Source organism: Mizuhopecten yessoensis, unplaced genomic scaffold, assembly GCF_002113885.1.
Source record: "Mizuhopecten yessoensis strain PY_sf001 unplaced genomic scaffold, ASM211388v2 scaffold213, whole genome shotgun sequence".
In the NCBI taxonomy this organism is placed as follows: Eukaryota; Metazoa; Mollusca; class Bivalvia; order Pectinida; family Pectinidae; genus Mizuhopecten; species Mizuhopecten yessoensis.
Window position 1 is genome coordinate 330,786 of NW_018403434.1, and position 57,118 is coordinate 387,903.

General features: G+C 34.9%; 2 protein-coding genes across 3 annotated transcripts; one reads left to right on the plus strand and one right to left on the minus strand.

The window, feature by feature from the left end:
- The first annotated feature begins 2,357 nt into the window (after positions 1-2,357).
- On the plus strand, positions 2,358-37,591 carry LOC110465861 (ras-related protein Rab6). Of its 2 annotated transcripts, none has more exons than XM_021522017.1 (8): positions 2,358-2,566; positions 6,482-6,540; positions 11,424-11,477; positions 12,535-12,640; positions 13,535-13,646; positions 14,806-14,899; positions 15,934-15,997; positions 32,811-37,591. In XM_021522017.1, exons 1-8 carry the CDS (start codon positions 2,497-2,499, stop codon positions 32,879-32,881), a joined length of 630 nt encoding a protein of 209 aa, XP_021377692.1. In that variant the 5' UTR covers positions 2,358-2,496; the 3' UTR covers positions 32,882-37,591. The 2 variants fall into 2 exon arrangements, with proteins under 2 accessions (XP_021377692.1, XP_021377778.1); XM_021522103.1 differs by lacking the exon at positions 32,811-37,591 and adding an exon at positions 19,810-20,408.
- A 390-nt stretch (positions 37,592-37,981) lies between these two features.
- Positions 37,982-52,025, minus strand: LOC110463693. The gene is made up of 4 exons (XM_021518530.1): positions 51,846-52,025; positions 43,916-44,042; positions 39,785-39,858; positions 37,982-38,452 (listed from the first exon to the last, which is right to left on the minus strand). Exons 1-4 carry the CDS (start codon positions 51,982-51,984, stop codon positions 38,427-38,429), a joined length of 366 nt encoding a protein of 121 aa, XP_021374205.1. The 5' UTR covers positions 51,985-52,025; the 3' UTR covers positions 37,982-38,426.
- Positions 52,026-57,118: the final 5,093 nt, after the last annotated feature.

The following is a 57,118-nucleotide window of genomic DNA, read 5'->3' on the forward strand; positions in this document are numbered from 1 at the left end:
GGGGGGGGGCTAGATCCGCCCTTGCGAATAGTACAAGTTGTCAAAATAATGTGAATAGAGTGGAATACTGTGTTGGATACCATTGGCATGGTATTTCAGTGAGATAGCACTCAAAAAGTCGGCATCAGTTCCGATCTATCACAAGGAGGCAATCATACCAACACACCCTGCCTCCACCCTATAAAACCAAACCAAACCAATCTAATTCCAGTTAAAACATAATTTATCCCTCCTTTTTACCACTTCATGAGGCGACTGATGTAGGCTCCGGTAGATTCCTTCTTTTGTGTCTTCTTTCTAAAAGGAAATTGCAGTAGGCAATGCCACAAGGAATGTCCCATTGGATGTTATGGGAAAGGAAATAATGGTTGGGGCTCCTGCAGAATCGGGATTTTTCTTTGTCCTCTGCGTGTAGGATATCGAAGAATTCCAACTTTGATCTGCTGCCCCATCAGATTATATACGTGGATTCTACAAGGTTATCCGATCTTTTCTCGCCTCTCAACTTTCCTGACGTGACCTGCCTAGACTGTGTGTGTGGTTCAACGTCATCTGCACAGCAGGAAAGATAAAAGTAAATAGGAAAGAAAGGAGACAGGAAAACTATCACAAGTGTTGCGATGGGAGCAGCATATCAATTCTGGTCTCTTTCGTGTTCTCTTTGTAGAAGACATGTAACAAAACCCACTATTTTGCAGGGGCTTCATGTTTGTCGCCTTGTACGATACCTATGCAGGGGGATACATCAGGTCTATTCTTGGTTTCTTTAATGTTAATAGGACGTTAAAAGCCGATGATAAAGTAGAACCNGGGGGGGGGGGGGGGGGGGGGGGGGGGGGGGGGGCACTTTAGTTGCCTCTAACGATCATGCAATGATATTCAGCAGGCCTATTCTTTCCATGAACCAGCACGGGCTGTCTCCCTTTGCACTTCTTTTCATATGACCATGGCTATAAAAAGGACGAACCGATACAAACTTACATATAGGCTGTCGATCAGATCAGTTATCTCACCAGAAAGGAAAGGGCCTGTTGCTAACGACGATCGAAGATATATGTAAAATAACAAATTGAGCTAGAAAGTTCAGAAAGATCCAGACGAGAGGATACATGAGTACATATACAATGGCTAGTTAGGGTAAATAACATCGTTTTTAAAATTTGAAGCTCATGGATATTTACGTGTAAACAAAACTATGGTTAAAAATGACCCAGTCTGCAAATGATCTCAGCGCAGTCAAACTTGTTACAGCCATGGTCATATGTATACCACAGAGGACAACACGCATATGTGACAGGTGTGGACTGGAGGAAATAAACATACGATGATGATGATGATGATGATGATGATGATGATGATGACCATTGAAATTGTTTTGAAAACGTTCATCTATATGATATTTAAATGGTTTAGAATATGTCAGACTAACAGATAATATAAGTTGAAATGTAGGAGAATTAACAGAAAATGAACATATCTTTGCTTTAAATAATATGTAAATCTTTGAATAGGTTTATGTACACACATGGCAACACGTTCTGGTACAATGTATGACCTCAGCTATTGATACGACAAAATAAACAATAAAACAAAAACAAAACGTTACTAAATATTTTTTAAATGGAAGTTATGTTGGTGAAAAAACTAGACTTATACAGAAAAAATCATTAATTCCACTCTACTGTATATATAACACACCGAAACCTTTTTTTAATTTTCAGTGATTTTTTCAGTTTTAATAAAAGCGTTATGAAATGGATTGAAACCATACATCTAAAACCTTTCTCCGCTATAACTCAAAACTGTTACTGCCTAATTCCTTTGATATACAAAGGGAACTTTGAAAAGGCAGCCCAGTCTCCCCATACATATATATATTCCTTTTTGTCGGTAAAAACTTAGCAATTATAGTATTAAAAAAATAACAAGATCAAGAGTATTTAGATACCAAAAAAATCCTATCTCCTCTTAAAAAATTGACGGAATTATTATCTCAACAACCTCAATTTTTCAGCAGATAGTCATAATAAGTTATTTCGAACTACATATGTAATACATATAACCAGGGATGTGTAGTGGGCTATATATACTGTCGCTGATATAACTGTTCCGTGATAAAACTGTGAATTTGAATTGAAATTCAAACTATATTGACTTTAAACTATATTCAACAGAACAAGAAATATGGTACATCTTAAGTACTTATTTCGAATTACAAAAAAAAACCTTTTCATTTTTGATCGGGATCGATTCGGGTGTTGGTTTGGCAAGTAGTTACATCCCATTTACAAGCGTTTTGCATGCCAAACCAAACGTTTTGCCGATGTGTATTACACACTTCCGTCTATTTACGCATGCGCAACTAGAAAGGAGGCTCCGAACGTGGCGACGTCAGTATAGACAAGATAATTATAATTAAATATTTAAGGTGAAATCATTCCATTTACAGACATACTTCACTCGCTAAAGAGGTGATTTTGTTCAGATAAAAAGACCATGGGTTCGTCTGGAGAATTTGGAAACCCCCTGAGGAAGTTCAAATTAGTTTTTCTGGGGGAGCAAAGTGGTAAGTTTACATGGAAATGTCAGAATCATGAAAGCCTAAATGAAAACATTCAATCAAGCTTAGCTGTTATTTTATATTTATATCGGTATCAATATGTCGTTTGTTTTCATGTCAAGTGACTGATGTGTCTACGTTGAGACTATTATCTGTTTAAAATGCTAATTCTTTGCTGGCTAAAATGGTCTAGTTTTGCCGATGTTATGATTGACAGATCGGTCTGTGAGTCACGGCCACGGGTACTTCAATACGTGTAGATATTCACATCACAACTTATATAAATATGAGTAGTGTTTTGTAAATAGAAATAATGTATGGTAAACTGCCAAATGACCAGGGTAATTTCCGGACAAATAGTGTGCCAGTTGAGTGAAAAGGTTATATAAAGTTAACAGATTCGTCACCTGGGATCTATCAGTTGGGTCATTCTGTGGCCTTAGGCATGTCAAGAACTTTAGTTATAATGAGCCGCCCGGTGAGACTAGCTACCTTTGGAGAACTAAATGGTAAGGTTGTTATGGTATGTGACATTGAAACAAGCTACCTTGCTGTGCAAAAAGCAGCTGTCAGACCACAGGTACTAACCTCGTCTGTCAATACACCTATAATATAATCTTATAGATGTATTGACAGACGAGGCTAGTACCTGTGGTCAGACTGTCAATTAGTCCCAGTAAACGCGACAGGACAGTCTGTTAACCTTTACAACTAACTGGTCACTGAGTTGATTTGTTTTAATATTTGACTTGATACTGAGTAAAACAGTGGGAAAATACTGCTACAAGAAAAAATGTATTATGAGTAACTTTTATAGGCTTCACAATAATTTTTAAATGCATAAAAAGAACATTCATACATTAAGCAATAGTCCGACCTAAACTGGAATACTGCTCTTCTATAGGGACCCACGCATCACACACCAAATCTGACAGATACAGAAAGTACACCCAGACAGGAGCATGATACTTATCGTGCACAAAAATTACACGAAACAAGCTCTGTAAAAGGCATGCATTTTTTTTTTATAGATACTCTAGACTGGTTCTCACTAAAAACATGCAGACTACAAACCGACTTAAACTATTCTACAAAATTATATACACCATCATGAAGCAATAGAGCCCAGCACCATCCTCATACCTACAGCCCACGGACAAGACATGCAAGACCTAAAAGTGATTCAATAATTAACTGTATAAAGCATAATTGTTTCAGCAACTTCTGTCTCCATCCGACAATGAGCAGCTGAAGCTGTTTTTTCTTTCTTTCTGGAAGTGACTTAAAAAAGATAGTTAGTTGTTCATCCTAACTGGACATTTGCATGTGCATACCTGTATATTATGGGTCATGGTCATTCAGATGTTTCCTCCGTCAGCCGACCACTATACACTGCACCCCTGCAGGTGGGGGATCGGGAAAAGAAAGAGGTGGTTGTTTTAGTGATGTTCGATCAGGATGCACTCCGACACAGCTGTTTGATTCATGGACACTATGACTGAAAAAAATCTTCAAAAAATACTGGTTTCTGAAATTGTTTTGACAGCTTTTTTTAACACAAAAAATGAGAACTTGTTATGCTGATTCTGTGTGACCCCTCTTAAAAAAGGATGTTGTAATTTAAATTGAAATTACAGAGATATTTTATAAATCAGAAGTTGTCTTATCATAGACTCGTTGTCAATTTTCTTTTTTTGCACATTTTCTTCCTTGTCTGATAATGTCCATTACAGACAGTCACTGTGTAATATCTATCACCAAATGTCAAATATCTCCCAACAGCTCTTGTTCTGGGGATGTTTTTGTTAAGGTCTGAAATGGTTGGCAAACATTAACAAAATTTTGGGGAATGATAACACAACTACATAGACATTATCTCGTCTGTTGAAAGAACAGATTGGATATGCTGATGATGACATATTAAGTCCTGAAAATGGGTGTGTACAACTACCTGCTTGTCACAGTTTTAACCCTTTCACCCCTATGTAACTTAAGTAGTCTCATCTGCCATGTATTGATATGGGTGAGTCCATTTTGGTCTACAGTGGTGAAAGGGTTAAATGGATGGTACTTATGACTGTTTAGTTCTCTGTATACTTATTACTCTGTATAATAAACAACAAACTCCTTATATGCAATTAGCAACTCGGTCTTTAGGAACGACTGAGTCGGCGTCTAATTCAAACTGTTGTTTATGCATGTATATATATCATACTTGTAACCCACACTCGGCAATCTCCCCCTCTCAGAGCCTGTTTATCTAAATAAACCAAGCCTGCCACCTAACCTGAAAACCCATTTTAGGGATACAGGAGATGTACCAGCCCAATGCTTCAGGTTTATCTTGCTGGGATTTCTTAACATGGAGTATAGACATGATCGTCATACAGTTGTGGGATCGCACAACGTTACACGATGTGCTGTGTGCGAACGATTAAAAATTGGACGATCATTGCTTGCGCGCATTTTTGCGGAGGATGGGCAAACGTTGTGCGATAACGATTGTGGTTGCATTGGTGTAAATTGAGGAATGTCATAGCAATATATACGGTTACGGTGAAATACATAAAATAAATTATTTAGTATGTTTCTATATTCTAGCTACATCTATAAGCTTATCTTTCTGTCTATAATTTCTTAAATTTAGAAATGGTGTTTTCTGTGTGTTTTAAACAACCTAAATCCACATGTAAAGTTACAACATAGTCTATGCAATACAGGTAAACATAGCCACTTTGTACCTGGACCATAGTTATCCCCGCAGGGGCACTTACGTAACTCGCCAAGGTGTGAAAACCAGGTGAAGGGGAGCTTATAGACCAAAACGAATGCAAATAACAAATACTAAACGTCCAGTTATGTTTCATAACGGTTATACCGTATCACATATCAGCTCTATATGTCGGGCACAGGCCAGGTAAAACTCCGGTCACTCATCAAATTGATATTTACCGGTTCTGTTACCTAGGAGCAAAACCCATTCTTGACAGTCTAATTAACGGTCACTGTAACACTGTGTAACACGCATTGTAAAATTGTACATAATATTAATTATCGTGATGAGAAATTACAGTAATATATACAGTGTACATTATTGCATACGAACCTTCCATATTGTTTTCGTTCCGTAATATTGATCAACAAAGTGTACCAAATCGCACAGTTGTGCGGAGGAAAGCTCACAACGGGGCGAACAATTGTTAAATCGCACTGTTGTGCGGTCGATGTATGCACAGTGTGTGCACAGTATTTTTGGTGCATTGTACGGTCCCACAACTGTACATTCAGGAGTTACCCCTATACAAGATATTATTTCCCTTATATTACAATGAATTACGCTGAATTTAAACAGTCCGGTCCTGAGCTGACAAAAAGCTAGAATGCCTAACAAACTAACCCCACCACGCTTCCGAAACAATCTCATTGGTCGGCTATAAACTGCATGTGCTTCTCAACCTATACAAAAAGTGCCACATACCTACAGGGCAGATATTTCCCGCTATTCTACTTACTGCAGGAAATTTAAAGTCTACAGTGTTCAGTATACTGTGACCATGCATGAAGAGGATATCCTTCCTCCCTGGGTACACATCTTGGTGTGGGACCTATAGGCTGTTGGGAGGACATCAAACCCCATACAAACAAACAGTACTAACATGTTTACCTATAGTAAAACAGAGTTTTGATATTTACATTAACAATCAACAATAAAAGGATTTAAATAGTGTACAGGTCCATTTACTTAATTTTATGTTCTGTGCAGTATAGGGTAGAGATTGAGTTGATATTCCCCAGGCCATGGTCGTTTAATTAACTTGTCTAGCCCTGGTCTAGTGATCACCTTCATTTACATTTAATATTGAAGTATACCAATGTCCATATATGTTAATGTATTCTGATCTTGTGTTTTTTTTATTTCAGTTGGAAAGACATCGTTGATCACACGTTTTATGTATGACAGTTTTGACAACACGTATCAGGTAAAATTTCATGTTCATATAATCAATACTGCTAATGCTGTAAATGAAGCAAATGTGTTGTGTACGAGTTGTCTTCAGCATATTGGTGCACTTGCATAATAATCAATAAATCAAACTTTATATAATGAATGTATAGATGTGGGTGCAAAACTGAGACCAAATTATGACAAATAGTTATTAACTTGACCAAATGTATGAGGTGAAAATTATATGCAAATCAGCAATATTAGTATTACTCCCCATCTGTGAGAAAGTCATCTGCAACTGTAGGTAACACACATAATTTTTAGCTCACCTGCAGGCCCAAAGGGCCAAGTACTAGTGAGCTTATGCCATGATGTGGCGTCCGTCTGTCCGGCGTCAACGTTTTACTTTAAACAATTTCTTCTTTGTAACCAAAAGGCCTAGGATGATGATATTTGGCAAGTAGCATGCTGGGATGAAGGGCTACTAAGTTTGTTCAAATGAATGACCTTCATGCATCCATTTTCAAGGTCACAGGGGTCGAATATGTTAAAATGTTTTAACAAATTCTTCTGAATAACCAAGAGGCCTAGGGTGATGATATTTGGCCAGTAACATGCTGGGATAAAGGGCTACCAAGTTGTTTCAAATCTTCAAAACAACTTCTTCTGAATAACCAAGTAGTCTAGTGTGTAGAAATTTGGCCAGTAACATGCTGGGATAAAGGGCTACCAAGTTTGTTCAAGACCTTGACTTATAGTCCAGGTCACTTGGGTCAAGTATGTTTAAAACCTTTAAACAATTTCTTCTGAATAACCAGGAGACCTAGGGTGATGATATATGGCCTGTGATTTGCTGGAATAAATGATTACCAAGTTTGTTGAATGCATGACCTTGACTTATATTCAAGGTCACAGGAGTCAAAATCTTTTAAAAGACTTCTCCTGAACAACCAAGAGGCATAGGGTGATGATATTTGGCCAGTAACATGCTGGGATGAAGGATTACCAAGCTTGTTGAAATGAATGACCTCCATCCAAATCTTTAAAAAAACTTCTGAATAATCTAAAGATCCAGGTAAATGATATTTGGCCAGAAGCATGCTGGTACATGAATGAAAGGCTATAAAGTCTGTTCAACTTATATATTAATGTCCTTGTATGATTTTCAAGGTCACATGTGTCACATATTTAAATCTTTTAATAGATTCTTTTGAATCAAAACACTGGTATTTTGCCTGTAGCTGTATTTTAGTCCACTTTACAGATTACAAATGAGATTCCAGGCGAGGTCTTGACCAGCATGACAGCTCTTTACCAGCATGACCTCTTGTCAAGCATGTGCATGACCTCTCAAAAAGATCATAGGTTCTGTGTCTCTAATTAGACAATTTGGGGGGGGGGGGGGGGGGGGTCAGATATTAGAGTAACGCAGCACAGATGCTAGCACATATACACATCATACTGTAACAACTTTAAAGGCTGAGCAAACTTGAAATGAAGAAAAAAACAGATTTATTTAATATTTTTTGTGAATTATATTGATCACACAAATGAATGTAAACAATATATTTTCAATTTTGTATTTTGACAAATTTCATAACAGCTGGTCCAGCAACAGCTTAATAGCACAAAACTGCCCAGTTGGTTGTTACCAGGCTTTGGTGTTAGGGTTTTGGCAGATTTTGAGGTTGAGAAGGACAATTTGTCTGTAACTAATGTTTTGTCCCAAGGACAACATTCACATGATAGATCTGCTTTAAAATAAAATCTTATTATTTTTGCTATGAACATTGACTAGTGAGTTACTCTGGATGTTTTGAAGTAAGTGTGAGAAATAAACATCTACCCAAATCATGGCTGCTCTTACAAAGTAGAGTTCCTGCTTAATATAAGCTTGTTGCAGATTCTGGAGTCATGGTTACAGAAGCACATGATCATATCTGGTTGTACCCTAAAACGCAGTTTGATTGCCTCAGTAGCTATATAGAGATTCTATGTGAAGTGCTCTATACAATTTTATTTTGCTCAATCAAACATTTCATGTCTTTGTTCAAAGAACATTATGACTTTGCATAAATGTTCAAAGGCAATCAGAAAAGTTTAAGTCTTTATGTTGTAGATAAAAAGAAAACAGGAACGTTTGTTCTTTGTATACAGATTTCGAATGAGGCACGATTGATATTTCCTTAATCACCGATTTCTGTGGCTCCATTTTATCACCAATTTTCATTGTCCTCTTTTATCTTATTTCCAATGTGTCTTTTCTTTGACATTTTGTTGTATCATTACTAAATGCGATGTAAGGAAACTATAATGATTCAATTTGGTGATAAAAAAATATCTACCCGAATTGATATGCACCAGGTTTTCTATGAAACATCCTTGGTACCAGAGATAAACAAAGCCTGAATAGGGAGGCAGGGTAGTCTAGTGGTAGGACGCCGGGCTCATGACCGAAGGGTTGTGGGTTCGAGTCACGGCATGGCACTGTGTTGTGTCTTTGAGCAAGATACTTTACTCCGCTTGTTCCAGTCTTCTCACAGCTGTATATATGAGTACGTGGTTGGGCAGTGCTAGAAATGTAGAAAGCTAGCTGTGAGTGCCGAAATGGCAGCACCGGCTGTACTGTGTACATGTCTATATCCATCATGTAATGTCTTCTAGGTTCAGTATTTTTCAAATGAACTGGTTGGTCATTGGAAAAATCACTCAGTAATGTATACATTTTTGTAGAGAAACTAAAAATTGGAACAGTTTGACATTCCATATTTTCAAATGTAATTTTGTGAGAGAGAATTTTTTTTTGCTGAAACTGATGCTATATATTTCTACATCATGATCAGAGAAAAAAAATAATTGCTGAAACTGAAGCTATATATTTCTACATCATGATCAGAGAAAAAAAATAATTGCTGAAACTGATGCTATATATTTCTACATCATGATCAATTATTGATGTGTCCATTACTGCATTAACAACCGAGTATCAAACAGAAATCACTAACAAAGAGCGGTGAAACCCTACAAGACTAAAGCCTTTTGTTTAGATCTACGTGCACATGATTTTGGTCAGCGGTACTTTGTCCATTGTGCTAGTTGTTGTCAGTAACAACAATTGGTCCAATGCACTGCTCTTATTGCTATAGCTAGCTAGGAAAATATCAATATAAACATTTGTTTGATAGGGTATGGTGACAAGCAAAAATCTATTTTTTTCTGAATTCTGCCAGTTTATGAATACAATAAGCATATAAGTACATGGATATTGTCCGTAGCTTCAGTACAGTATACCCACTTGATAGTTACTCTTGATTTATATGTTACATATGGGATTGATATCAGCATCTTTTATACTTGTACAAATCTATTGTCTCGCACTATGATGTAAAGATGAACTGACTGCACTCAAATATGCGTGGTAGATGGCAACATTTATTGATTCATCTCAAACTAGCTATAGACTGTACGGCCACATACCCCCTGTATACTATGTAGCGTACAACTGACATGCAGTTCTTGAATATAATACTGCATTTACTCGTTCATGTACAATAGAAATTCTGAATACCGTAAAAACAAATGGATCATGTGATCTTGTAGTTGCATGAGATAACAGTGATTTTTGGGACTTAAGACTACGTAATTAAAATATTGACTGAACAAAAATATACAAAAATTATTTCATACTGTGGAATTCTTCACTCTTATAATGTTAAGTTAAGTGAACAGTCCATCAATGACTCAAATTAATTAAATATTGACTGAAAAAAATATATACAAAAATTATTTTATGCTAAGGAATTGGAATTCTTCACTCTTTTAATGTTTAGTTAAGTGAATAGTCCATGACTCAAATTAGTTAAATATTCAAGAAGTGACTTTAATTGCATTGACACTCTACTGGCAGTGACTGTATTTGTGTACCGGTACATTCACTTTGGGGGGGGTTAGTGAATTTGACAGTCTCTTTTAATAATTTTTAAAACATTTGGTGATGTAGGTTTATATTATCAGGACATATAAAATATAAACAGATTCATACACATGGGTATTCAGAGAAATTATTTTTCTCCTGCCCACACAACTCCAACAACACAGGTGGCATGGAGTATACATTGGTCTGGGGGTGGATGTTGCAGTATCTGTGTTTTAGCATTCAAGTGAGGTGCTACTATAAATGATGCTGTTGGAAGCACGGTCCCATGGCCACTACAAACAGAACACATTACACCTCCAGCACACACGCAGGCATACACACAAGGGGAGATATTAGCCAGGTGGCATAGGACTAATAGTAAGCGCCTGATAAGGCAGCTCCTGCAAATTCCTCAAAATCGTATTGATTAATGTATAATATGCTAGTTGTATTAATTGTATATCTATGTATCGTAAAGCGCTTTAGAGTGGATTATGATAGCTAGATAGGGCGCTATATCAAATGTGTATTATTAATATTTTCAACACCACAAGTTTATTGTTTATTTCACATCTTCCAAATTTTACTGTTATGCAGCCATCCGTAGTAGTCAAAGCATGTAGATGTGAAAGAGAGCAACAAAACTATTCTTGTGGTGTTAGGATCCTTAAATGTTTTATTGGTAAGGATCTCTAATAAATCACTGTGGATCCCCCTACGTTGAGGAACCCTATCACTTTTATACATTATGTTAACGTTGGATCCCACTTTTTTTTTCTTGTTTATAAAACAGCTAGATATTATGGGGATGTGTGTTTATATTACACCCAATGTGATACAAGTACATGTACTGTGTTGTGTGCTCGTTAAAATAAACATCTTAAACAAGCTTATGTTATTGTGTTGGTTATATATGGATGCATGTAACATTTTTTGTCTTGATCATTCTTTTTGTATACATTTACATGTACATTTATCCAGATTTTTAATTCTCTTTTCAGGCGACCATTGGAATAGATTTCCTGTCAAAAACCATGTACCTAGAAGATAGAACAGTAGGTATACCAAGTACAACGAACAAATATTTTTGTTGAAGTATTCCTGTTAGATATCTTTTTGAAGAATAGAGTAATTAATATGAAACCATACCAATTTACTGGACAGGGAAATACTATAAGGTAATGTTTGGTATACACCGTACTGTTTAACAACAGAACATTAGGTTAGACTGTTGAAGTCTGTAATATAGCATTACAACAATAGTAGTACTTATTCTCATCAACTGTGTGGAAATACATGGTAATTCTATCCAATACATGTACATTTACATAACAAAATAACCTCATTGCATTTGGTGTTCCAAAGACAAATGTATTAGCCATATAAATTCTTTTAAATGTGTTGTGGAGACACGGTAATCTAGTGGTAGGACGCCAGACTCATGACCGAAGGGTTGCTGGTTCGAGTCACGGCACAGCACTGTGTTGTTTCCTTGAGCAAGATACTTTACTCCGCTTGTTCCAGTCTACTCAGCTGTAAATGAGTACGTGGTTGCATTGGGCAGTGCTAGAATTGTTGAATGTTAGCTGTGAGCGCCAAAATGGCAGCACTGGCTTTTTTTTCAACTTCCTTTAACTGACTATTGTACCTAGAAGAAAACATGTAGTGTTCTAATTGCTCAGGCACTTTATGATACTTCCCATCAGCAATAATGCTTCCCTAACGTTTTCCTTGCAGTATCTTTGAACCATAATACAACTCTTTGCCTGGTAGCTAATGCAGAACTGTTTTCACTCGCTGACACCTCTCACGGCATGCCATGTTGTTTACAATGAAATTGTGTATTATATACATGCTCTATCAGAAATGAAACAATAAAATGTACATTTAAAATGGTGGTCAATTGCTTGAGGAATACCATGCTCTGTTAGTTATTATACATTTTCATGAATATAATTTTATGGCAGTAAAATCCGGCGGTCATTTTCAATGAGGAGATAAAATAAATCATTGTTATTTTTATGCAGAATTTGGGAAAAAGATATAGAAAAAAATGCATGCTTTACCTTGATGTCCCTTTAAAGAAACCTAATGTTTGTGCTATAATTTCAGATCAGACTACAGTTATGGGATACAGCAGGACAGGAGAGGTTCCGAAGTTTAATACCAAGTTACATTAGGGACTCCTCGGTAGCTGTTGTAGTCTATGATATAACAAGTATGTATAACAGTGCAATCTCTACCCAGAGTTGTCCTTCCTTACACTCACGTACACTTTTGTCAACTGCTGAATGCCAAGGATCTCGGCAAAGATGTGAACATTTACTTTAGCTAATGCTTTTATTCTTTGCAGCAGTGTTTTACATAATTCACTGATTAAAAAACTTGGATTCTCCCAAACATGTCACTGTGACAACATTTGAGTGCATCATTGTGTTATACATCTTGGAATCTATCTACGTACCCCACATCAACAAAACCACATTGTTAGCACATGTTGCATTCATGATGACAGGAAGAGATTATATTGGCAAAATTGTAAAGAAATATGAACCAGCTTTTGGTTTTAAAAAGCAAACAGGTCAAAGCATTGTAATATATATGACAGAAAAAGTGACATTCTGGTGAACTTACCATATTGTATGGTTTGACTTCACATGATCAGAGGCTAATTATAATGCAGACTATTTTTTTCAGTTGACAGAAGTGTTAGTGAGTGTAAGGAAGGACAACTCTGGGTAGAGATTGATTGTAGTGAAGCAGCATTTTTATTTAATTTCTAATTTAAAATTAGAAAATGCATTGTTTTTTCCCCGTTTAACTCATTCACCCCTGAAGACACATTTGAACTCTTCCAATTCTTATGTTGAAATAGTTCATTATGAAATTTCAAGGGTGAATGAGTTCAAAAGGCTTCTTTCAAAGGTAAAGTTGTGCTACATTGTACGTAGATGAAAATGAGACATTGAACACTTTGGTGCTGTGTATTCATATGTGTACACGTGTTGACACACAAAAAAATAAGTATCAAGTATCAGAATTAAATTGTATACAGTACCGTGCTGTTGAGATTTTATTTTTTCTGAATAACAGTATTAACCACCTCTTTCAGATGCCAATTCTTTTCAACAAACATCTAAGTGGATAGATGATGTGCGGACAGAGCGGGGCAGTGATGTTATAATTATGTTAGTAGGAAACAAAACCGACCTATCGGACAAGAGGTGAGTAGGACACATGTACAAATAGAAATTTATCTAAGATGCAGATGTCCCATGTCACATCTGAACACCAAAGCTGGAGTAGTATAATTATATGCAAAATATTAACCAGATCAAACGTACCCAAACTATGAAACAATCAGTTTAGTAATGCAACAAAATGATTTATATGACCAAATGTACAAATTTTATTCCTGCCAAGGTCACAGGTCAAGGATACAAAATTGTTGTGCAGCATGCTGTACACATAGAGATGTATATAAACATGTGAAGTTGTGTGACCCTTGCTACATGTACAATACTTTGTCCATAACAGACTTAAACATGTATGATTGAACTAAGATGAGGTCAGATCATTTATAAAATGGTGTTCAATGAATCAACATACTGTGCTCATTAAAGTTCAATGAATCAGCATACTGTTCTCATTAAAGTTCAATGAATCAACATACTGTTGTCATTAAAGTTCAATGAATCAACATACTGTTCTCATTAAAGTTCCATGAATCAGCATACTGTTCTCATTTAAGTTGATAAGCATGTGAGGTTACATCTAGCTGCTGTACTGACTGTGATCAATAGAATCCATCCCTGATGAGAGGTATGGATAAGGTTATTCAAACCCAAGGGATAAAATATTGAGCAGGAAACCCAAGGCTTCTTTTGCTCAATATGTTATCCCGAAGGTTTGAATAACCTTATCCATACCTCACATCAGGGATGGATTCTATTTCTTGCTTATTACCTAAAACTCATAAAAACAGCTTCTAGTAAAGTCGAAACTGTCCAAACATTTCTCATTTGAATTTTCCAGCACCGCCGGAAATGCGGATATCTCTAGTATGCAAGAAAACACTATATACCCCTCACTACTTCATGCCAGGACTTATATAAACCTGTTTCATTGTACATTTTGTAGCTAAAATTTAAACTCAAGATTTGGACATGCTTGTAACCAACCAAATCAAATTATTTTTAGATGAAAAATTGTGGAAACTAAAAATTCTTTCTGTCAAACCTAAATGTTTTGCACAATTTTAGGGTCAATGTCTTTTCTATATTGTTCAAATTTTAAATACTGCAACAAATTTGTTGAAACGATAACAACCACTAACTGGTGATGAGTTTTACCAGAATGACAATCATTGTTTATATTCTCCAGACAAGTGACAACAGAAGATGGAGAAAGGAAGGCAAAGGAATTAAATGTAATGTTTATAGAAACAAGTGCCAAGGCCGGCTACAATGTTAAACAGGTGAGTCTATAAATATAGGAGAACTAGTGTACTTTAGAAACTGTTGATGTCACAGAGATATCTGACTGGTAAATTCCTTTATGAGATAAACAGGTTATTCATGATATCCAGTTCAGGTAACACTGAAAAAAATACAAAGAAAGAATCCCTGTTCAGTTCCTACAACATTACATGGAAGACTGGTTTTACTGATTAATACTGTAATGTATTTGGCCTGTAATCACTGTCATTTATATGAGATTGGTATTTGTTTCACACTTATCAATGAAGTAGACATACTGTTGATTTTTTTTCATTTAATACAGGTATACTTGAAAATTACATAAATATTTTGAAAATGTTGTGAAAATCTTCATTCCTATGTGTATTGTAAGTTGTGTAGAATTTCCCGAAGTTTAAGTCGAAGAATGTCCTTATGTGACATGTAAATCCCAAGGTTAAAGATCTACTTGAGTATCTGGTTGAAATGGATGACTGGTTACCAATTTGTGACTGCTGAATTTTAAATTCATCTATTAACATTATATATATTACAAATAATGTAAATAAGACCAAATATACACATTTACAAGGTCTGTGTTTTAACAAAGTCATTTTGACCTTTCATTTTATTTGTACAAATTATCAATTAATACTTGTTAATATCAATCATTACAGATCAAATATAATTCACATGATTCACAATTTCACCCATGCAGCTAAAATAGGTTGGGATTGTAAGGGAGGTAACTCAAGTGGAAAACATACAGAAAAATATGGTCTTTTGTTTTTTGAGCTTAAGTAAAACAATGTAGTACAATTTCTGTCATTTGCCATCAAAGAACAAGCTATGTATGGAACTAATTTCTCTAAACACACATAATTTTAATGATGTAAAATGTATTCATAGAATCAAGAATATAATTACATTTTACATGTACCAGAAGAAAAATATAAACATGGAATTTATGATGTAACCAAACACTATTAGGTAGCACAACAGTGATGATAATCCCTGTCAGTATTTACAATTGGTTAATATTTTGTTTTCTTAGTTATTCCGACGAGTAGCTGCAGCTCTACCAGGAATGGAAACAACAGAACCAAAAAAGGGAGAAAGTATCCTTTGTGTATGTGATCTGTACTGTGGTCCAGTGAAGTTTATCAGGAGACAGGTAAACCTGATCTTAACTTTATATTAGAACTGTACAACATCTGTACTATGGTCCAGGGTTAAGTTTATCAGGAGACCGGTAAATCCAATCTTTATCTAACTGTTTATTTTTTGTACTGTGGTCCAGGGATAAGTTTATCAGGAGAAAGGTTAACCTGATCTTAACTTTATCTAACTGTACAACATCTGTACAATTGTCCAGGGTTAAGTTATCAGGAGAAAGGTTAACCTGATCTTAACTTTATATTATAACTGTACACACCATCTGTACTGTGGTCCAGGGTTATGTTTATCAGGAGAAAGGTAAACCTGATTATAACTGTACAACATCTGTACTATGGTCCAGGGTTAAGTTTATCAGGTGACAAATAAACCTGATCTTAGCTTTATCTAACTGTACAACATCTGGACTGTGGTCTAGAGTTATGTTTATTAGGGAGTCAGATAAACCTAATCCTGACCTTATTTTAACTGTACAGCATCTGTATTGTGATTCAGGGTTAAGTTTATCAGGTGAAAAATAAACCTGATCTTAGCTTTATCTAACTGTACAACATCTGTACTATGGTCCAGGGTTATGTTTATTAGGGAGTCTTCCTTAAGGGCACGTCCTTAAATGACCATAGCTGTTAATAGGATGTTAAACACAAACAAACCAAACGATTACTTTAAGTACCTAGATAACCATAATATATATTGACTAGAAGTTTTATAGGTGACCGTAACCAATGAGACCATAGATGTGTTGTCCCACCATAATGATCAGAAAAACCTTTTTGTAGAAAATTTGTTCTTTTTGCCATATAAATATTATAATAATCTTGGTTTAGAGATACTTGATTTCTTATAAATAAGTGGGTTTATAAACTTGTCCTCAGACTAAACGTTATGACAAAAAGTTTGGCCTAGACCAATTATTATATAAAATGTAACCAGAAAAGAAATAAGTAGTGTTTGTAAAATATGTAACCAGATAAGAAATAAGTAGTGTTTGTAAGTGCAGTGTGACTAGGCACTGAAGCCAGTAAAGCTGATAGTGACGGTAATCTAACCAGCTTGATGTAATAGCTTTGGATGGACAAGGGAGTTAACTCAAAGGTAGGTGGTAGAAAGCTTGTAGTAGGCTTGTGTGGTCTCTGTATACTGTTTATATGTCTGGATATCCTACACAACATGTTGTCATAGCACATGTATTATAGCAATCGAAAGAGGTAGCATTCAAAGATAACATATCATTGATTTAATGACAATTTTGTTATAATTGTTGAAGATCATGTTCTGTTTTTGTTGATTTAAAGTTTTGGTTGATTTAACCCTTTCACCACTGTAGACCAAAATGGACTCATCCTGATCAATGCTATGGTAGAGTCTACTAAAGTGACATAGGGGTGAAAGGGTTAAAGAAAGAATGGTAATTTCTTCAAAATAAGATACAGAGCAAGAATAGTTTCTTAATAATCTAAAACAACTACTTGTTTGTAATACTCACTCTTGGCCTTTGATTGGTTTTAATATTTTTGTAAATATTTGAATATTAAAAATCAAAATGAACAAAAATAATGCCTACATTGATATTCTAGAGAATTTTGATTTAGGTTAACACACACTAAATACCTACACGAGAAAAAAAAATCCGATATCTAGCTATTTATGGATACTAATTCAATGCTTTTGGCAATAGTATTAAAAACAAAATAATTTCCCTTAGATAGCTCAAGGTTGATTGTTTGCATTTTTCTCTATTATTTGATTTGAACTTTATTAATCATATATACATGCATGCTTTGCCTTGCTACAGTCCTATTTTACTTATACTGCTATCACTTCACCTTGCCTGTTATGCTTTTTGCTATAATGTATTCATTTGCATTTTTGCTGAATAACTTTTAGTACTAATTGTCTCACTTTGCATATGATATTAACATGACTCTGCTTTCCTTAGTACAACTATTTCAGCTTCCTCTATAAAGCTATAGGCCTGTTAATATATGATCCATTGTTTTGATCATACCAATTTAACAGTAGAAACATTAAATACAAAATATATCAAATTATCTTTTTTAATTTTATTACGTTTTAATTAATTTTATAATGAATTAAACGGTTACACAAGGATGATGACAAGCCAGTAGTTTTCAGGTAGAAATCTACAAAAAATCCAACTGTTATGTAGTATTTGCACTGTAAAGACTAAATAAGATTATGCTAATGTGTTTATATATTAAACCAGCATACTTCATATTTTTGATATGATACAGTAACATTTTAATACAGTGGGAAAAGTAGAGAAGTATCCCAACCCAATGCTGTAAACAGTCCAAGCAGATATGTGTGTGTACATTGTATGAAGCTTATATCCTTAAATGGGTTTAATTATTATCATATCCTTGTGGTGAAGCATTATTTTTCATTAACTTCATCATTTAAAATTATTACAACTGGACTTTTAGGAATTAAGGCAAAAACAAAAGATCACAAGAATTTGATCTGTTAATTCTTTCAAGTTAACAAAGATAATATCTTGTATAACAATGTTTTCTTTACAATCGACTATGTATGGTTTGGGCCTTTTTTGGCCCCCAAATCCATCAAAATTGAAAATCTGCAATAGAAGTTTCAAACGAATGTTTCTTTAATTTTGAATACTTCCCCAGTACTATTATGTAAATATTTATTTGTGTTTTCAATTTTGGCTGCTATGGTAACTAGGTCATATTTGCATAAATTATTGAAATTTGATTATTGAGTCAATTTTGACAGGTTTTCACATAGTTTTTCTCTTAGCTACCATAGAGCGCACTATTGAACAAACTTTATATTTCTCCTAAAGATGTATTACAGGTGCCTACACATTATCCTTTGATATTAAGTTTGTTCAAGCATGCCTTCTATAGTTTCTAGGAGAAAAACTATGCAAAATATCCCAATATTCACTGAATATTCAATTTTTTCTAATTTATGCAAATTTGAACTTGTTACCATGGCAACAATAATTAGAAATATAAATAAATATTTTCATAACAGTATTTAGGAAGTATTCGAAATTAAAGAAACAGTCATTTCAAAGTTCATTTAAAGGTTTTGAATTTTGATGCATTTGGGGGCCAAAACGGGCCCAAACCATACATAGTCCTTCGTTATAAGTGTGAAATTAAATGAATTTGTGAAATACAGTGTAGGTAACCGTGAAAGTAGGGCTGGTGTTACTTCTCATTTAATTATCATACCCTTTAATGGAAATAAATGGGTTTCTCAAGTAGCTGTAACTGTGGATGGAACATATGAGATGATGAATTATTCTGTATTAAAATGCAGATAAGTTTATCAGAGCATTTGAGGATAGACTTTGATAGCAGATCAGCACCTGGCCTATATATCACATGCTAAAGAATATGACCCATCAAATAAAAACGATAGAGAACATAATTGCAAGCAAATCTACCTGCAGTGATATATGATATTTAAATTTTAATCAAAAGACTTGTTTATGTATTGGTGGTGGTGTAATAGAGTGTATATGATTTACTAATTAGAGCTTAATAACTACTAAACATTGGGTAGTCTCCCCTGATTATAGTGGTAAGGTCAGACATTCTCTACAAATGTTTAGTTGTATAGACTAGCATTTAGTAATGGGGAAACTACATTTAAGGTATCTTTAATGATTTTATTACTGCTTTCCATATTTTCATTTTAAATTGGATGTTGTTAGTTTTATTTGGTTTGTTTTTGGTTTCCTTAACTTTGATTTCTTCAGTGACGGAGGTAAAATTAAAGGACACCCCGACAGAACCGGAGGCTAAAGAAGGAGGATGTACCTGTTAGTCTGTCTGTTTGTCCGTTTATGTCTTGTCAGTCTTGTGCCTGTTTGTCACTGTGTACAGGCCTTGGTTGTGTGAAATATGTGTATTGTGTGTGACATCACGTGGAGACTACATACAACATAGATATTTATGTGTTATTGTATATAAGTCAGTGTTGATGAACTTATACACATTAAATGTGATAATGACAAACCCAGAGGACCTGAAAATAAGTACATTATAGGGAATCAATTGATGGAGTGTGATGTTCAGAGAAGATTTCATGTCAGGGGACACAACTATGTGTATGACATTGTTAACACAAGGTTTATGTACTTAAAAGGTATTTATGTATACATTGTACATGTAATATAAAGTATTTATGCATACCTTGTATATGTAATACATTGTTTTTACAAAGTATTTATGTATACATTGTATATGTAATACATTGTTCTTACAAAGTATTTATGCATACCTTATATAGGTAATACATTGTACTTACAAAGTATTTATGTATACATTGTATATGTAAATACATTGTTCTTACAAAGTATTTAGGTATACATTATATGTTAAGAGTATATTGTAATCAAAAAATATTTTTGCTTACATTTTATTTATCGAAAATACTAACTTAGTACAATGTATATATCAATGTACATGTCAGGTGAATGCTTTCCATTGGTGACAGTTTAAACTTTATGGAGTAATTAAGAAAATTGAGTTCATACTAATTATCAGTAAAGTTGCTAGTCAATTCTACCAAGAGTAAGACTATAGATTACCGTTAAGGTAAAGCGTACCACTACATCTACTATTATCACCAAGAAGAGTTCCACTCAGAGTGTTTTTGACTTTGAGTTTTCTCCCTCCCATAAAGAAGATAAAGCAATCCAAAAGTAGTGTTTCCAGCTTAAAGTAACTTCCCCTGTCAACTTTTTCTTAGGCTTTGCTGCCAATAATTTACACACTATTTTTTTATGCTTTGCAATTATTTTTATTCCTAGATAAGAATATTTATAAAGTGTATACTTTGTAATGTAAAGGTCCCAATTTCAACCTCAGCAATTTTTGAGGTTTTTTTTTTTAATTTCTATTTTCAAATATCAAATTTCATACATCTATAATTCTGTTTAATGTATAGCAACATGTAATGTTTATGTAACACTTCTTTTGAAAAGTACATCAACAAATATTTCACAGTAGTGACAATGGTATAGTTTAACTTAGTGGTCCCCTTTACCTTATAGACAAAAGTTTATGACCGGGGTCTGATGATTTATTTCCTGATTTAGTGAACCAGATTCTTCAGTCTTTTCTTTTAGCCGTTTTTAACGTGTTATTGATGATATGTTTTTGACATTGGGGTCTTTATTGTTTATTTTCTTAAAACAGCTACTCAATATCAGTGTTACATATGTTTAAGCTTATTTTGTCATGTAGAACGTTATATGTCATAACTTTTTACTTACATGAGATGTGACAATAAGTTGTTAGGGAGATTTTAGTAAAAAATGTAGTTTATACAATGTTCAACTTGCTATAAAAACATTGTTCTCATAAATACCATATACATGTATACTTGGTATATATATACAATGTATTACATAGTATCGATACATTGTTTGTTGTTTTATAAGTTATATTTACCATATTTCATATATTACAGTACATTGTATGTTCAACATTGTATAAAATACATTGTCTTCATGCAATGTTCATTCAACAATGTAATACATCATTCATAGTATGTGCCATTTGTGACTGTTGTCCAGGATGTACATTTCACAAAATGTACACTGTGTGGAGGGCACTGTCCACATTGTAATTGGAGTATATTATATATGCCGTCGTAGGATCAATGACAAATGTGTGAAGGGCACTGTCCACATTGTAATTGGAGTATATTATATATGCCGTCGAAGGATCAATGACAAATGTTTATGACAATTACTACACTAAGACAGGATTATCACCTTTTTTTTTGTTCCTTGAATATTTCGTAAAATTATTTGTAATTTTTGATTTTTTTTTGTGTTCCTAGTTTTTGTTTTGGCTTCATAAGTGGCAATAGGGTCCAAGAGAAAAGTATAAACAAACAAATGGGTAAGAAATTGACAAAACTCATTTATCTTTAAAAAGTGCAAATTTAAAAAAAAACAAAAAAAACTTAATGCGCTGTTTGAAAGTGATCTATTTGAAGTTGTTCTTAAAATTTAACCATAATTAAAACATACATGAAAGCAGAAATATTCAGGAGTTATCTCTTTTTAGTGTTGATTTCACCTTTAAAAAACATTTTTTTAAGGCAAAAATGAAACATTTATATTTATAAAGTCCTACTGCTATTTACAGAGGCATACAAAAAAGAGTATAAACCATCAAAATTGGTCCAATATTTCTTTCTCAATTATTAATAAACATTGAGCTATCCTGTGTGACATCACTTTAAACCCTTAATTTCCTAGAGAATTTTCAGGGCTTTGTAGATTGTTTTCTCAAAATTTGTTTGTTGTGAATGCTAAGAATTTTCTATCTTAGAACAGGATTCAAAGTCAACTTTTTCATCTATGCAATTTTAAAGGTCATGTGTCTCCTAGCTGTATTTCAATACCACTAGTGTTATATATTCTATAATAGCTGTGTCGTCTTTAGTCTCCTGGACTTCTTTGTGACCTATAATCAGACAAGTGTTTAGTTTGGTGAGATGCATTCAGGTGCTTTTTATTCATAAATGAGATTCAGCTAACATTGAAATTATTTGTACAGTAACTAAATATGGTAATATAATATTTCTCTTCGTCAAAGTCAGGATTATTAATCAAGGCAATAAATTACATTTTTTATCAGAAACAACAAAATAGAAGAAGTAATAGAATTATTCTGCATCACAGGAGTAGACGAGACGAAGTTGTCTTGATCAGATGCATGTAGAGGCTCAATAGGGCAGATCTGTGTAGTGTACTGTGATAGTTCAAATGTACAAAATGACTCAATGACCCCATGACTATACTTGGTTGACCCAAGTTTGTATACAATGTGTACTAATACTTGTGTGCCTTTCTCGCTATAAAATGATATCGGTCAAAACAGAGCGGTAATGTTATAGTTCTGAACATACCACAGTTGTTCAAAAGCTTAAAGTGTTGTCAACATATATTTCAAAAAAGGAAATATCTAGAAATTTACAAAAAAAAAGGAAATTCTTTTAATTATTTCAAATGATTGCAAAGAATCCCCCTAAATATAGTTTAAGTTATGACTTACAATATTTTTCTAAATACAGATGATTAATTTTTTTATTGTGACTTTCTATCCTTTTGAGTAGAATAAGAATGTTTGCAGTATGAACTTATGTAAGGTCCAGTTATGTAAATCTTATGTATAGTTTGGTTTTCACTTGTAACGATGTGTATAGAACAGTAACTAAGACGCTTAAAGTTGTAAGTATTTACTTGCTACTGAGGACGATTTGTTACTGACTCTAACGGAATGATGTTGGCTTCCTTATTTGGACAATTGTCTTCTCTAAGTGTAGTGTGAATCTGAAAATGTTTCAATTATAATGCCTTTTGATTTTTAATAAAAAATTGTTTGTTCTTTAAAATGTAACAAAAACAATATGCTATGACTAACCTAGTGTTGCTTTTAAGTTTTGATTTGACACTAGTTTTTAACAGACGAAATGTTGTTCTCTTCATGTTAATATTGATGCTAGTCTGTCAGTAACTAATAAAGACAGTCTTGCTTCTGAAAATTTTGCATACTGTATCTGTTGTAGACTTTGTGACATTTCAAATGTTGTCAAGGAGATGACACGATACTTGTGGATATTCATACGTTATAAGTAAGACTTAATGAAATGTACACTACATAGTGATATGTGAAGTAATGTGTGTCGTCGCTCTGTTGTTAATGCACTGTTCGATCCTTCAGCATGCTGTGTTGTTTGTCTTGCTATGTCTTCATATATTGATGTCAGTTATGCTGCTTATTTCATTTCTGAATGTTTTTAGTTTGTTAAGATAGAACCCTTTTTTACACCTACTGCACCCATAGATGCATGAAAAACTTGTTGAGAATGTGTAAAATCAAAACGTCTTCAAATGTTACGTATTTGACGATTAATGTGTGATCATTCATAAGAATATAAAGTTAACTGTATTGAATCCAAATCTTACCGGGTAGATTTAATAATAACACTTCATATCCTGTTAAGGGGAATCAAATGTTTGCATTTGATGCATTTGAAATTTATCATGTATTTTGTTAAATATTAAGAATTTACATTTTAAATTCCACCTATGCTAAAAAAACTCAGTTCATTGAATAAATTCATTGTCTTAAGCAGAACTTGCTTAGCTGATCGTTAATATAATTCATCCACTTTGTATAACTGTCAATGTACAGTAACAAAGTAAAAACAAAAAACTCATGGGGTGGGGGGCAAAAATATAAAGTTGTTTTTGAAGGCAACTAAGCAAACATTTAGTGCCTAAAACTATCACAAGTTACAGTGTCCGTTACTGACCCAATCCCTTCGTAGGTTTATATGTGAATCTCTCTCTAGCATGTTTGGCAGATATCTGTGTAAGCTTACTGATGAACAAACAAGTGCTTGTCTCTACAGGTGGCAAATCTCTGCACTTTTTATTGGTTATCTAAAATATTAAATATATCTCGAAAGATTGTAACGTGCTTCATCTGCATTTAAAATTGAATCATGATCACGATTCCCAAGTAAAAAAATAATAATTTAAGTACCATTAAATTCATGGGTAGAAAGTATTGTTGTCATCTGGTACTGCCAAAACAGAAATTGTCATAAAATATGTATGAACTATATGCATGTAATATGTTCTTTTAAGTTTGATAACTAACAAACAACATTTCCTAAAATCCAAAAAAAAAGAACACAATAATAATTTGATAAAAAACTGACAAATATAATTGCCATTATAATTAAACTTTTGTCAATACTAAGTAAAATGTAAATGTTACCATCTAAAACTTAAGTTAATGTTTGTTTGTCTGTATTTTTTTCTCATCAGACACTTTAGACTTGTTTTGTAAATAAAAAATTCTTATTTATACAGATAATATAGTTATCCTAGTTTGTCAAAATAGGTTTTTTTCCCACATTATTTTCACAAGAGTGTATGTTTATAATTATAGTCAACAATTTGATATTTGTACAAAGTGTACGTTGTATATAATTTTTTGTAAGGCTTTCAATAATAAAACGGTGTGAAAGCATGAACAAATCTTTCAGCTGGCTTGTACAGTCGGGGTTAATATGTGAGAAATGTCTGTGGAAGGTTTTATTTGTAAAAAGGAAACATGAATAAAACTGTTTTATTTAATATTTTCCATTTTATTGTTGTGTGAAAAACTTTATAGAAACTTAGTTCACAGTTGGTTTGGACCCAGAATATTGATTCATGGAATTTGTGTCATTCTTCTGAACAACGCCTATTTCATGTTCTTTGCTGCAATGAAAACTTACTGATTGACACACAATCAAGTTATGATCTTGTCTTAACAATGGATTTGGATATACAGGGAATACTACAGCGACATACAACTTGTATAACTGAAAGGTCTTAAAATACATTATCGGGTTTGAATTTCCTTAAGCCTGTGTTGCAGATGGTAATTCTTATGATACTGGGATAAATGCTCAATCGCAGAGAACAATGGGAGCCTAGGCTTGTAAAAGATGTAGTTATGTACATTCTGTTGGATGCCAGAAGTAACACGTTTTGATTATGCCCAAAGAAGCTAATAAGAACCTTGCTTATTATGTCTCCCCTTAGAATGAAAGGAGACATTATATTATGTCTCCCCTTAGAATGAAAGGAGACATTGTATTAGTACTGGTTCTTCTTCTTCTTCTGGTTCTTCTAATCAGACTTGTCCGGGCCATAACTTTAAAACCTTTAAAGATATCTTGATGAAACTTTAGGTATGCATGCATCACCCACAGGAGGTGTGCAGTGCACTGAAATTAGGTCACTGTGACCTTCACCTCAAGGTCAAAGGTCAAATAAGTGCACATTTTCAGTAAATTCTTGTCCGGCCGGTAAATTTTAAACCGTTAAAGATATCTTTATCAAACTTAAAGTTTACCTGCATCACCCACAGAAGGTGTGCAGGGCACTGGAACTAGGTCTCGTGCCCCACTATATACAGAGTTATGGCCCTTTGTTTAATTTTAATACTGATGTTTGTCCAGAGCATAAGTTCTATGTTATTTCACCTACGTTGACCATACTTACCATATTGAAGTATCTTGGGAAAGCCGAATTTCTCACACCAAAATCAGATTTTATGCCCCGCTATATACAGAGTTATGGCCCTTTGTTTAATTTTTAATACGGAAGTTTGTCCATGGCATAATTTCTAAACCATTAAAGATATCTCAATCAAACTTTAAGTTTACCTGCATCACCCACAGAAGGTGTGCTGTTCACTGGAATTAGGTCTCGTGCTTTATTATATACAGAGTTATGGCCCTTTGTTTAATTTTAATACCGAAGTTTGTCCATGGCATAACTTCCATGTTATTAGGGCCCACATCGAAGATGCGGATGCCCTAAACTAATTCATCCATCCGTCCGTCACAATCAAACAAGGTATCAACTGACCACTGGGTTCAAGGTCAAATTTTGTATCTTTTCCCTGATGAACCTTTTGTTATGACATGAAGCTAAGTTGGTTGGAATTTAGCAGAGTCAACTGACCTAAGGTCAAGGTCACGTGGTCAATGGTTAAGGTCAAATTCAGTATCTTTTCACTGGGGAACATTTTGTTATGACACTTTGAAGCAAAGTTGGTCAGAATTAAACAAGGAGTCAGTTGACCAAAGGTCAAGGTCACTGGGTCAAAGGTGAAGGTTAAATTTTGTATATTTTCACTGGTGAACATTTCGTTTTGACACTTTGAAGCAATGTTCGTCAGAATTAAACAAGGAGTCATTTGACCAAAGGTCAAGGTCACTAGGTCAAAGGTCAAGGTCAAATTTTGTATCTTTTCACTGATTAACTTTTTGTTATGATATCATGAAGCAAAGTTTTTCAGAACTTAACAAGGAGTCAACTGACTTAAGGTCAAGGTCACTGGGTCATTTTCAAGGTCAATCATTGTATCTTTTTACTGATGAACATTTTTTGTATGTTATTTTGAAGCAAAGTTGTTCAGAACTTAGCACGGAGCCAACTGACCAAAGGTCAAGGTTACGGGTTCCAAAGGTTCAAGGTCAAGGTCAAGTTTTGTATATTTCACCGATGAACATTTTGTTATGATATTATGAAGCAAAGATGTTCGGAATTGAAGAATGAGTCAACTGACCAAAGATCAGGGTCACTAGGTTAAAGGTCAAGGTCATTTGGCTCCAAATGTCAAACGTCAAGCTCAGCTATATGGGCAGATTGCTTCTTGATGATTATGGGGGATATATTGCCACAAGACGGGGCCCTTACTGACCTGTCAGTGTTCTAGTTTCACCTACGTTGACCAAACTTGCTAAAGTTTTAATGTGTCTTGGGAAGTAGGAGTGTCAAATTCTAAATTCGGGTCTCGTGCCCCACTATATAAAGCGATATGGCCCTTTGTTAATTTTATATACCAGAGTTTTTCTATTGGCTAATAAGGGGAGACATATGTTTTTGTTCACAAAAACAAAATTCTAGTTATATGAGAAGTTTATATTCAGTCTATTATTGCAGCTGTGGCATACAGACGTCTGGTTCTGTATAGTAGCACATTGACTGGGACTTTATATAAATAAGATAACGGCTTAAGCCATGTTCTTCTACATATGATACAGAGGTGCACAGCTTTGGAGAAAAATATGTAAGTGCTTAAAAACGCAAAACATCTATTTCATTTCCACGTTCTGGTGATGTATTGCCATCTATCATCATCCGTTATCATCTGTGAACAAATGACATTTACTTCTGAGAATCACAGGGTCCTAAGGTCGTGACATTGGACCTTTCAAAAACGTTCAAAACCTTCAAACAATTTCTGAAAAAGATATAGAGACAATGGTGTTTGACTAGCAGATGGATTAACAAAGGAACTTTAAACTTCATTCAAGATTGCAGAAACGTAAAGCTATGCATAGAGGAAATTACTGAAAGAAGGCCACTGGAATGAAGTATGTTCAAATATCCAACAACCTCTATTAAAGGAACTTGTGGCTTATGTTTCCTTGCAACAAGTTCATAATCTATTGTCAAGCTGATTGAGTTGGGATGATTCGCAACTTTGAGAGAAAATATAGATTTGTCACTTTGCAAGTTATCACAAGAGGCAATTGATGTGCCTAACACTGCGGAATAGGACCTCGTCTACTGCTAAGGGGACTCTGAGGAAGTGCAAGACGATCTGCTGCCCACATCACAACACTTGGATTTGATATCTTTTCTTTCCTGCTGTTTGACTCGTCTTCTGTTGGAAACAAGTATGCATTGTCGAATGCATCCACGTGGCATTTGGCTAAGATGTTGCGTGTTTTCCACGTTACCTATTTAATTGAAGTTGTTGGATGTCTGGTTGTTTCAGGAAGCTTGCTGAAGTTCTATGTGGACTTGTGACTTTTTGGATTGGGATATATCACAAGTATGGAAATAAAAGGAGCTATGATGGTGCTGTTTTAATTGGCGTTGTAACTTTTGTTGGAAACTTTACAAATATATACAAGCCTTAGGGCTGATTGACGACAGAGTGAAAATGGTTAACTCGTACTTCTCCGTTTTGGCTGTGTACAAGCAAACGACGACAAAAGTTTGCTCGGGTTGCCAAGTTGTCCAGATATTTTCTTTTATCATTTTCAGAGATTGTTGTGGTTAGTTCAGGCTTTTGTGTCATTTTCATGATGTATGTATAAGGAGGTGATCATAAGGATTTCCTACCTATTCTATTTACTTTTGCTTGCTCTGTTATTTAACATTCTGTGGTATTGTGGACAGAAGTTTTTGTGAGATGAATAAATCGGCATGGATTGCTGACATATGCCGGGAAACATTTGTTTCACAAAGAAGTCTTGTTCATTGGAAAATCGATCAATGGAATTCGGATGCCGTTCTGAAGGTCGAATATGAAAAAAATCAACGAAAGTGTAACCGGTGTCGTTATAAGAAGAACATTTGTACGTACATTTTGATTGTATCGTTAATCAATTCCGTCAACTGAAGATCTGTGCCAAAAGGAACGATGTGTTAATGGGAAGAATCGTCCTTTTGGTGTTTTATAATCAGTATCACATGTTTTCAATTTGACGTCGCAGGAAACACGCTTTGTCCTGACGAATGTAATGACGCGATATAAGGGCAAATGTGTGATATTCAATTACATACCTACAGTTGTTATTATATGGGTTATGTATTTTCTGCAAAACATTGCTCATCATTTTATCCCTATGAATATCAATTTTGCTTCCGGCTAACTTGCACCGGGCAAAAAAGGCGGACAAAATGATGTCGAAGACGGAAGAGTGGTATCACGTTATCATAGCCTAAATAGTTCTGAAATATTCACTAAATAGTGCTGGAATATTAACTAAATAGTGTTGAAATAATCAGAAATAGTTCGTGTTTCAATTCATCGATTTGATCAGTGAATAACAACAAATGAGCTCCAGCCAAAATGGTGATATACCACCTTGTATTGTCAGTATGAGATACAGCACTTTGTGATGTCAGTATGAGATACAGCACCTTGTATTGTCACTATGAGATGCAGCACCTTGTATTGTCACTGTGAGATACAGCACATTGTATTGTCACTATGAGATACGGAAGTATTGTTTTATTCAGTACCTTGTATTGTCAGTATGAGATACGGGAGTATTGTTTTATACAGCACCTTGTATTGTAGTATGAGATACGGGAGTATTGTTTTATACAGCACCTTGTATTTTCAGTATGAGATACGAGAGTATCGTTTTATACAGCACCTTGTATTGTAGTATGAGATACGGGAGTATTGTTTTATACAGCACCTTGTATTGGAGTATGAGATACGGGAGTATTGTTTTATACAGCACATTGTATTGTCACTATGAGATACGGAAGTATTGTTTTATTCAGTACCTTGTATTGTCAGTATGAGATGCGGGAGTATTGTTTTATACAGCACCTTGTATTGTCAGTATGAGATACGTGAGTATTGTTTTATACAGCACATTGTATTGTCAGTATGAGATACGGGAGTATTGTTTTATGCAGCACCTTGTATTGTCAGTAAGAGATACGGGAGTATTGTTTTATACAGCACCTTGTATTGTAGTATGAGATACGGAAGTATTGTTTTATACAGCACCTTGTTTTGTCAGTATGAGATACGGGAGTATCGTTTTATACAGCACCTTGTATTGTCAGTATGAGATACGGGAGTATCCTTTTATACAGCACCTTGTATTGTAGTATGAGATACGGCAGTATTGTTTTATACAGCACCTTGTATTGTCGGGATGAGATACGGGAGTATTGTTTTATACAGCACATTGTATTGTCAGTATGAGATATGGGAGTATTGGGATATATCACAAGTATGGAAATAAAAGGTGCTATGATGGTGTTGTTTTAATTGACGTTGTAATTTTTGTTGGAAACTTCACAAATATATACAAGCCTTAGGGCTGATTGTGTGATGTCGACAGAGTGAAAATGGTTAACTCGTACTTCTCCGTTTTGGCTGTGTACAAGCAAACGACGACAAAAGTTTGCTCGGGTTGCCAAGTTGTCCAGATATTTTCTTTTATCATTTTCAGAGATCGTTTTGGTCAGTTCAGCTTTTTTGTGGCATTTTCATGATGTATGTATAAGGAGGTGATCATATGGATTTCCTACCTATTCTATTTACTTTTGCTTGCTCTGTTATTTAACATTCTGTGGTATTGTGGACAGAAGTTTTTGTGAGATGAATAAATCGGCATGGATTGCTGACATATGCCGGGAAACATTTGTTTCACAAAGAAGTCTTGTTCATTGGAAAATCGATCAATGGAATTCGGATGCCGTTCTGAAGATCAAATATGAAAAAAATCAACGAAAGTGTAACCGGTGTCGTTATAAGAAGAACATTTGTACGTACATTTTGATTGTATAGTTAATCAATTCCGTCAACTAAAGATTTGTGCCAGAAAGAACGATGTGTTAATTAATGGGAAGAATCGTCCTTTTGGTGTTTTATAATCAGTATCACATGTTTTCAATTTGACGTCGCAGGAAACACGCTTTGTCCTGACGAATGTAATGACGCGATATAAGGGCGAATGTGTGATATTCAATTACATACCTACAGTTGTTATTATATGCGTTATGTATTTTCTGCAAAACATTGCTCATCATTTTATCCCTATAAATATCAATTTTGCTTCCGGCTAACTTGCACCGGGCAAAAAAGGCGGACAAAATGATGTCGAAGACGGAAGAGTGGTATCACGTTATCATAGCCTAAATAGTTCTGAAATATTCACTAAATAGTGCTGAAATATTCACTTAATAGTGCTGAAATATTCAGAAATAGTTCTTGTTTCAATTCATCGATTTGATCAGTGAATAACAACAAGATTTCAAGCCAAAATGGTGATACAGCACCTTGTATTGTCAGTATGAGATACGGGAGTATTGTTTTATACAGCACCTCGTATTGTCAGTATGAGATACGGGAGTATTGTTGGATACAGCACCTTGTATTGTCAGTATGAGATACGGGAGCATTGTTTTATACAACACCTTGTATTGTCAGTATGAGGTACGGGAGTATTGTTTTATACAGCACCTTGTATTGTCAGTATGAGATACGGGAGCATTGTTTTACATGACCTGTAAACTGTCTGTATCTCTACAGTAAGAGCTAATAGATATTAAATAAAATGATATCATTGGTGAAACAAACTACTTCTGATGTGTAAAGAATGTTATTTAATAAGGTAAGTGCCAGATACCATCCATAATTTATGATTGGTGCCAAAGATTCGATTATGTTTCTTAACGTTGCGATACAAGGAAAGTCCGCGTTTAAGGTAAGTCAACCATTTACAGAATATGTCAAGTTGTCGTTAACTACCAGATCTGTCTCCGAGTTGCAGCTTATAAAGCCAGAAGCTTCACCTGAATATCCTTCGTGAAGGACCACATCCTCCGAACATAAAGCAAGTATTGGGACTTAAGTAAACATCCAATTTGTGTCGTGTATTTTGAATTTGTACTTTTTGTTTGCTTGAGTTTTTTATAAGCATGACCAACTTCTGACCTGTAAAAAATTCGATGCAGTTTTCTGGATGATGCTGCTTTTTCTAAAAGTATGGATCGATAAGCAGAATTTCCAGCAATTGAAAAACACAGCAATATACCAATGAGAATGCGTAGAAAAGATAAATATGTTATACCTTTAAAGAAAGTCCTACATTAAATTCATATTGCTGCATTGAACGCTTGTTACATGTACGTGCTTTATTGATAGTAACGTCTGGCTGGTTGTTAAATTACAATAAATTGTCCCTCGACACTGTTATAGAAACGTATCTCATTTCAATATTGTCACATAAAATAAAGAGAATTCGAGAGGGGTCAGTTCTGGTGTATAATTAGAATTTCAATCTGCTGGAAATCTTTGTCATGTTTTACTCCACGTTATGTTCAGGAGATTTGGATTTAATTTTGAACCTTTTCTTCACAACAATAACAACATGTTTTCATTCTATAAGTTAAAATGGAGAAATTGATTTTGATTTTGTTTCGTTGTATGATTTCATTGGAATGCACATGCTGTTATTAAGTAATGAAAACTCTCCGACAGGTTTTAATGGTATTGTATATTCCACTTTCAGTGTTGTCGTAATAATAGCTCTCAAGAGATAATGTTCATTGTTTACCTGTATGCGACGTTAAATAAAGTTTCTTGTATTCTTGTATCTTGTTTGCCTTAACAGCTGTTTCAGATATCGAACTCAGACCTAAAGTCGAGGCACTAGACTCGGCGGAACAGGAAGGAGGCGGATGCTCTTGTTGATAGGAAATGCTTTGTAGATATGTTCACGTTTGAGACACTGTAAAGTCCACATCGAGGCTGAAGTAGGCGTGGCCTCATGACGTCACATTTTGTATGCCATTTTGAACCAGCCAGTTATTGGCACGGGCTAATGGAGCCTGACAAACGTTCCACGCGATGCTGTGTTGTGTTTGTTTGTTGCGATTGGTTATGTGATCATTATGTATGTGTGCATTGACATTCAATGTGTTCGTCCACCTCATATTTTCTTGAACAATTTCAAAACATCTGTTTATCAACAACAAAAATATAGCATCTTGGTTATCTAATGTGTTCAAAAGTGTTCACGGTACAAAAATGTCGATTTTATCAGTGTCTAAAACTATATAACGCTAGTGCTAATTGCATCAATACACGTAACTTAAACCTGTCACATATACACTATTGGTAATGTCGCTTTGAAATTTAACGTGTTGTGATGACCTTAACACAGAAGTGATTATGTTTGCTGCATCAGGCCATCACGTTGACGGATGGATTATTTTGAATTGCTTATTTTAGAATATGTCATGGACAAACAAGTATGGCTGTTTTGTTTAATCGAGATGTATTATGTTACATTATATATGGATATGCAAGAATGTGTTCAGTTTGATCCTGCCCAGACAGTGTACATCATCCTATTTGATGTTGCTGTGTTATGTTAATATTGCTTTAAAATGCTTGTTACAATGTTAATGCGATGTGATATAACAAATATTCGTATCATATGTAGTTTACCAGAAACTCGAGATTAATTTGGATGTCGCAAATGTGATAAAAAAGCACATTTCTGAAATGCAATTTGAATCACATTTCAAAACATGTTTTCTCTTGAGCCTTAAAACATGTAGTAGTTGTTACGTGAAGGGTTTCCGAGTGTTTCTAATAGGAAAGAACAATTTCATTTGTCCAAATATACAAAATGATATTAGTTTGAATGACGTATCTGTTTTAATAATAATACAATCTGAATACTAAATATCCGTTCTTGGATTAAAAGGTCCACCTTCAAATAAATACCACAAACCCATCAACGGTTAAAATAGTACTCTTAACTTTGGAATCGTTTATCATTATACGATTTGATCATATGCTTTCAATGGACCTACGTTTAAGTCTGTCTCATTTCATTCTGTCACACGAGTTGCTGGCCAACGCCAATGACCATAGCAGCTGTATGTTGATTGTGATACTCTCCAGTCATTAGTCAAGTGTTATGTATATCGCATGTACTCTCTAGTCATTGGCCCAGTGTTATGTATATCGTATGTACTCTCTAGTCATTGGCCCAGTGTTATGTATATCGTATGTACTCTCTAGTCATTGACCCAGTGTTATGTATATCGTATATCATCTCTTTATCATGCTATATTTATTTATTACCTCATTCGAAACAAGGTCATCTGTATATACAATGTATTTATATATAATGCATGATATTATAAAACTGTATATGCGATGATTTTATGAAAGGAAATACATGCACACTTGCATGGAATTCAACTAGTTATACATGGAAGACTTGTTGAACTAGTTTGTTTCGGATATTAACTTATTCATCCCTACATATTTAAACTGGACTTGATTTGCTTAGGTTCAAATTTGACATTAGGCGACAATGGGTTAAGTAAGTAGAGCTAATCCTCGTTTGTCCGGATACTCATTATTGATACAGTGTTATATCGACCAAATCTATGCGCTTGGCATGGCCAAACAAGACAGCTAATTGTTGTAAATCAGGGTACATGTATGTAGGTATGTAAAACTTGTTTTTTGCCAAAACAATTTTACAACGGTCATAAGGTTAAAGTGTCTCAGATTCTAAATTGATTATTTAAAATTTAGTGCTAAAATACAAGGATGGACACTAAAACCAGGATCGACACTTAAATCAATGGTAGGTAGAGAAAGCGGATTTGTTTTGGCCTAATATTCACGAACATTTTACAAAGTGAAATGACGTAATGTCAATATGATAATGTGTCACAAACCATTTCACTGTTGACATATTTCATCGTAAAGATTTTGCATAATGTTTGTATTTTTTTCAATGTTGGCATTTAATGCTTGTATATACGATATTGCGTTTATTCATTCTGAGAAATGAAGCTTGTGTTGTTATTGTGTACTTAAACACAGTCTCAGAACAAAGTGAAATAGACCTGACATTTCTCTATATTATAACCAAATATACACTCTCAATAGGCTTTGTGCGTATTCGTCAATCTGTAGTAAAACATTTACTCTCCATCACGGCAAATTAAGGCTAATTACTATTGGTAAAACATTGCTATATTGTCATTTCAATCGTTTCATGTGACAAACTGAGGAAACTTGAGCTCTCGACATTTGAAAATTGCGAAAACGCGTCTTCCGGTTTCAGGAGTATTGCTGTGAAGGCTTTGATTCCAGGACCATGAGACCGCTTTACTTAAGCTGTTAACTTATGTACGAAACGTGTATCGTTTGTATATTCGTCTTGATATTTGTTATCAATCATTTATCCAGCCTCTCGGACGTCATTTAATTAATATATATATATACTGGAATATCTTATCACAATATTGTCTTTTTATGCCAATCGACATTCGATGTAAAACCAATCCTTGGTTGTGATAATCATATCTAGACACGTTTACCGTAGGAAGCCAGTATTTGCTCTGTTGCTCAAAATACTAGCGACCATTTGATTGGTTTAGACAGTTTGTCGTGATATTGTCCCTTCATATCATATTCCATATACTGCAAGATTTCCTTTGCTTGTCACAAAAGTGTTGGCTTGTGAAGCTAGCTCCTCCAAAATATGAATCAGAATTGCTCTACAGATATGGACTATTGAGTTGATAATCCCACTTATATTTGTCTCGACAGCTTGATGTAACAATATATTTAGGACCATGAGACGGTACATTTTGTTGGTTTAATTGATACTGCTCTTCCACGTCAGACAGATAAAGACTCGATATGATTATTATATTAATACTTTAATTATATACCAATGAGATATGCTGAAACAATATTTCATTTTTGTTATTTTTGATTTACATTTTACCGAACTATTTGATGAAGTGAGAATTGTGTACTTATAAAACATGTATTTTATCACCAATTTGCTTCAGAAGACATTAACTATAGTTGTTAACTATTTGCAATCATCTAGTTTGGTAATAGAATCTTAAGACATTGATGTGTAGTTGAATACACATAAACGTTTTTCGATGCATGACAAATAACATTTCCACAAAAATCTGTTGAATTTTCATACAGTACCAAATTTCCTTCAACCAACGTCATAAATAATAAAGATGTTTTGGGAATGTGATCAGGAATAGTCTGGTTCTTAACCAGTAAGGTCCTTTTTGATATTACGCTAATTGCTTGCATAGAGCAATTCCGTTTTGGTTTCGTCGTTAGACTCCCTGTAATTAAAGTACATACGCTAATCAGCCACAGTTAACGATGACGGAGAATAAAGCAAATACCTCTGTACATTTATCAGCTATAGTTCACGCTTAGGTTTGCTGTTGAATACAATGCATGGAGGAAAACAAGATCGTAACAATGATTAAGTTGATGTTCTGTAGTACAAAGCGGTCATAGTAAGTACTTAGTACATTGCTGTTTGTTTAGTACCTTAGTTTCTGATTTACGGCTGACTTGGTGTACGTTCTTTCAGTTTATTCTACCAAGGTCTACATTTGCTATTCCATTTGGTAATTATTTGTGTTCTCTTGGTTGCTTTTGTTTATTTTGTTTCTGAGAAAAGAACATTTAAATCAGTACTTAACTCACAGTCATTATAATAATAACGTATTGTATATTGGGCACTATGTCATCACATAGTATTGTTATGTGCTTTTGCTGTGTGTGAGGCAAGCAAGTGACACCATGTCAATTTACTCATACGACACAATGCCTTGCTGTCTTTTAATCGTAAATTTACATTCAGATTATTAGGACGTAACGTTGACTTATTACTGTAAGGTGATACTGTTATGATATCTAGCTGTTGTACCGCTGGTGTGCGCGTTACTGATAATACTAGTATTGCTAAAAGAAGGGTATACCTAACCAAGTGATTGAAAGTGCCAATATTTCGACCGCAATATGAAGGAATTCAATACAGAATTGAATTGAACATTAAGTCAATCATTACATTTGTTTTATACTGCTGCTTTCGTTGACTCTGATTTTCTCCTTTTAAGTTGCAAGTCCCAGATGTTTCCTTTTCATATAGATGTACACAATATCTTTTATGCTTTTGTAATACGAAAATATAGTGTCTTTATCGTGTTTTAAGTTGTAAGCGAAACAAAAAATGTTATAGAGCGTTATTTAATACACAAGAACCTCGGTAGTTCGGACAAATACCGTCATGTTCAGAAAACAATGCTTTTATAATTAGTTAAGTCGCCATAAATCAATATGAATTTACTTTAGGTTTTTAATGCATTAATCCTTTCCTGTTAACACGTTGTGGTGACAATTCAGCTCTTTTTGTCCGTATTTTTCACTCTTTCGTATTGTTAAATGTCTGAACTAGCGAGGTTCTTCTGTATACCATATATATTGATATACTGCGTCCCGAACTCCTAAGAGTTTTCGATTTCTTTCACACCAACAGCTTGAAGTTAGAGCTCCTTTTGGTCCACGTTTGTACGTAATTATATCTCAATAAAGACCTTAGAAACACTACCAATGTGTTATGCTTTTGAATGACTTTATTGGCAGATCCTTGACGTGCTGATGTATACAGGTAAACCTAATAATGCCCCTTCGTTTTTGCCACCTCACTTACCATCATCATGTTTACTTCGCGTTCCCACGTTTCCTTAGCAAATTATGATACATGTGATGTAACATAGTTAACAGTTAAAGTATGGGTATGAGGAATATAACAAATTTATGATCCCCCGAGGCCAGGACTATTTCCCGAGGCGAAGCCGAGGGAAATAGTCCTGGACGAGGGGGATCATAAACTTGCTATATCCCGAAATACCCATACTTCAACTGTTTATTATACCGATACAAACACCCAATTACAATATTCTAAATATTATTAAACAACAAATTTTCAACAGTTGGGACACTTTATTAACAAAACTAAAAATTTCCGATTGCGCTGATTGGTCAATATTCGGTCAGGCTCCGGCCACGACGTCACTCAATTTTCCGCATTTTCCGAGGGAAATAGTTTCAAAACTATCGCACCCCTCCAGACGAACTATTTCCCTGGCATGCAGTTAGAGGGGAAATAGCTTGTTTATGTGGTTACTTTTGTATAGTGTAAAATAAGTAGAGGTATAATAATCCCGACTACCTGTATACATTACAACGCGCTTAAACAAACTTTATGTACAATACGCAACTCACAGACATTTAGACAAACATAACACTGTAACACTGTTTATAGGTTCACGAGAAGTACAAAAATACTCGCATTACCAATCATTAACAATTACTTCGTACGACTAGAATAAAGTAAATTGTGATTCTAAAAGAAAGAACATGTTTTGATGACCTGTCAGTCGGGAGTCCATCTTCTATTTTCTGAAAGCAAACAAAAAATGTTTTTTTTAACTAACGGTAACTTTTGTGCAATTAAAGTTATTTATATATATTTTTACCACTTCTACAAGTTATAACTATTATCAACTATTATAAGGCTTGTCAAAATATATGTCAATGTCGTACACTACACGAGTTTATGTGTGATGTCCTATGAAGCATGCATGTAATGACCGAAAGACACAAAACCAATAATAAGACGTATGTTCTTCAACAAACTAATGGCATAATTTCCTAAAACATTGACTCGATTTCCTAAACAGTAAAACTGATAAGCCCGATGTCCTACAACAAACAAATGGTATAATTTCCGACACAACGAGAACGTATTGACAGATGGCAATATTGATGTGTTAACACAACGCAACTTCCATAACTTCCTACAGAATAAAATTGATATGACAATTGCCATACACAAACAATATCAAGACTGATCTCATACACAACACAAATATCAAAATGGATCTCATACACAACACAAATATCAAAACAGATCTCCTACACAACACAATTATCAAAATGGATCTTACACACAACACAAATATAAGGACGGATCTTATACACAACACAAATATCAAGACTGATCTCATACACAACACAAATATCAAAATGGATCTCATACACAACACAAATATCAAAACGGATCTTACACACAACACAAATATCAAAACGGATCTTACACACAACACAAATATCAAAACGGATCTTACACACAACACAAATATCAAGACGGATTTTACACACAACACGGATATCAAGACGGATCTCGTACACAACACGAATATCAACGCGGATCTCGCACACAACACAGATGTATTGATAGATGCCCTCCACAGCCCAACTTCACAATAAAACTGATAGGACGATATCCTTAACAACACGGATAATATCACGTCCTACACAACACAGATAATATCACCTCCTACACCACAAATATATTGACGGATATTCTACAACAACCAAATCGCATCATTTCCTGAACGACACTTTGTCATGATTGATTTCCTGCGAAACATAAATAATGTGATTGATGTCTATGGCATTATGTCCTCAATTCTTTTTGGAATTAAAAGTAACAAACATAGCTATGCTGTAAGATACATTACTAATGTTCATGCACTATGCAACCTACTATACAATATGCTAGCTATGTTTAGCTAGCTAGTGAAGATATCCGGGCATAAGTTAAAGCTATTAATCGTTAAGTCAGGAATATATACATGAAGCCAGTTAAAATCCATTTGAAATGTATTAATTGTATACAGCAGGCAATTAACCTTTATGTTTTATTTCGTATTTCTAAGCCATACTTACTTATGTGGTTTATACAGCATAGTGTGATGGTGAAGAGGATGCCTAGCGCCACCACTGAAGGAACAACGATGACCCTACCGGTACAAAATCAGGGTTCATTAGCATGTCACTTCTCACCGTAATGTTCGTACAACATGTCATTTCTCACCGTAATGTTCGTACAACATGTCACTTCTCGCCGTAATGTTCGTACAATATGTCACTTCTAATCGTAATGTTCGTACAATATGTCACTTCTCATCGTAATGTTGGTACAATAGGTCACTTCTCATCGTAATGTTGGTACAATAGGTCACTTCTCATCGTAATGTTGGTACAACATGTCACTTCTCATCGTAATGTTGGTAAAATAGGTCACTTCTCATCGTAATGTTGGTACAATAGGTCACTTCTCATCGTAATGTTGGTACAATAGGTCACTTCTCATCGTAATGTTCGTACAATAGGTTACTTCTCATCGTAATGTTCGTACAATAGCTTACTTCACATGGATGGAATCATACGTTAGTTCACATCACAGTGTGCTTACAGGATGATATCGTACCTCTTATCAGATTGTACCTCCAAAACAATGTCACTTTACATGAGTGTGACCATAAGATAATACGTTACTTCACATCGAAGTGCGGTTATAAGACAATATGTTATCTCATATTGTGTGTGTTTACCAGATCATACGTTACTTCATATCACTCTGTGCTTTAAATATATACAATATGGTACCTCACATGAGTTATATACTGGAAGACTACAAATAAAATACAAATGCTTACATGATATCAGTCACAATCATATTACATATTAATGCAAACTTGCTCACTGTTATTCTTGTACTACTCTTTTAGCTCGGTTGATTCATTGGTCTTAAAAACGGAAAGTTTTGATTTCTTTGATATTTCATTAAGGTAAAGTGCCAAAGTCGCAGATTGCATTTTCGAGTTTTTATTTCATACCGCGTGGTCAAATCAACTCTGTCAGATCGATTGATTTCGTAATGTATTTGACTCCGTTTCACAATGATATCCTCAAACGTAGGTGGTAGGACCAAATTTATACAAGACATTTACAATCATATCCTCAAACGTAGGTGGTAGGACTATATTTATACAAGACATTCACAATGATATCCTGAAACGTAGGTGGTAGGACCATATCCTCAAACGTATGTGGTAGGACTATATTTATACAAGACATTAACAATGATATCCTCATATCCTCAAACGTAGGTGGTAGGACCATATTTATACAAGACATTAACAATGATATCCTCATATCCTCAAACGTAGGTGGTAGCACCATATTTATACAAGACATTCACAATGATATCCTCAAACGTAGGTGTTAGGACTATATCCTCAAACGTAGGTGGTAGGACTATATTTATACAAGACATTAACAATGATATCCTCAAACGTAGGTGGTAGGACCATATTTATACAAGACATTCACAATGATTTCCTCAAACGTAGGTGGTAGGACCATATTTATACAAGACATTCACAATGATATCCTCAACCGTAGGTGGTAGGACCATATCCTCAAACGTATGTGGTAGGACTATATTTGTACAAGACATTAACAATGATATCCTCAAACGTAGGTGGTAGGACCATATCCTCAAACGTATGTGGTAGGACTATATTTATACAAGACATTCACAATGATATCCCCAGACGTAGGTGGTAGGACCATATTTATACAACACATTCACAATGATTTCCTCAAACGTAGGTGGTAGGACCATATTTATACAAGACATTCCCAATGATATTCTCAAACGTAGGTGGTAGGACCATATTTATACAAGACATTCACAATGATATCTCCAAACGGATGTGGTAGGACTATATTTATTCAAGACACTAACAATGATTTCCTCAAACGTAGGTGGTAGGACTATATTATACAAGACATTCATAATGATATCCTCAAACGTAGGTGGTAGGACCTATTTATACAAGACATTCACAATGCTATCCTCAAACGTAGGTGGTAGGACTATAATTTTACATGACATTCACAATGATATCCCCAAACGTAGGTGGTAGGACCATATATATACAAGACATTCACATTGATATCCCCAAACGGATGTGGTAGGACTATATTTATACAAGACATTCACAATGATTTCCTCAAACGTAGGTGGTAGGACTATAATTTTACATGACATTCACAATGATAACCCCAAACGTAGGTGGTAGGACCATATATATCCAAGACATTCACATTGATATCCCCAAACGGATGCGGTAGGACTATATTTATACAAGACAGTCACAATGCTATCCTCAAACGTAGGGGGTAGGACTATATTTTTACAAGACATTCACAATGATATCCCCAAACGTAGGTGGTAGGACCATGTATATACAAGACATTCACAATGATATCCCCAAACGGATGTGGTAGGACTATATTTATACAAGACATTCACAATGCTATCCTCAAACGTAGGTGGTAGGACTATAATTATACAAGACATTCACACTGATTTCCTCAAACGTAGGTGGTAGGACCATGTATATACAAGACATTAACAATGATATCCCCAAACGTAGGTGGTAGGACCATATTTATACAAGACACTCACAATGATGTCCTCAAACGTAGGTGGTAGGACTATAATTATACAAGACATTCACAATGATATCCCCAAACGTAGGTGGAAGGACCATATTGTTACAAGACATTCACAATGATATCCACAAACGTAGGTGGTAGGACTATATTTTTACAAGACATTCACAATGATATCCTGAAACGTAGGTGGTAGGACCATATTTATGCAAGACACTCACAATGATGTCCTCAAACTTAGGTGGTAGGACTATAATTATACAAGACATTCACAATGATATCCTCAAACGTATGTTGTAGGACTATATTTATACAAGACACTAACAATGATTTCCTCAAACGTAGGTGGTAGGACCATATTTATACAAGACACTCACAATGATGTCCTCAAACGTATGTGGTAGGACTATATTTATACAAGACATTCACAATGATATCCTCAAACGTAGGTGGTAGGACTATAATTATACAAGACATTCACAATGATTTCCTCAAACGTAAGTGGTAGGACTATATTTATACAAAAAATTCACAATGATTTCCTCAAACGTAGGTGGGAGGACTATATTTATACAAGACATTCACAATGATTTCCTCAAACGTAAGTGGTAGGACTATATTTATACAAAACATTCACAATGATTTCCTCAAACGTAGGTGGTAGAACTATATTTATACAAGACATTCAGAAGGATATCCTCAAACGTAGGTGGTAGTACCATATTTATACAAGACATTCAGAAGGATATCCTCAAACGTAGGTGGGAGCACCATATTTATACAAGACATTAACAATGATTTCCTCAAACGTAAGTGGTAGGACCATATTTATACAAGACACTCACAATGATTTCCTCAAACGTAAGGGGTAGGACTATATTTATACAAAAAATTCACAATGATTTCCTCAAACGTATGTGGTAGGGGTATAGTTATACAAGACATTCACAATGCTATCCTCAAACGTAGGTGGTAGAACTATATTTTTACAAGACATTCACAATGATTGCCTCAAACGTAGGTGGTAGGACTATATTTATTCAAGACACTAACAATGATTTCCTCAAACGTAAGGGGTAGGACTATATTTATACAAAAAATTCACAATGATTTCCTCAAACGTTTGTGGTAGGACCATATTTATACAAGCCATTCACAATGATTTCCTCAAACGTAGGTGGTAGAACTAGATTTATACAAGACATTCACAATGATATCCTAAAACGTAGGTGGTAGGACCATATTTTTACAAGACATTCACAATGATTTCCTCCAAAGTAGGTGGTAGGACCATATTTTTACAAGACATTCACAATGATTGCCTCAAACGTAGGTGGTAGGACCATATTTTTACAAGACATTCACAATGATACATATATATACAAGACATTCACATTGATATCCCCAAACGGATGTGGTAGGAATATATTTATACAAGACATTCAGAAGGATATCCTCAAACGTAGGTGGTAGGACCATATTTATACAAGACATCCTTTGTTGAATGGAATAACTTACATAAAGACACAGAACAGAGGTTGTATGACTTACCAGTATGACAGACATGCATCATTGAAGCAGATGCTTTTACTGGGACAGCAGTAATTAGTACAACATGTCTCCGTTAGAGGGCAGTAATCAGGCTCCCCGTTAATGGTACACGCTTCCTCTTCCACCACTGTAAGTAACAAAGCCTATGTTTATACTCTATACCAATTTGATTTAAGCGGTGTTACTTTTAGGGAAGTGGTAATTTGTGTAGGTCGCCTTCGAGATTTTACGGTAAATATTACTGATCATGCACATTTTACGGATTCACTTAAATATGTTTCTCCGAGGATCATGAATAAAACAAGTTGAAATTTAATTACAAGAGGCCCAAGGGCCTTAGCGGTCAACTGAGTTATATCATAGGTACTGGTAGCTTTATTTTATTGTTTAGATGTGATGTGGAAATCAGCATGTACGCTAAGTGAGACACAATACTTGTCATGTCATCAAAGGATAAGAATTTTAAAATATTGGTAAATGTTCATTTTGGGGCCCCGCCCTAGCCCCTGGGGATGGGGAAGGCATTCCAATTTTACAATGTAATACCCTCATCCACCAAAGATGACCAAGTTTGAATAATGTTCTGCTGAAAATGGAAAAAATATACCTAAAAGTGTTATTTCCCTATATAAACTATAGGAAACTTTACCCCCTTCCCAAGGGAGAACGGATGGCTCAGGGGGCCTGAAAATGACAATTTTAATAAAACTCCTGATGATCTTTCTATCCATGCACGGAAATTGACTATAGTACCTCTGAGTCTGGAGAAGAAGTTTTTTGAAATATTGGTTAATTTTCCCTTTGGGGCCCGCCCTGGCCCCTCGGGTTGGGGTAGGAATCCCAATTTAACAATTCAAAACCATCTTCCTCCAAGGATAATTCTCACTAAGTAAGAATAATTTCCTACAGAATATTGTTAAAATATACCCAAAAGTGTTATTTCCCTATATAAACTATAGTAAACTTAACCTCCTCCCACAGGGAGAAGGGATGGCACGGGGGTCCTAAAATTGACAATTTAAATAAAGCACCTGATGATCTTTGTATCCATGCAGAGAAAATGACTGTAGTACCTTTGCGTCTGGAGAAGAAGATTTTTGAAATATTAGTTAATTTTCCCTTTGGGGCCCCACCCTGGCCCAAGGGGTGGGGTAGGAACCCCAATGTTACAATTTTGTATCCAAGGATAATTCTGACCAAGTTTGAAAAAAATCCATCCATTGGTTCTTGAGAAGAAGTTGAAAATGTAAAAAGTTTATGCACGACGCACGACGGACGACGACGGACGACGACGGACGGAAAGTGATCGGAATAGGTCACTTGAGCAAAGCTCAGGTGACCTAAAAATATAAATCGCAACAAAAGGATGATATTGTAACCAAATCATGGTGCATGCAATATAAAAGTCACCAACACAGTTAACAGTAAACATGTTGAAACAACAACACATTCTAGGTTCCATTCACAGCATATCAATAAAATGACCAAGAGTGTTACAAAAAGACATAGTATATAGGTTTATGACGTCACATGGTAACAGACGCCATTGTTCCGGTCTCCGGTAAATCGGAAGCTTTTTTTCAGTTTTATATAGTTTATCAACGTCACATTGTGCTGGAAATTGTCAAAGAAGAAGCTAAATATTAGCTCTACATGGAGCGGGTGGTATAAGGACTCATCCCCCAACAGGAACAGAGATCTCTACAATTTTCGACATGCGTCCAGCGGGATCTAAGGACGTAACATCGTCGTCAAGCAGATCAGGCGAAAAGAAGAAGAAAACAGTGGTCACGCGTTCTGGAGAGAGAAAATGGAGTAGTAGACGAAGTTCCAACCCGTTTTTGTCGGACATTTGGACCTGCAAGTTGTGTCAGAAGACGGACAATGGAGACCCAAACGCTAAAATGCTGGAATGTGAACGCTGCAAAGACCGTTTCTGTATCGCGTGCCTGCAGAAAGAAGTCACGGAATATGATTTTCTGAACAAAACGGATTCGATGTGGTTTTGCGCGCCATGCAATGTGGCAGTAAGAAAAAACCTTCATACCGAAACCATAGTGGAAAACAAATGTGCTGAGATAATGGCAGCATTCGAGGAAAGAATTACCAAGCTTGAACTCGTTATAAAGTCGAAGTGTGGAACTGATGAGGTGAGGAAGATAATTCAAGAGGAACTGGCAAACTCTGTAAGTTCATCCAAGGATACCCATACTAGTATCAATGATGCTACATCTACTGTATTATCGGAGCTTAACGATAAAAAACGCAGAGAAAACAACATAATCATTTTCGGGATTGACGAAAAAGAGGATAACGGGGACGCAAAACATGCGGATTTGGAGATAGTTACAAAGATGCTTAAAACCTGCAAAGTCTCGGCTGAGGGATTGAATGACATTCCCAAGATTACCAGACTAGGCAGAAAACAACAGGAGAAAACCCGACCCATCCTAGTCAGCTTCGGTAGCATTGCTTATAAATCTGTGTTTTTCAAAAATATTTGGAATCTTCAAACCAATGATGATTACAAATCCATTCGGATTAATAATGATCTGACCAAATCAGAAAGAGGAGAGGCAGCGCTAAGGGGAGAAGCGAAAAAGAGAAACGAGAAGGAGACCGGGGGTTTTGTCCACAGGGTAAAAGGCCCCCCATGGAACAGAAAAATCGTGAAAATCAAAACCAAAACGAAAATTCGGGAAGATTAAACGATAACTTGAGCTGCTTTTACACTAATGCTGACAGTCTTTTAAACAAATTGGATGAGTTAAAACTAAGGATTAAACAGAAAGAGAGGGGTATAGACGCGATAGGTATAACTGAAATCTACCCGAATTTTTTATAAACGAAAACGACCCCAATCGACACCGTGGAATAGGTATTTACATCAAGGAAGGCCTTAAACCCGTGGAAGTGGACATTGCAACCAGCTTTAAAGGGAGCATCTGGGTAAAATTAACATCGCCGGATAAGGAGAAAGTGTTGATTGGCTGTGTCTATAGAAGTCCGAACTCTGATAAGGATAAAAACGGTATCCACAAATTTTCAAACAGGATATAATTTCCGTAAAGGAGACTATACCAACATGAAGAAGGAACTACGGGAGGTGGAATGGACAGAAACTTTGTCTAACCTGGATACTGAAGAAGCGTACAACAAATTTCTCCGTATATTCCATAATACTGCGGACAAATATATCCCAAAAAAGAAGAACACAACTGCAAACAGCAAAAACGACCTAGCGTTGAACAGGGATCTTAGGAATAAAATCAATAAAAAACATCGGGCTTGGACGAGGTTTATGGAAACAAAAACACAAGATAGGTATAAGGAGTATGCCAAACTCAGAAACCAAGTCAAATGGGAACTCCGGAAGGCAAAAAAGGAGATGGAAAAGGAAATTGCACTTAATGCGAAGCACCAGCCTAAACGATTCTGGAAATATATAAATGCTAAGAGAAAAGTGAGATCGGGAATTTCGGACCTAAAAGGATTGAACGGAAACCCTACAGAAATAGCAACTAGTGATTCGGAGAAGGCAGAAGTATTGGTTAATTTCTTCACGAGTGTATTTACTAAAGAACCACCGGGGGAGCTACCTCCGTTCCTAGCCAGACCTGTCAGTCACCTATTTCAAGACACGTCAATCAATGGAGATGTAATCAAGAAACTACTTTTCAATTTAGATGCTAACAAATCACCAGGACCCGATGGGATGCATCCGAAAGCTTTAAAGGAACTTCGCGATGTTTTGNTAAATTATACCGCAAGATACGAACTGATGAGGATAAGGAAATTCTACAAGCAGATTTGAATAATCTTCAAAAATGGTCTGATGATTGGCTTCTGAAATTTCATCCGAATAAATGCAAGGTTCTTCAGGTTAAAGGATCACCAAACAATAATAGAACATACCGTCTCGCGAGCAAAACTGGAGAAGTCGTACTTGACAAAATCAACAGTGAAAAAGATTTAGGAGTAACGGTGGATGCAAACCTGGACTTTCGGACCCACATTCAAAACTCAATAAATAAAGCTAATTCAGTACTCGGGATTATTAGAAGATCATTTACTTTTTTGGACGAATCGATTTTTAGACAGTTATTTAAGGCTCTGGTAAGACCGCATCTAGAATACGCAGCCAGTGCGTGGAGTCCGTATAAACTTAAAGATATCCAGATGATAGAGAATGTACAACGGAGAGCCACTAAGCTTCTACCTGGATTTAAAGAAATCTCCTACGAAGAACGTTTAGAAAAATTAAAACTACCGACACTAAAACACCGAAGGACTAGAGGTGATTTGATTAACGTTTTCAAGATTGTGAAGAGGAAGTTTGATGAGAAAGTCACGTCAGACATATTTGTCTACGATAATAACGAAAGAACACGAGGACATAAATTTAAGCTGTATAAACAACGATTGTAGTACAGAGCTAAGGAAAAACTCGTTCACGTTTAGGGTAGTTGATATCTGGAACGGTCTACCGGAATCGGTTGTAAATGCAGAATCCACGAAGGACTTTGAGATCCTGTTGGATAACCATCTGAAGGACACTATTTACAATAATTACTGATAATGACTTTTAAAATAACTCTTTTGGGAAAGTTTATATATGTTAACTAGTGACAATATAATATTTTTATACTATGTTTTGTGATATGGACTTAGAGGCTTTTAGCCTGCGTCCATTACTTTTCAATTAAATTCAATTAAATATACTGTTTATCATGTATCGGTGGCTCCCGCTACAACAGGTATTCATTGTTAGACTACATGTAACATGTAAGTGTGACAAATAGAGTCCAGTCACAAGGTCATTCTCGGGGACTGAAAATACAAAAAAGGTTGTCATTTCGTAATATCAGTTAAACATGCTTATTAAAATCATTCTTTAAATCTCTGACTAAGCCCATATCGCTTTGCATTATATATTTGCACAAGTGTGAGTTTTATTATATCCTCATTATATGATCAGAATTTTGAACCGGTGTCATCAAACATGGACTATACCGGTGTTGAAACTGTGTCATCTATAAGGGGGCTCGTTGGACTTAAATACACTGTTATATGTTTTCTAGCTCTCATACAAGTTGAGTTTATGAATGGTCCTTGTTTAGTTTGTTGTCCGACAGGTGCTACAATACTACCGTTCATCGGTCTTCATTTGTACGACCTGACCACAGTACTAGTCATAGATACCATCTACAGACAGCACACACTGTGTCCCTACTACCAGTGTTATACCCAACACAGGCATAACACATATACAGGTCTGGTAATATCTAACAATAACCCACAATATATTGTCATAGATTAACATACAGATACTATTAAATATCACATGTAAAATATCGATGAATACAATGTTCGTTATTTAAAAACTCGTCCTGATAATTATTACGATTAACACAGCTGTCGTATGAAATATTGCTGAAAGTCCTTTGAAAACATTCTAAAATCTATTTTCAGATATAAATGATATTAAATGATATAGATGCAATATCGCTGTTTAAAGAGGTATCTCTTGTTAATGTGAACTCTGGGAAATTCAAACCAACGTGGTAAGATTTTATTTCCAGATAAAACTTCAAAACTGCAAAACTGCCCGACGTCAATCAGAATAGAGGCTTTCAGATCTAGAGTTATGTACAAAGCAAAAGTGGCTAAATTCTCAAATTGGATAAGGCGAGCGTCAAGATTTTATCTTATCCCAGAAAAAACATAAGTGTGTAGAATCGATTGAAAATATGTATCCAAATTTATATACGGTGGAGTACAGTAACAACACTTTGTGAAAAGATATCTCGAGTAAAATAAAGAAAAGTATATAAATCACCAACAATTTAGGACACAGCAAACAATTTCGGCAAATACCAGAATACCATAGTTTGAAGACATGGAGGACCGAAGAGTCACGGATAATGGATAAAGCATAGACTGTGTGATATACCGGTCAATAGGCTGTGTGATATACCGGTCAATAGGCTGTGATATACTGGTCAATAGGCTGTGTGATATACTGGTCAATAGGCTGTGATATACTGGTAAATAGGCTGTGTGATATACCGGTCAATAGGCTGTGATATACCGGTCAATAGGCTGTGATATACTGGTCAATAGGCTGTGTGATATACTTGTCAATAGGCTGTGATATACTGGTCAAAATGCTGTGTGATATACTGGTCAATAGGTTGTGTGATATGCTGGTCAATAGACTGTGTGATATACTGGTCAATAGGCTGTGTGATGTACTGGTCAAAAGGCTGTGTGATATACTGGTCAATAGGTTGTGTGATATGCTGGTCAATAGCCTGTGTGATATACTGGTCAATAGGCTGTGTGATATACTGGTCAATAGACATAGACTGTGTGATATACCGGTCAATAGGCTGTGTGATATACTGGTCAATAGACATAGACTGTGTGATATACCGGTCAATAGGCTGTGTGATATACTGGTCAATAGACATAGACTGTGTGATATACCGGTCAATAGGCTGTGTGATATACCGGTCAATAGGCTGTGTGATATACCGGTCAATAGGCTGTGTGATATACTGGTCAATAGGATGTGTGATATACTGGTCAATAGGCTGTGATATACTGGTCAAAATGCTGTGTGATATACTGGTCAATAGGTTGTGTGATATGCTGGTCAATAGACTGTGTGATATACTGGTCAATAGGCTGTGTGATATGCTGGTCAATAGACTGTGGGATATTCTGGTCAATAGACTGTTTGGTATACTGGCCAATAGCTAGGCTGTGTGATATAGTGGTCAATAGGCTGTGGTATACTGGTCAAGATGCTGTGTGATATACTGATCAATAGGCTGTGTGATATAGTGGTAAATAGGCTGTGTGATGTACTGGTCAAAAGGCTGTGTGATATACCGGTCAACTTGCTATGTGATATACTAGTCAATAGGTTGTGTGATATGCTGGTCAATAGGCTGTGTGATATACTGGTCAATAGGCTGTGATATGCTGGTCAAAATGCTGTGTGATATACTGGTCAATAGGCTGTGTGATATACTGGTCAATAGGCTGTGTGATATACTGGTCAATAGGCTGTGTGATATACTGGTCAATAGGCTGTGTGATATACTGGTCAATATACTGTGTGATATACTGGTCAATATACTGTGTGATATACTGGTCAATAGTATGTGTGATATATTGGTCAATAGGTTGTGTGATATACTGGTCAATAGGTTTTGTGATATACTGGTCAATAGGTTTTGTGATATACTGGTCAATAGGTTGTGTGATATACTGGTCATTAGGAGCGACTACACTGAGAACAGGCTCTGAGTATCACAGTAGCCCGTACAGTATCTTACAGTTAAAACAACTGCGAATTTAAAGTCGCCACGTTTAATCGTTAGTTTGTCAATTGGACGACTATTTTATGACAGAATGTAAAATTAAATTCTAATTGATAAATTTCCACCAGAAAGAAAGGTATGCGTCAGGTGCATATTTGTTGCAACTGTCATACAGTTATTTTTACAGAGGATCTCGAACGTCAGTGCATGACATTCGGACAGAATGAAAACGATTCACTTCACCGTGTAAAATAATAGCACAGATTAAAGTATGCCAAGATAAACAATAAATAGCCCCGTTTTGTCTTTTACCATCAATGTATGTTTATTTATGACATCACAATGGCTGTTATCAAACATTTCAAATATAGAAATGTATGTACAATGAAATATTATTTCTCACTAAATACTACCAAATCGTACTTTAAAATGATAATTAAGTCTTCAGAAGGTTAACAAAAATAGATTAAATAACTTATCTTAGTCAAAATAGGTAAACCTGTTTCCTATTTTCATATATAAAATATGTGTCTTTGTATTTAATGCCATCAACATAATTACTGTCATTGTAATGTGGATATGATAAAGAATTTACTTACGTTCAGCTTTCCCAAACCGTGCCTCCTGTAACAGAACCAAACTCACAAGTACCAGAAACATGTACGGGGGATACATAGACCCCTTGTACGTGGGACATCGGTAGGGGTATGTCACACTTCTGACACATATAGGATACATCTACCAGGTAAGGCATACCCTGTTGTATCAGATAGCTAAAAACGAAGCTGTTTCAAGCTTCATGAGCGAAAAAGGAAGTCATAAATTGTTGGTTTTTTGGAACGCGTCAGAAAAGGATTGAGTATTTTAACGATTTTTACCCGGCGATGAACATTTTTTAATAACAGGACATGCATTATTTGTTTTCATATTAAATAACAATAATATAAATGTTTTTTAATCTATTTTTTGGATTGTTTCATTATTAAGCTGACAACACTAGATACGACAGGGTGTTGGTATATATGGAACACGGATAAATGACGTACTAGGCTTTTTGTAATCAGCAGAAACAAAGATGGTCAGTCAGCTGTGTAGATTTGATTTGATTAGTTCATTCTTTTATAAACGTCTCGATTGTTGTTGTGCCGATTAGATCCTCGTGTATGACCAGATTTATCACAGAACTCAGAATAAAAGTCTGTACCATATATCATACGGGAACAATGTTTCCATATTTGGCCCGACCTGTTATATGAACTGTGATGTTATCATTTGGGGTCCCCTAATCTTCGTGTCTAGTAGTGTTAAAACTCTAGTTAATTTTAGTCTACAAACCTGACCTTTGTTTAATAACTGTATCATAATATAACAGTTACTCGTGATGATAAAACCTAGGGTAATTGGAGTATTTTTATTTTATTTTCGTATACGTGCTTTATACATGAACGTTTGAATAACATTTTTTTTCATTCCATAATTTTCGATATAATTTCTTTTTTAACAATGAGTTCATTCAGCTAACAATAATGTTTGCTTATTTGATTTGAAATGAATGAAATAGTGAATAATTAGAAGACGTAGGAGTGTTATTAATTTGTCTGGTGTCTTTCGAATCAATTTATATTAATTAATGATTACAGAAACTTTAACGCACTTTGTTTTGTACATTGTAGTAATTTCTAACGTGGATATCCAGCAGGTTCACCCGTTTTCAGTATAATGTGACCGGGCGGAATGCTGTGCTGTGTGCTTTCGGCATGGTATTACAGTGAGATAGCACTATAAAGTCGGCATCAGATCCGCGCTATCACAAGGAGGCACGCACACCGACATACCCTGTCTCCTTCATACACACACGCAAGCACGCATACACTACACACATGGAGGCACGTCCTAAATGACCTTATCTGTTAATAGGACGTTGAACAAAATTAAACTAAACCAAACCCAACCAAACCTAACGTGGATATCAATTTTATTGCTATTTTCCATCAACATCTTTCCAACGATTGATATCCGTCCCATCAATATGTACCTTGTCATCCCTTTATCACGGAACTTTGGGAGAAAATGGATCGTATTTTATAAATATCTCCCAGATTACATTTAAAAGTGCAGATTATGTCATTAAATATATAAGAGTACAGAATTTCGATGATAAGACAATGGAGGCATTTCATAAATTTTGGGACCGGGACAAGGCGAAGGGTCAAAATTGTCTTTCTGACTACTTATAAATAAAACAGTCGAGCACAGATAAACATGACGGAATATCGTATTTAGTTACAGTTAACACTGCAAACTATATCTAGGTTTATTAAAATCATGTGTTGTAACTTTGTCAGTCAGCATTCTACATCTATCATGGGATTGGTGACATCTATCATGGGATTGGTGAGACTATCATGGGATTGGTGACATCTATCATGGGATTGGTGAGACTATCATGGGATTGGTGACATCTATCATGGGATTGGTGACATCTATCATGGGATCGGTGACATCTATCATGGGATTTGTGACATCCAAACAAGCATGTGAATGTCGAATCCACTTCAGCAGAAAGACGGTCATGTTTGTTCTCAGTGACCATGTAAGCAAACAGTCTGCTGCAACATTCTGCTGCCGAGCTCAATACCTCTGATGTTTTCCTAACAAGAGATTGAAGGCATTCAAGTAAACTATGGTACTCAAAGTGATCGGAGTAAGAAGTTTGGATAATGGCTTGATTGAGAAACTAACAGAGCCAGCGATATTTTTTACGGATTCTTGTAAGGTTCCAAAATCCAATACAAGCAAGGAAAGTATATGTCCTGACCATTAACAGGTATTCGGAAAAATGTTACAAGGAAGGATAATTACCTATTATTTTGATTTAGGGGAAATCAGATAACGGTACATCTGTACATGGAGGTTTTCTTTGGTCATCAAGCAAGCCAAGTTCTTTTTGCAAGGAGATGTAATGGTGTTTGCAGAAAAGGATAAAGTTATTGACTCCAGGCACAATTACATGGTTTGGACTGTAATACACTTTATGCACAATTTAATTGTCCTCTGTGCATTAAGGCTACCGTCTTTTAAATTAACTTTGAAAAGTTAGCCTCTGATTTCTTCTGTCTATGGATTGTGTATGGTTTCATGTCGAATAATCTGAAAATATCAAAATAGCGATTTAACTTACTTTTGTTTGTATTTTGCGCTAGCTCCATCGATTTTGAGTTCGAATAACGGTTTGATTTATATGTTTTCGTGTTGTGCCTTTACCAAATATTATAATGTAGAATTATTTCATTAATAGAATGTTTATATATAAATATCATCATGCCAGGGACGTTTTATTTTATTGGGTATACCAAAACAATTAGATATCCGTGACATCAAACAGCACGGTCTAGTGACATCGTTTAGTATGACTGTTATACACAAAATGTACTATTTGGTCCTTGTGTGATGTCATAGCGTCTAGACAGAGGGACCATCACCCGGTGATATTCCACTTATGTATATCATCATTGAAGTGTCACGAAATTATATGTGAACACTTCCCATCATAATTCACTGTTTCAGTGTATAGGTGACTGTTAAAAGTTCAGCAATATTGAATAAATTGAGTGAGTTAAAAATAAATGAGGATATGGTTTGGTCTTTATATAAGTAGATGATTAACTCTATAGTTTTATATGTAGATGTTTAACTCTCTAGTTTTATATGAAGATGTTTAACTATATAGTTTTATATGTAGATGTTTAACTCTATAGATTTATGTGCAGATGTTTACCTCGGTAGTTTTATATGAAGATGTTTAACTATATAGTTTTATATGTAGATGTTTAACTCTATAGTTTTATATGTAGATGTTTAACTCTATAGTTTTGTATGTAGATGTTTAACTCTATAATTTTGTATGTAGATGTTTGACTCTATAGTTTTATATGTACATGTTTAACTCTATAGTTTTACATGTAGATGTTTAACTCTATAGTTTTATATGTAGATGTTTAACTTTATAGTTTTACATGTAGATGTTTAACTCTATGGTTTTATATGTAGATGTTTAACTCTATAGTTTTATATGCAGATGTTTAACTCTATAGTTTTATATGTAGACGTTTAACTTTATAGTTTTACATGTAGATGTTTAACTCTATGGTTTTATATGTAGATGTTTAACTCTATAGTTTTGTATGTAGATGTTTAACTCTATAATTTTGTATGTAGATGTTTGACTCTATAGTTTTATATGTACATGTTTAACTCTATAGTTTTACATGTAGATGTTTAACTCTATAGTTTTATATGAAGATGTTTTACTCTATAGTTTTATATGTAGATGTTTAACTCTATAGTTTTGTATGTAAATGTTTAACTTTATAATTTTGTATGTAGATGTTTGACTCTATAGTTTTATATGTACATGTTTAACTCTATAGTTTTACATGTAGATGTTTAACTCTATAGTTTTATATGTAGACGTTTAACTTTATAGTTTTACATGTAGATGTTTAACTCTATGGTTTTATATGTAGATGTTTAACTCTATAGTTTTATATGTGACTGTTTAACTCTATAGTTTTATATGCAGATGTTTAACTCAATAGATTTATATGTAGATGTTTAACTCTATAGTTTTATATGTGACTGTTAAACTCTATCGTTTTATATGTAACTGTTTAACTCTATAGTTTTTATGTAACTGTTCAACTCTCTAGTTTTATATGTAAATGTTTAACTCTATAGTTTTATATTTAGATGTTTAACTCTATAGTTTTATATGTAGATGTTTAACTCTATCGTTTTATATGTAACTGTTTAACTCTATAGTTTTATGTAACTGTTTAACTCTCTAGTTTTATATGTAAATGTTTAACTCTATAGTTTTATATATGTAGATGTTTAACTCTATAGTTTTATATGTAGATGTTTAACTCTATAGTTTTATATGTAGATGTTTAACTCTATAGTTTTATATGTAGATGTTTAACTCTATAGTTTTATATGTAGATGTTTAACTCTATAGTTTTATATGTAGATGTTTAACTCTATAGTTTTATATGTAGATGTTTAACTCTATAGTTTTATATGTAGATGTTTAACTCTATAGTTTTATATGTAGATGTTTAACTCTATAGTTTTATATGTAGATGTTTAACTCTATAGTTTTATATGTAGATGTTTAACTCTATAGTTTTATATGTAGATGTTTAACTCTATAGTTTTATATGTAGATGTTTAACTCCATAGTTTTGTATGTAAATGTTTAACTTTATAGTTTTGTATGTAGATGTTTAACTCTATAGTTTTATATGTAGATGTTTAACTCTATAATTTTGTATGTAGATGTTTAACTCTATAGTTTTATATGTGACTGTTAACTCTATCGTTTTATATGTGACTGTTTAACTCTATCGTTTTATATGTAACTGTTTAACTCTATAGTTTTATATGTAAATATTTAACTCTATAGTTTTATATGTAAATGTTTAACTCTATAGTTTTATATGTAGATGTTTAACTACTGTTGTTCTTCGTGATAAAACTCTACCGTTTTATATGACATGAAATAGCTGTTTGTTCCATATTTGGTCTGAAGCATTCTTGGGTGAAGGGGAACCAATTTTGTATAAACCGTAGCTCTGGCCCCCCTGGGGGCTGAGGGGCGGGGCCAAACAGAGGAAATACAAGAGGCCCATGGGCCTTAATAACGGTCACCTGATATATTTATACAGAGAGTTGATTTTGTTTTTAACATGAACAGAAATATTATTCAAAGTGACAAAAAACAATAAAACCACCTTACTCAATATCTAGCATACAGATTTCAGACTAAAAAGGATTTGAAACTAGCACCTCTGATTCTTAACAAGGAAAATGA

Excerpts from the sequence above, each read along its gene's own strand:
- LOC110465861 (XM_021522017.1), top strand. The coding sequence starts at position 2,497 with ATGGGTTCGTCTGGAGAATTTGGAAACCCCCTGAGGAAGTTCAAATTA. Across the intron at positions 11,478-12,534 it reads TGTACCTAGAAGATAGAACA|ATCAGACTACAGTTATGGGA; the intron begins GTAGGTATACCA and ends CTATAATTTCAG. Across the intron at positions 14,900-15,933 it reads CCGGCTACAATGTTAAACAG|TTATTCCGACGAGTAGCTGC; the intron begins GTGAGTCTATAA and ends TTGTTTTCTTAG.
- LOC110463693 (XM_021518530.1), bottom strand. The coding sequence starts at position 51,984 with ATGTATCCTATATGTGTCAGAAGTGTGACATACCCCTACCGATGTCCC. Across the intron at positions 44,043-51,845 it reads ACGGTTTGGGAAAGCTGAAC|TGGTGGAAGAGGAAGCGTGT; the intron begins GTAAGTAAATTC and ends TGTTACTTACAG. Across the intron at positions 39,859-43,915 it reads GATGCATGTCTGTCATACTG|GGTCATCGTTGTTCCTTCAG; the intron begins GTAAGTCATACA and ends TTGTACCGGTAG.